This window comes from Lates calcarifer, linkage group LG20 (assembly GCF_001640805.2).
Source record: "Lates calcarifer isolate ASB-BC8 linkage group LG20, TLL_Latcal_v3, whole genome shotgun sequence".
NCBI lineage: Eukaryota > Metazoa > Chordata > Actinopteri > Centropomidae > Lates > Lates calcarifer.
This window is the reverse complement of record NC_066852.1, coordinates 9222817-9282487: the sequence shown is the minus strand read 5'-3', so window position 1 is coordinate 9282487 and position 59671 is coordinate 9222817. Positions and strand designations below refer to the sequence as shown.

General features: G+C 40.2%; 1 protein-coding gene across 3 annotated transcripts; it reads right to left on the bottom strand.

The window, feature by feature from the left end:
• Positions 1-12115: 12115 nt before the first annotated feature.
• Positions 12116-52869, bottom strand: flrt1a (fibronectin leucine rich transmembrane protein 1a). Of its 3 annotated transcripts, none has more exons than XM_018692423.2 (3): positions 52271-52869; positions 27545-27775; positions 12116-17301 (listed from the first exon to the last, which is right to left on the bottom strand). In XM_018692423.2, exon 3 carries the CDS (start codon positions 17222-17224, stop codon positions 15167-15169), a length of 2058 nt encoding a protein of 685 aa, XP_018547939.1. In that variant the 5' UTR covers positions 17225-17301; positions 27545-27775; positions 52271-52869; the 3' UTR covers positions 12116-15166. The 3 variants fall into 3 exon arrangements, 2 of the variants coding, with proteins under 2 accessions (XP_018547939.1, XP_018547941.1); XM_018692425.2 differs by having other exon boundaries at positions 52275-52869; XR_001962738.2 differs by lacking the exon at positions 12116-17301 and adding an exon at positions 21183-22126.
• Positions 52870-59671: the final 6802 nt, after the last annotated feature.

The window sequence follows — 59671 nt, the reverse complement described above, 5'->3', positions numbered from 1 at the left end:
AGAACATGTTAGCTGTCACCAGTGGGCTCAATTATTCACCAAATGCTGTCTGTGCAGATAAAGACGTTAACCTTTCAATAACAGAACAGACTCCAAAATAGATTATTGATCTTCTGTTTCTACGTGTTCTATGTCATCTTTTAGTTAATGACTATATGGATCTATGATCATGAGCATCTGAATTACAGCAGTGGCTTCATTAGAAGTAGTTAAAGACAGAGAAGCACAGATGTTATGAAAGAGTAGTGTAGTTTTTCTTGCACTTATAATCAGCAGATCAGTGGGACGATTTGATTGCAGCAAAATGTGTGTCTTGATTTGATGTGATGGGGTCGTCTTAATGAGGAACATTTGAAGTTGGTCTTGAGGAGAGCGTCTGCCAAATGTCATAAATGTAAATGGGAGAAAAGAGACAGTGAGGGACTGTAAATGTAGGAAATGACTGTCATAAAAACCCTGGCCATCCTTGATAGATATAGTTACAATCGTTCAATTGGGACTTCACAGCTTACACATGTTGGCCATGACAGCTCTCAATCCAGCCCTGTAGGCACACATTTTTTAAAATGCATCATAATGATATCAGTGTGTGCATGATGCATAATAATGACATTTTGTCTTTACAGTGTGAATGTCTTGTGTGCGTAAATGGCCATGAATGTATTTGAGAATGAGGCTACAATTTTTTTCCCTTCACAGTTCACTGCACATGTGAATTGCCTGTGGAGGGAAGTGATGAGAGCAAAATGTGAATCAAAAAATAAAAAGAAGACACACCTACAGTCCAAGAAGTGTAAAGGAGGGAGGCAGGGATGTGCTGTACATCTATAAGGTCTTATGGGCACTCAACTAAAAAAGTTGTTTCATGCAATTGAGTGTAAAATTCTTCCTCAAATTTAGCATACAAGCATAACATTTTCTCATTTACAAATTAATTAACTTTCTCTAATACTTTCTCTAATAAAATTTAAATTTAACAATTAGTAGATTGTATCAGCAGAGCAATTCAGTCTCATCCACACTTGTTACAAGACATTTCTGTGAATAGGCTATTTTTTAAACAGCATGCTTAAACAGCTGCAGATACATGCAGGTTCATCTCACCCCCAGTGGTGAGTGTTTAATTTCTTTTAAGAAAAATATGAATATGACACTAAATGGCTTTGTGCAAATGAACACAATCTTGTAGTGTCCTCAGCTATGACCAGAGACACATATAAATCACAGACAGGGGTAAGGACATGTGGAAAGGACATTTGAAAAGCACTGGTGCGATCAGATGGAAGGGAAATCTAAAGACAAATGACAGAGGCACTGGAGGACAAACCAGCCCTGGAGCTGAGGCAGCTGGGTCTGAAACACAGACCGGAGAGGTTGTCAGGGTGGGCGGGAGCACATTGATTGATTGAGTCTGGCAACTATTGATCAGCTATCAGCTCTATCTGTGAGGCAAAGTGTTAAGATTCAGGCAAGGCTTGTTTAATGTATTAGCTCCCCGATGTGAGTGTAAAGGGATTGGCTGTGAATCAGATGGGTGCTGAAAGTCTAGATAGTCTTAGGTGGCCATTGTCATGACATTTGGATGTATAAAACATTTTAAACATGTTGCATTTAAAATACACAAAAAGAAGACAGTAAGAACTCTAAATCACAGAGAGGCATCTACAACCTTTCTTTAGTTCAGTCAGTTTTATTGTGCATGAATAATTCAGGTCTGTCACATGAGAGGGAAATACCTCATTCCACCATAGTTGAGTCCAACCAAGCTTTGTCACCATTTTCAGGACTTGAGAAAATAATTTCCTTCATACTGTGTCACATCATGTCTAGAAATCTAACCTTCATTTTCAAGTCCTGCACATTCACTGATGATTTTCACACCACTCCTGCTAATCTCCACACATCCGTCTTATACACACATGTGCCAGGCCCTTTACAAATCACTTTTTGTTGCTCATAGAATTGTTGATCAAAGAGATAACACTGTGAGGTACAACATTTCAGTTAAATTTCTTCAGTTATACAAAAGCAAGTTCTTGTTTCCAAATTTTTTACAGTGTGCTTGTATGAATCAGGTAAAGTACTTACTGGTTCCGACTGTTACTTAAATGTAGGTAGAGTGGAAGAGAACCGGACCATGGGGAACAAGTGGATATTTTATTGGAAAGGATGAATAAATTATGCTCTAAACCCAAGTATTGGTTACTGTGTAATTAAAATGTAAAAGAGGGATCACTGTCTTGATCACTGTCATCAGTGATCACTATCATCTACAAACTCCATTTGAAAATTCAAGGCTTGAATTCAAGCCCCTGAATCTATTTTTAAAAACTGGATGCGAATATTGTTGAGTGAACACATTTACCATAAATAAGTTGAATGCATTTTGTGTCAAAACAATGAAAAAAATCATTCATTGTTTGGCCCACAGAGTCCTGTTGTGTTAACTGTGTGAGTTTTGAGAGAAAACAATTGGCTGCTATCAGAGAGGAAAAATAGAAAAATAAATAAATAATCTGTGCAATACATTTATATGGTAACAATGTGTTTTATTCTTGTTCCATAATCATCTTGAGTACCTGAAACAATCTAGTGCTCCTCTGGGGGTCCAAGTCTGCAGGGTGGAAACTACTGTGTTTACCCCACTTCACAGCGAGCGTGCTCCATGAAAAGTATTTCTGCATTTGTTTGTATGCGCTCTGTTGTTTTGTTGTTCCTCTTGTACTTTTGTGTGTGATAACAGAAAATGAAGCAAAATCAAATCTATGGTCATAACCACATCATCTAATTTGGAATGTAATTACTCTGTGGATACTGTTACTTTATCAGGACGGTGGCTCAGAAGCAAATCCATCAGGATTTGTTCTGAATGAAATTGGATTGACTGATTGATTCATGCATGTCAAGTGAAGGGCAAAGAGACGGACACAAAGAAACCACAGAGTGTGAGAGCAGTTCAGGGGAGTGGAGTCACAGATATATGGATGAAGCATGGCCCCCTGATGGGGGGAAGGAGAGTATTGAATCAGACAGAGACAAATGGAGTGTGAGAGACAGAGAGAAAGAAATTCAGACATATGCCTGCTGACCTCAACCCTTTTTTCCCCAACTAATCAATACAGGGAAATGCATGTTTGTGTGTTTGGGTGTGTGTGTGTGTGTGTTTGTTTGGAGGGAGGTTCTGTCTGTGTCGCTCCCAATAAAGATCAGAAACACACTGACATTACCTCAGCCCTGTCTGACTCCTCCCTGGCCTTCCAACCTTTGCACATGCCTCTATTTAATTTTGGACCCTGTAATCTTATAACAGACTGAGAGGTCTGGAGCACTTAGACCGTCCTCATCACTGAGCCTGGTGAGGAAAGTGGGAGATAAAACATAAAACATCACTGCTGTACAAATGATTCTGCTTCCTCAGGTCATGCACATAATGTGCATACAAAGTGCATTTGTGCAAATGTTTTTCCTGTGTTTCATTTGGTTTAACAGAGTTGCGTTCTAGCACAAAATAATTAATAACACAATAAACATGAATGGTTGCTTATTATTTTGTCTGACTGCCAGACTCTCTCTCCCACTCACTGGCTTACAAACAGACACAGACAGCAACTGGCTGACAGAGAAAAGACACCAGTAAGGAATAATTTCTTTGACAGATGCCTGCTATATACTGTGTATTACTCTGAGCAGCACATTTTCACAGCAGAGAATTCTGCAAAGTTTCTATTAATCAGCTTAAGGGTGTTATATTCCAACCAGGATTCACCCCCTATCAGCCTTATTATTGGTTCCTCCTGCCGTTTAAGATGGAAGAAATTTCCATACACATCTTCAGCCAATTAGGAAGAAGCCCCAGCATGGCATTATTCAAATCCAAAGTGCATACAACCAGGTCGTCCCCACCTTCAATTATCTAGACTTTTTGAAATGACAAACATAAAGTGAAGATGCCAGCTCTGCAGGTTAAAAAAAGGCGTGGAGTTGTCTTTTTTGTGAGATCAAGACAGGGGGACACCAAAACAGCAGCCAGTGTCAGACAAAGCAGTGCCCAGAGTTTACAGTGGAGCTTCACCCGTGCTTCACCCATACAGGCAGAGAGCATGCAGGCAAGGATTAACTGCTTTGGCTCTTAGGGAGTGAAGGTGTGCAGAGGATGAAGATACCCTCCCCATCGCAGCTCTCAGCTGTTATTGGTTCTCTGAACTGTAATCACAGTTAAAGTCTCAAAGGGCCTTGCTTTATGAGACACTAAATTAAATTGACACTCCCCAACATGAGATCCTCAGTGAGTACAAGATAAAGCTCCCATGAAGATCTCATGATGGACAAAGACAACCTTGAGTAGGGTGTCACATAGTGGGGCCCTCCCTGACTCTGACTGATGCTACCAACATAGGTTATGGGTAGGAAGACAATAAGAACATTTTGGTGAAAGTTGATGAGAATGGTAGTTTTGCAAGTATTACTTTTTTTTCTCTCTCTTTTTTAAAAAAGACATTTAGTCCTGTTTAGGGCACTAGATGCTACGTCAGGGGGTCATTAAGGTCAGCAAGATTCATTCTCTGGGGATCAGGAGTATAAATTTTGCAACTGCAGTTCATCCAAGAGTTAGAAATATTTCAATCCAGACCAAAGTGTTGGACCCACAACCAATATTACCATCAATAAAACCTTATGCCATGAAGCCTCCTATGTATTATTTTAGTCATTATTTACTGTAATAATGGACCCATGTTACACTGCAGAAACTAAGACAGCAATTTTAAGTAAGTATTTTTTCTCAGAAATTATGTTCATATACTACTAAACTGTCTCCTAATTATGTTATAGTGGCAACCTATCACTAGATAGAATATGTTCAGTGGCAACACTTTTTTACATTTTCTACAAATGTATTTGCAGTTGCAAATTAGTTGTATATAAACACAATGTACAGAAGACAGGGTTAGATACTGAGATGTGCCTCTGGCTGCTTGATTTTCAGTTTTTCACACTGGACTTGTACTCACATGTTCAGGCCTGCAAAGAACACAGGATGTGCAGAAACTCAACAAAAAGAACACTATGTCTCTATTTGCTGCTGCGTCCGCATTAATTAGGCCAGATCTCTTTATCAAGATGCTGAGCACTGAACTTGAAAAGAGATTCCTATCCTGCAAGTACACTGGTGTAGAAGCCAATCACTTCCACCAATGGTTGTTTTTTTTTGTGTCATCAGAACCACACAACAAATTTGAATTGGCTTCCAAATGTGTAGTTTAGTCATCTCTCCTTTTCATTGAGACAGACAGAGGCCAACCTTTTCAGTGAGACAGAATTAGTCAGAGAGGTCTTATTATGCTGTTGTTCGAGGTGTGTACTGACTCACTCTCTGGAAACCTGCGTGCTTGATAAAATCAGATCCTGCTATCAACATCCTCGGCCTGCTGCTGGCTCAGGTTTTATGTTTCTGCTGACTAACTGTTTGAGTCCAGTTTTCCAAATCCTTCACCGCCAATTGTTGCTTGTTATGAGTGGAGATGAAGAACAGGGGTAGATCCTGTTGATCCATGGTGTGGTGATTACACTGATAGCTTTGAAGCTGTGTCCCTTCATGTATGGGGCAGGGGAGAATGCAGGGCTTTGCTGGCTATGATCTGTGAACTCCCTGGTTTCATATAATGTCCAGCGGCTGTCTCTGAGTTAGTGAGCCATCTGTGACTCGCATCACCCTGTGGCTCTGTTAGGCCAAGTTTAACCAAGCTTAAATTGCACTTGGCCATTCAATGTCAATGTCACAGTTAAAACAGACATCTGTCATGCTGGAACCCTCTTCATTTGTTTAGATTGTGTACATCCTTTACACCTTGACGGGAAGTGTAAAGAGTAAAGGATGAAACCACAAGGATATAGTTGTTTTTAGTGCAGATGATGACAGTGATTTGATCAGTGTAATGGATATGTTCAGTCAGAGCTGAAGGAGATGAACCATTAAAGTGATGTGTCGGTATCACCTACCTTTGAGGAGTTTGATCAGAATGGCTTTGTCGACAATATCAGAGCAGCGCTCAAATCTCAAATGATTCAAAGTAACACTCTGCTAGATCTGTCTTGGACAGAAAATAACTTGATATAAAGATGAGTAGTCACTGTGAATTTGTCATAACTATTTCTCTGACTCAAAGACTGTTCATCTCCAGGGAGAGATCAAACTGTTGAGAGATGGACCTACTTTTTAGATTACACCAAATGCAAGCTTTTTACACAAATTGGGAAGAACAGGTGAGAGGCTAAAGCGCTATTCTACATTTTCAAACGCAAGCTAATTGCAGCAATTGGTGACCTCTTTTAGATATCCATTGGAGTCAGTGTCAGTGATGAGAGATGTTGTTTCCTACAGGACCAGATGTGAAGCTTAAAAACAGTACAACAGAGGTTGCTCTTCATTTTATGAGGCTATTATTCTTGTTGCTGCCTGATAAATGCAGACTGCCAACATTTTTAGCAGCCACTCCTTTCATTGTTAAGTTTATGTTAGCCCAGTTAGATTTTTTTTTTTTCATAAATGAGACAACCTGATATGAATTATATGTTAGTGTATGAGAAGATATGAGTTTATATTTGAGCGTACCTATAATGAAAGGGTGGAGGAGTTAAGTTAACAGATGGGCTGACATGTAAATGTCTATCAGAGAGAAGGCATTATCCACTGGAACTAGAGCATTGAAAATCAGTGGCTCTTCTACACTTACCCAGGGTACTGCCAGTTTTATCTTTCCAAGAATGTGCAAGGACAAAAGCAACAGGAAACATCCCGAGTGGTGCAATACATTCACTGCATCCTAAGAGAAAATTTGAAAATGTTTCTTTCTCTCTACAAAACAACAGTTTGCTGCAATGAGCTGAAATTACTGTACAGTGTATGATAATAAACTGAATAAAATATCCAGCATTAACAGTCTACAGCAATACTAGCATCTCTACTGAACTATAGCAGTGCTTTGAGCTATATGCCAGCATCGGTATGCTAACATGCTCACAATGACAATGCTAATGTGCTGACGTAAGGCGTGAGCATGTATAATGATGTATAATGAGTGTTCACCATCTTAGTATAGCTTGTTAACATGCATTCACTTATTACCATTAAAATTAAATTATAGGTTTAGCTGAGGCTAATGAGAATGTCATTAGTTTTTATTTTATTTAGTCAGAAACCTAAGTATTGGTAGGTATATACAATTTTGAAATGATTACATTTACCATGAGAGGGACATCACTGCCTACACCAAAGTGGTGGACCGACTGACCCCATAGTAATGTAAGTAAACACTATTTTAGAACAAAACCCATCCTCTTAGAGATGCTATATGTAAGTTTTTGCTATTGCTACATAGCCAGCGTTAGCATCAACAGCTGTTTACTTACCAGTCTAGAAGAAATATTGCAAGTTCAGCATCAATTTTCATTCCTTTTTTCACCAAGAGCTGTCTCCAGGGGTGGAAAGCAATGCAGATGTTTATTCTTGTTTTGCTTCTATTTCTATCATTTTTCTTCTACTGAAATTAGCATGCTATATAGCTAGCTTTGTACTGTCCCATATCATAATGCCACTTTGTGATAGTGAATTACTGTAATGTCCAGTTTGCCCTAAGTTCAACATGAGAGCATGAAAAAGTAGCGCTGTATTCTAACCTCTCGCTGAAGCTATTGGTAACAGCTGATAATGGTAATCTTAGCTATGCAGTGATAACAAAAACTTATAACACCTTTAAAGAACCTAAATTAATTTGTTCATCTCACAGCTCACATTTGATCACACAGTAGGGAGACATCCTTTCTACAAAATATTTATTTTTTTTACCTTCAGTGAGACACAGAGTCCAACAAAGGAAGTAATTTACAAAAACACACAGGAAATATGGTTAGACAAAAAAGACAAAATGGTGCTCTCCTGCTAACATTCACAAAGGCTAGCTTTTGAATAAAAACAAAATCCTGTTTAAAAACCCCTCATCTGCCTGAATACTACAATTACAAATGCAGTCCAATGCGAGTTTGGCTGTGGGATCATGTGTAGGTCCATGTGTAATATGTAACACTGATGAAGTTGTAATAACGACACCGATGAGCACCATTTTCCTAAATCTTGACAGAATTTTAAGAAACAGATTCCAGCAGCTTGCTTCATTTGTGCTCTTTATGATTATTTTTTTTATTCTGGCCACCCACACACACATACATGCACACACGCAAGCACACACACACACTGCCAGACCATCACCACCTGTCTACATATGCTAACTGCTGGTCCAATCCCTGTAACAGCAGAAACACTAAGAGTGTCCAGGTTGTGTATATTCTGCCAGCATGCATAAAAGCGTTTTCTTAATGAAATTTGTTTTATTAAGTGATTCCTGTAGAATGTATTTACTATCCAGAACAACTGTGTCAGTGATATCCCCCTGATCTAATTGTAAAATAGCTAAGCTAAATTGGTTTACAAAATGTAATTTTATTCCAGTCTGGAGCACCACCTCAGTAATTTGAGCCACATCACGGTGATTACTACCACTTCAGAATAAATAGCACACTTCATACAGATGTTAGGTGAGTACCTACAGTAGATTTGTGCTGCAACAAATTTGCTTTCAAATACTCTGCTTCAATCCACTCAGAGAAAATTTCTCACACCTACACACAAAAATTATGTCTCAGTTTCTCTCCTACATTAAGTAATTAAAAAAAGAGTGCAAGCTTAATGGTAGTAAATCAAGAAAATGATATGGTATGTCTGCAAGTTAAAGCTGAACACATTTCTGAGAATCTTTGCCACAGACTGTCTCTGAGACAAGAATAACAGGAGGGGGCTGGTATAGTATTACTGTGGGATCATTGTGCAGTAATAAAATGTCTGAGAGCAAGAGACCCTGGCTGAAAACTGTTGGAGTATCATATGAAGAAAATAAAGTCACAGGCTAAAATAGAGAAAACACATACTGCAAGACCTTTAAACATAAAAGCTGGACTGCTTTTAGGTTCCTTCCGTTTAGGCAACTGCAGAGCTTTATCGATAAACCAGCATCATATTCAGCAATTAGAGCTCAGTCAATTTCGAGACAGGTTCAACAGAATATACTACAATGTTAATATACAACACTGAGGTCCACTACCTGGTTCAGTAACACCAGGGAGCTCCAGCTAATAAGCTTGGATATGTCCCTCACAGACAGGGAATATGTTTGGCTTCCATTCTGCAGTTGTCTGTTTGTTCACAGACATCAAGGCTGTTGGTGCATGACCAGAGTCAAGAGTGAAATGGCAGTCCAAGAGGTGACTTTCCAGTGCCACTGTCATGATGGGTCCTTCCTTCTGCCCAGTGGATCATAGTTAGGTTCTTCCTGTTGCAGAGTGTACTCAATGTTCTCCAACTCATATTTCTTTAGAGTCCTTCTTCCTTTCCAACCTCTCATGTGTCTCTTTTTACAATCATTTCCCAAGATACACCAATATGGCACAGAGGCTATTTTTGGGACCTTGGACTCTCTATTTATACTACAGGGCAGATTTTCTGATTACATGAACCAACAAGAGAAAAGAAAGGTCTTCATATGATCTTTGGCAGTGAGTTGCAACTACAGTACTTCTTTGAGGTCCTGTAGTTGACTATGTTGCTTACCCTGGAGAGAGCCACCGATACAGTTTGCCTCTCTGCTGTTAGGGATTGTGTTGTGAGTGTAGCCAATACAGTCCTCTCCTCGGGATCTTAAGGGCTCAGACAAGGCGTTCCTTCCTAAATCCATGCAGTATTATATTACGCTTATCTGAGATGATCAGATTGCCAGCTTATCAACCCTTAACTGTTGAAATCTTGGAAAAACATTATTAAACCATCTGCGTTAGAAACCAAGCAAGCCCATCTGCTGTGAGACTGCTCAACAACTCCCATAGCCAACATCTCCATGATCTCTTTCTCTGCAATATCCCCCCTCTGGCCTCATTTCCAATATCATATTTCTCATATTTCATTCCCCTGGTTTTTTTTTTTTTTTTGCACTGCACAATGAGATTTGCAGAGGAGGGTCTTAAATTGTCCAGGAGTGAGGCAAGAAATAGGTTACCGCCCAACCTTCAGGTCACAGTTGTTTGAGTTGTGATCCAGCTAACCATGACAATAGGATACTCTTTCATCTCTGTTTGCACAAAAGGTGCTAGAGAGGAGGTGTGCTCTGTCCAAGACCAGCAGAGACATATGTACTGTTGGCAGTGACACCTCCCTTGGTGACCATGAGGCCAAAGAGGGCTTTCCTTTAGAGAAAGTCTGCAATGACCAAAGTATCATCTTTATTAATCATCCTACTTAATGCAACCCCAGTTTACATATTCCACCTCTGATTGTTGAATATAATCTTACTGATTTCTTTCTTGATCCCCTGTCAGAATAAGCCTCCTCTTATTTTTTTTACTTTTCCACAATAAATTGGTGTCTTCAAATGAGAAAACTATGATTATCCTTGTTCAGGTTTCTATGACTTAAAAGATTTAGAATTACAGTCCTACACAGTCAGACTTACAATGGACAGTTGTCAATATTGATGCAGCAAAACCTTAGATATCACCTTTTCTATTCCATGCGTGCTTCCTCATTCTTCTTCACCAGCATTGCTGCTCCCATTACGCACATTCAAACTCAACTGCTGACGGCTCTGAAGGAGATTTGTGTGTGTTATACTACTTGCAGCTAATGTAGCCTTGAGCAACTAGCCTCAAGCAGAGATGAGGAGCCAGCTACAGAGATCTGACTTTAATGTTTAAAACTGGTGAAGTTCACCCTTTAAAACCAGCCCAAATTGCTCATACAGGAGGTGGTACCTGCAGGTTGTAAATGCTTTCATGTACGTTGATTATTTAAGCAAGTTTTACTTTGGCTGTATGTGGCCAGAGTCAGTACATGGGCAGGCAAAGTAAAGATGTGATGAGATGCTTTTAGATGTTTTGTTCCTACTTGACCTCTCATTCAGAGACTGACAGAGACGGGATGTATAAACCTTATGAATTCCAGTTATCCTTGAAATGATTTAACTTGTATTGGGTTGACTCACAGCTCCAGCTTGTTGAGGAGGGTCTAATCCAATCAACTTCTGTTGCTCTGCATGGGGAATTCAGCTGCCATCACAAACTGTTCGACAACACTTAGCAACAGCAGTTACATTGTTGATCCATGGTGATACCCATCAAATCTCTCATAGGCCTACCACACTCCCATAAGTGTCCACAGTAAAAAAAATGGCAGGACTGCAGTTCTATGGCAATCAAATGAAATGAAAGTTTTTCTTGAAGAAGTAAAATGAAACCAAACAAAACAAAACAATGGCTGGAAAGTAACAAAAGGAGGCTCACTTCCTGTGGAATTTCAATAGTTTGTACCACAAGTTCACAGTTTGTGGTTCTCTTGAGCGCCTTTTCAGTCTAACACCCAGTAATTCCACTATTCAGACCACAGACGTTAAGAATAAGCTTTGCTCTGATACAGCCAAACACAACGTGACTGTGGGTACACAAAGCTGCCAGTGAATTCACCATTTCTACTCAATCAGCTTCACTGTTTACAAGCAAAGTTGCAATAATATAACTGAAAAAGTGCTCTGCTTTTTGCCATGCACAATAGCAAAGAATAAATTGTGGATTTTCACTTCACATTAGTACGTGCATCTATTTTTTGGACACTCATTTCAATTTACAAGAAGTGACTGAAATATACACTGTCACAAACAAATGTGAGGATTTGTAACACCCCATGAAAATCATGTATTTGTTGATCAGTGGCTTAGCTTCCTTAACTGCAGTGATGTAGATGTGCACTCTGGGGTGTGTCAGCACACTGTGACATCACTACTGGGTGTGGTTACAGGTTCGACAGAGCACACTTCATTTTTATACTTTAAGTTACTCTTGAAAGTCAGCAGCTTTCATTCTTTAATTACGGTATTGGCTGACGTATAGAACAACCCTGATTACAAGACAACCTCCCTTTTCCATCATCAGCTTTCAAGACTTTTTGAGGATGGAAAACACTTTTACACTCATCCCGTTGGGAAAGTTTCTCTGAGATACCATGATTCCAAGGAGAAGCGAGTCATGAGTGAAGTCTTTTCTTGCATGTAAGTGAAACATGAAATACAGTACTATGTAAAACCCACATTTGTGTATTAGTCTCTCCTGTCAGACAGTTGAAATCAAAACAATTTTCACTGACATCATCTTTCAGACTTTTTGAGGTGTGACAGCTGTAATTCTTCACTGTTTGACAGATTTTATCTCTGGTTCTTAAAGAAGCAGCAAAACACATTACACAGGTTAAAATGACCTAACAAAAGACTTTTAGGCCAGACTAACTCGGAAAGAAACATGTGAACATGAAATGGTCTAGTCCATGAATTAAAGACAAGCCCCACTTTTTCAAATTCAATCTCTAAAAAATAAAATGATAACTGACTTGGACTAATTTGTATTGAAAATGAAACAACTTTGTTTTCCTTCCCTAAATGAAGCAAGTTCCTGTCTCATAGATGGATGAGATTCAGAGGTCACTGAGGCCTTTCAAGTGAACTGAAATTTCAACCTAGTTGAGGCTGGTTGCTCCATTTCATCTTAAGTGTTCTGATGAAGTTGTTCATCTGGAGTTGGACTCATTCAGCCATGTGCAGTCCCAGGCTGCATGTAAATGCTACGTCACCAAGGGCAGCGGCCTGTTGATGCTTCTCAGCTCCATCTTATAATCTTAGCTGGTTCCAGGTGTCTGGCTTCAGGCTGCAGTTGGCCGTGTTTTATCCCAGTGTTGCTCATCAAATGAAAACAATATGTAGGTCTAATTTTTAGTACGCTGACTCCTTGGGATAGAAGTTTATCTCCTACTCCTATCTCCATGCAAGGTTATTTTCAGGTCAAGAAGTTATAGTGGGTTAGAAAAAAAGTCAGTCTCCTCAGGCATTAGGTGAAATGACAGGTTGCAGTAATACCAAGATTATAAAACTTTTTATTGATCCCCTCTGAAGATGAACTTATAAAGCAAATTCCACACATATCTCAGGTTCACATAATTTTTTTACGCAAAGTTATGGCACCATTACTTTCTATATTTTGACCAGAAAAAATACTCATGTGGCTGTGGCCATGGTATTATTTATACAAATGATGAGGAAGTACGTGTCTTGAATAGACCCACTATAAAATACCAATTACACTATATCAACATTCCCCAAAATATAATTAGCCAGGCCAGTAAGATGTTATTTGATTAAGCCAATGATTTTGGGTGCAAGATAAAATATACATTCCACTGACATATTGTCTGAGTCCAGTGTAAAACTCTGGCAGACAGCAAAGTCAAGGAAGCACAATTGGTTTCCCCTTTGGAAGCAACACAGTGGTAAACAACTGATGGACAATATTAAACCCAAGGGGAGAAGCTGAATATGAAAAACAGATTTATGCATGGGTGAACTCCAACGTGCCACAGCCATCTATTCTGTATCTTTGTCCGTGCCTAGAGATGTTTCTTTACTCTCCGTCTCCCCTTGCCGTCATTACATTTATCCCTGCTCTCTACTAAGTGCTAATACATTTACATTTTTAGTGCTGCTCAGTAATAAAAGAGGTGGAATGAGTGGAGGCCTTTTACCTTTGCTAAAACAAACATCAATGAACTCCCCTTACTGAGGAGTCAATCCACCTCCAAACTCCCCCGCCAGTCCATCCACCCACCCACAGCTTGGCCGCTGCCCCACAGTGCAGGTCAACAGTGTTGCGGTTTGAGTCTCCTCAGTTCTCCTCAGTTGCACTCACAGTTCTTGCCCTCATTTCAAAGTTCACTCACAGAAGTCTGCCTCTCACAGGAGGCTCCACATTAGTATTTTGTCCTGTCTGGATTCTCTGTGAACACTGTCATCACTATAAGAATGTGGAAGAAACATTTTATAACCATAAGTCATCAAATGAAGTCACAGGTTAAGCACACAGGCACAAAATGGGAAAAGAGGGACTGAGGTTGGTTTCTACCGTCTCAGTGGGCTGACATGCTAGTCTTTGGATGGGGTCTAATTTTCAAATTACATATTATAAACAGTCTCAGAAATTCACTCTGCTGCATTTAAGAAAACATGAACTGGGAGACAGCCGTCAGGATGTTGTCTTCACTTCTCATATTTTGTTGTTAAGATGAACCAAATCCACTGTCTTCACCAAAGCTGGGTTTCATCAGTAATGACAAACATGAATGAGAAAATTAAAAAAAGCCATTTTAGCAGAGACAAAAACCATCACATAAGGAATAAAATAAATAAATAAAGAGAGCTGTGCAGGATTTGATTACTAAACAAACCACTGATAAAAATAGCAAAGCGTTTTTCAAACACAGCCCAGTCGGTATCTAAGTAAATTATCTACACGCTTGTGCTGCATAATCTGACGCAGCACTACAATACTGATCTCAGGTGAATGATCTCGAGAGGTATAACCAAGGCCAAACAGCCCTGATAAGATCTTCAACCTGCCAACTAATGAATAAGGTAATAACAAGCCTACTTTAAGACAAGTGGTTATTGGATCGTTTGAAATAGAACAATTCACAGCTTTACAAAGCCCTTTCCTTGGATAGCTGGTAGGGCACATCAATATAGTTGAGGCATTTGGAACAATGAGTTGATAAGACTACATACTGTGTTATGATCAGTGAGCAGGAAATGAGTACCAAAAATGTCTGTTCCTCATCATTTCTTAATCCCTTTAGAACTGACTGCTGTGGCTCCCATGTGTGGAGGAGGAACTCTACCTGCACCTAAGCTGAGTTTGACCTTTCCACAGTGGATACATTCTTTGTTTACATGTCACAGGGAAAGAGCAGAAAAGAAAACATACACAGGCCATTACTAAGATGGTGAAGAAGTGGTCAGCTGTGCATTTACACCTGGGGCACAGGCTGCTGCTTCCTGCAGTGAACTGTTCCCACATGGTTTCAGTTCCAGTTAATCACATACAGTACTTTCAGTGCATTGAACAGCAGGTAATTTGGAATGGGTGACCAGAAGAAGAAGGCACAGAGGGGTGCTTCAGAAGTGTCCATGCGAAGGGAAATTGTGCATCTATACAGTTTACCGATAACACTGTGAACAGGATCTGGTACAGTACATCATGTGTAACAGTAGTCTATATCTGGGATTCCTCCTTCTCTATAGCCACGGTTGGTGCCATGTCCTGCATTAGAAACATGGTTGGCACCTTTGTACAGGCCAGTGCCATTGGAGGGGAATATGGTGTGAATGATGTAATCCTCTCGTAGCGGTTTAGGCTGCATTGGCTGGCAAGCCGCCATAGGCGTCATCTGGAACCCCGGGCCACGGATCTCCAAGATGGTATTGTCCTTCTTGGTGCCTGACTCGATGTAATCATCATAGCTTTTGCTTTTTCGAGAGCTGCTGCGAGTATAGTGGTCACGAGAACACAAATGCCCAGTCCTATGTCCGTACCAACAGAAGATGCCAAAAATGAGAGCCAGAGATACAATGGCGGAGGCCCCACCAATAATCCCTGCCAAGGGCAGCGCTGTCATTTGCTGTGAATCCTCATCCTCCTCCTCCTCCAGTGGGGTGAGGTCTGACGTTTCAGCTTTTGCGCACACCAAAGCTTCATCAGAGTCAGCATCTCCAGAAATCCCCCCTTTGCTTTCTGAACTGGCAGGCAAAGGCACCATGCAAATGATGTAGCTCGAGCGAGGTTGCAACGAAGTGAGCAGGTACTCTCGACGGTCCCCCCGGACCAACGTCTCCGTGATTGATCCCATAGCATTCCCAGTGCCCAGTCGGAGCCAGCTCAGTCTGAAAGAGGAGGTGGGCTGAGCCACGCTCCAGGTAACACGGACGCTGTTGTGAGAGAGAGGCTTCACATTGAGGGCCAGGCTCTTCCCAACAGCACTGCTGCTAAGAGTGTAGTCTAAGCCAGAATCAGGAAGCCCCAGTCCAGGTCGTTTTGAGCGAAGGGTGAAGAGAGAGCCTTGTGGAGGGGTGTGAGTAGTAGAGCTATCCACTCCACCTCCCCCCACTCTGTCTCTGGTCCCTGCTGTCCTCACCACCTCACATTCCTCCATTTCACTGGTAAGGTCTGTCAAAGCCATGTCTCGCACTCTATCAGGTCCATGGCAGGTGAGACCTCTGACAGTGATAGAATTACCACGGGCATGCAGCCAATCATATAACCAGCGGAGGTTGCAGCCACAGTGCCAAGGATTACCTCGCACCAGCAGCTGACCCAGGCTGTCCAGGTCTTTGAACAGTCCCCTCGGCAGGGTGGTCAGATTGTTTCCTGACAGGTCTAGCCTCTGGAGCCTGCGCATGCCATCCAAGGAACCACGTGGCATATGAGTGAGGGCATTGTCCTGTAGAGACAGGCGCTGCAGATGGGCGCTGGGCAGATTGACAGGTGGGGTTTGGAGGGAGTTACGGACTAGAGATAACTCGGTCAAGTTGGAAAGGCGGGAGAATGTGTCATCTGCAATGCGCTGGTTTGCCAAAAGGTTCCCATCCAGGACAAGACATCTAAGTGAGGTGAGGCCTCGGAAGGCATGGGTTGGGATAGTGGAGATTCGGTTGTCATCCAGACGCAGCTCTTCTAGAGATGCAGGCAATCCTGAGGGGATACTAGACAGATGGTTGCGTGAAAGGAAAAGCAGGCGTAACCGTGGGTTGTCAGCAAAAGCCTGATCCTCAATACTGACAGTGGAAATAGAGTTGTCATCCAAGTGGAGCTTCTCTAACAAGGGCATCCGAGCCAGCGCACTCCGAGGAATAGTGCGGATGTTGTTGTCCTGTAAATGCAGTTCACGCACGGATGGTGGCAGGTGCATGGGGAATTCATCCAGTTCGTTATCATAGAGGTAGACCACACGGACGGCAAGATGGCGCTCCAAAGATGTGGGCAAGCCTGGGTTGTTTATGTGGTTGTTCTGAAGGTAGAGGACAGACGCAGAAGGAGGCAATGAGGGGATGGAGTTCAGGCCACGATCATTACAGTAGATAAAGTCCTCATCGCACCTGCATACAGATGGGCATATCATGTCCCTGTCTCCAATGTACCCTTGTATCGTGGCTGCAGCAAACTGAAGCATACCGGCATGTAGTGTCAAGCAGAGAAACAGCAGGAAGAGCCGAGCCAGCAGTTTGGCCACTCTAGCAGGCGCCATTATGGTGAACATAAGCACTGTCTCTCTTTCCCAGGTCTGTGGTTAATCCTCAAATCCTTGATGGGAGCTGGAATCCTGTGACCTCCACCCTGAGGGAGAAAGAGAGATTACAATCAGCACTGACGCACAAATGAATTAGTTAATGGTCACAGGTGATGGCACAACTATGTTGATTTCAGTGGAATTTTAATGAGCTCAAAAATATTCAACAGCTTCACAATATACTTTCATTCTCTTATGTCTCAACAATATTAATATGATAGGAACATGCTACAATTATCTTATCTAAACAGAACCTATAAAGGCATCATGCTATTATTTTTCTCACAATTAATAAGCATATCATCAGGGAGAGGTGTGGACATGGCTGGACCTGTGAGGATTCCCATCACAGCCTCTGACAACATTCTGCCACCCAGCCTAAGCCGAAACGGCACAAAGACAACTGCACAGCAAGCAATAATTACGTTGAATTAGCAACAGCAATCCAAGTTTACAGACAGTTAAAACTAAAGCTTGATGTGTACTGTACTGAATGTTCAAAGCAGAGTGAATATTTAGTCTTAGGAAAAGCAACTATGGAATTGACAAATCCAATCCTACATTTAGAATTAAGCCTTGTGCATATGAAGTCTTGAGAATGCTCTCCACGCCTAAATTATTTAAGAGATCTTGAGAGGCCCCATAACTCCATTAGGAGTTGCCAGCAGATGGCTGCATTAGCCAGACAGAGCTGAAGATACTTTTCATTATCAAGAAGGAACAACATGTTTCAGCTCAGAGCCACAGTCTTCAAGAGCTAAATTCTCATCAGGCAGTCAGGATGGCACTGGGCACTATAAAACTTCATGACAAACTTCTCCACAAATCATGTCCTCTTGATTTAGTTATATTGTATTAATTAAGTACAATAAAATAGTAATGGAAAGATATAATTTGCAGCAGAATGCAGATAAAGTGACAACTAATTAACCATAATTGTGCTGTACTCAGGACTTGATTGGCATCATGATTTGTTGTTGTTACTGATGGAGTGAAAGATGCCATAACAGTAAGTACAGTATTGACTACAGAGATTTGGAAACTAGTAAATTGCAACACTGTGTCAGTGACAACTTGAGCCCATCGCAGTCCTCAATAACCAGGGCCATTAGTCAACCCGTTAAGGCCCACACCGCAGCGAACATAAGCAGGCTGTAGTATTGATTTCCTCACAAAACCGAAGTGATCTGCCATAGCCAGTCGGCTCTCATGCAGATTACAGGATTCCCAAGAGTGTAAGTTAGACAGCACGATAATTAACCAAATGAATGACCACTCTGCTGGGAGTTGACTTTGTTGAATACATATTTGCAAACATTAATCTGTATGTGTTACTCATTACCAAAAAACTGAGCAGTTGGGGAACAAAAATCACTGACATTTCACTTGTTTTTTACTCCAATTTATCACTGAAAAATAATACTATAACAGTTGTTTAGCCAGTTAGCTGGCCAGGGACCATTTAATGGAAAAGTACTTGCTGTCTATAATTTGTCAGTCCAAATGTTATGAAAGTTCCTCTCACAAATGGGGGATTATATTTATTCCTCACAGAGAGTTATTATACCACATTTGATTTGGACTTCAGAGTCTAACTACACACTTTTATGCCTGTTATACTTCCACTTAAAATAATGTGTGTAGTCTATGGCAATCTGTAAAGCCCATACATATAAATATTCTAATCATTATATTAAACAGAGAAGCATTGGCAGAGGTGACAAATTTAGAAAACAATATTTGTAGGACAAGATAGCATTACCCAGGGAAAAATGGATGTCTGAGATTGAGGTTGGATGAAATATTCACCATCTTATATATATATATATATATATATATATATATATAGAGGCCGCAGCAGAATGTATCACACACAAAAAAAAATCTAATTTTTAAAGCAGCAAAGTGTGAAATTTAAAAAAAAAAAAAAAAAAACTCAAAAGTAAAACTTTCTTTGAGTGCAGCTGTCCTCAGTGTAGAATAGTTATACATTTGTGATACACTCACCCTTTTTTGGTACTTCAAAGTATTTTCACTTTCATCTTCCAGTTCGATTCCAATGTTGTTCATATATTTCTACATTTATAACGCTGACAGAACAAATTATTAAAGAAATCCATACATAAAATCTCTATCAATCATACTGACAATCTGTTCTCCACTATTCTGAAGACTCTAAAACCTAAAAATAATAGCATTAATAAAAAATAAATCCATAATAATGCTGTTCTTACATTATTTTTAAGGTTTACTTTATATTCCTTGTTCCTTGTTAGATTTTTGTCTGTCACCATCAGCTAAAACATCTCCCAACTCAGAAGCTCAGTGATCACGACAGTGAGAAGATCTGAAGTGAGAGTAACATCTGTGCATTGTGTCCCTGGCTCCACAAAACATTTATATTCACTGTTAAGTAACTATAACCCATTATTCCCTTTCAGTGCCTTCTTCCATTTCAATCCTCTTGACACATTGAAGTGGTGTCAGTGCACAAAGTGGAACCTTAGGGACTAGAATAATTTCTAAAACTTAAAGAGCTGATATTGTTACTTTAAGCAGTCTGATATTGATTCATTTTATGACTATACTCTGTATCCCACTGTAAGAGTTTTGTGTGTGCTCATGTGTGTGTGAGGCTGAGTAGTGCTAAAGAATGGATGACTTTTGATTCCCAGGAGCTTCAGCAGTGTCTCTTGAATACTGGAGTATTTGGGTCAGCCTTTTAAAAACAAGGGAGATGTGGTGTGAGATTGAAATGGTGCAGAGAGCCAGAGGGATTAATAGAGCATATTGAGCAGTGATTCTCTAGATTTAGCAGGTGCTACAAAGAACGGCACGGAGACATTTCAAGATTTTTTGCTTTTTGGTTGCTCATTTTTCTCGCTCTATTAGAGAATGATATAAAAGCATATAGAGCACATGGCTGCTCTTTGTGCATGTAAATGGTTCAGCTTCGAAAATACTGTGTGTTTGTCTATCCATGCACGATCAAATTGCAAACATTAACCCATATGTGGACAATCTATATGGCTGCCGTTTACATTTCAGTTTTCTGTAGAGGGGACTAAAGCAGGGATGTGGGGTAATGTGTAAGCCAGACAGCCAGCCGCCTGAGGCAGAGTACAGTACACACAACAACCCCCAATCTAATACTGGAACCCAAGACTGGATCGATTTACATAAAAAAACAGGGAGGGGGAGAGAGTGGGAGTGACAGAAAGCAGCTTTGAGCAAGACCTCTGAATCCCATCTCCCCATTAAGACCCCCACATAGGGATAGGACAGGCAAATCTGGAAAAACGGATTTTGGATGACCGAAGGGGCTGCTGATGTATCAGGAAATCCACTTTACTGATGGCAGGGAAAAGATAATAGTGGCCCACAGCTTATCTTACATGCCATGTCCATGGATCGTATTTTAGATTTACAGATTGGACATGTGGAAAGGATGACGCAAAACATGATGGTTATGGTGATGACAGAACTAAATTGAGGGATGTGAGATAGAAAAAACACACAAGGCCAGGAAACCATGGCCTATTCATTTTGGTTAATCATAGGGGTGGTTGGAGCCACAAAGAGTTTTTATCTGAGACCATGTCTTTGGAATAACATCCAATAATCTTCAAGCTATTAAAACATGAAGCTATAAAATGGAATTTAATCCCTGAAAAGCAACAAAGGCTCAAATATGCAACACAGCACAGAAAAAAATCTGAAATATTTTACTCTCTACAGTTGCTTATTTCACATATGCAAAATCAAGATCTTTATTGTTTTCTTTTATGTAAAATAAACAGACACTGATATGACAAGTGATATGATGTCAAGTTTTCTCAATAGAGTCATCTGTATTCATTTCCTGACTTATTTTCAAGCTGGTCAATGAATCTTTGCACTTGCAACTCATTATAAATTATAATTATAGATCTTTGCATGTGTGCATTTGCAGTACAGTCCTTTTTATATGTATTGTTATCATCTCTTCCTTGAATGTGCTGTAGAAACAGATTGAATAACATGTTACAAGCTACATAAGTAATGGATTCGCCCCCATCCCCAACTCAGTTTTTTTTTTTTTCTTTTTCTTGGTTCATGTACCAATTCTCTGGCATGAAGGAGTGATTGGATTTGCACTCAGCAGTTTCTCATCTCAGCCTCTGACACAAAGACCCCAGATATATGACATTACATAAAGATTTGCGTTTGCAGATGAAAATTGTGTTCTTATGTTTTTTCATAGTGTATGTGAAAAAAATATGATACATATATGAACACATATGAACAAACCAAAAATTAAAAGTTGCATGTAAGATATATGTGGATCCATGATTTAACCATGATAAGAGTAGGCCAATGTCAATACACATATTCAACTGTCTGTTTATGACAATTCACTTTCAGAGTTTGCATCCCACTGCCATTTAAATATGAAAGACAGGGGATAATGAAAAGAAATGAGCACAATACAAATACATTTCATAGTCACAGTTTATATTGTGGACCTTAATAAAGGTTTCTTTGAAAAGCATGCTGTGGTACAGTAATAGATAAAGCACAGCACGTGTGGAGTGTTTCACATGATGCACAGTTGGGGATTCATCTTAGGGGGTTTTATTTGCTGGTGGGTATGCAGCTCCCAGGGCCGCGAAGTGAACTGATGTATAGCTCCACAGCACTATAACATGCTTTATCTTTACAGAGCTATAATATGTTCTGTCGTGCCACCAGTCTCATTCCCTGTCCTCTCCACCGCAGCTGCTGCCGTCACTGAATTCTTTTGGCTCAGTGTCTTCTTCAAGTCAGCCAGATTACAGGTAAATCCTTTCAGTGTGAACAAAAGGACCTGCAGCTCCTTTCAGCGATATGCTCCTGAATTGTGTGCAAAGGTAAGAACAAATTTTACATGGTGCTCCCAGGGTTTTGGGAGGGCTCTGTTCAAAATGCACATGCTAACCCTCATCAATAGCGTAATCCAGCAAGTTTCTCAAGGGTATTACAGTTATAGAATATATCATCTTTACTGAACTGAATTGGATATGTTTATTATAAAAATATGTTTGGATTAATAATTGTTGCATTTCGAAAAAGATACTAAGTAATTAAAACAACTAGCTAGCTGGCACGGCTGGGATGGAAAGTAATGGTCTGTCAGTGAAATATATCAACAACAGTCAAGTCACAGTTTTAAAATGTCCCATACACTGGCTTATGACCCAATACTTGCAAAAAAAAAGAAACCACATTCTTATTAGCCTCAGTTGTAATGTATTTTAATGTGTGTTGCTAATTAGCAAATGTTAGCGTACCAACACACTTAACTGAGATAGCAGCTGTGTCTCAACTTGTGTTCTTCCAAACTTGCACTTATGCACTCAAAATAACAGGGGCAGGTACAGAAGAATGCAAATTGGGACATATTATGTGAAACACTGGGCACTTCTCACAGTTGTGGTTAAATGTTGTGATCGTCATTTCTGATAAGTGTACAACAGCCATGGTCAATTTGAGAAAACACTTCCCTGTCAAAAGTCACACACTGCACCAGGAAGTACATGGTGTATACAGTGCACTACATGGAAATGTACTAACCTAAATATCCAAAATGAGACATAGTGAGTGAAAATGGTAAACACTATACCTGCTTACCTTATCACTGTCAGCATGTTAGCATGGTCACAAAACACTGCGGAGACATTAGTATGGCTGTAGATTCTTAGTCTTTTTATATTAACCTCAGTTACTAGATGACAATGGGTAGAGATTAACTGTTGATACCCTGCATCAAATCAGTGTTTCACCAAAAAATTTATATTGTCTTCTTATCTATGTTCTGTTTTGTTAGCAATCAGTCACAGTCAGGAGGATCCCACTTGATATTTAATGGAAGATTTGCTGCTCTGCCACACTGGTGGATGATACAGTGAGATAGCACAAGCTTGGCAGACTGGCTGGCAAATAAACTTTAGATGTGTCAGTCTGTGTCAGTGGTCATAATACAGTCTTTGATCAATGTATAACTGACTTCTGAAATCATCTGCACTGCTTTTAATGGTGCCGTTTTTTTTCCAGTAATGTTGGTGTTACATAAAATAGAGGAAACTGTTTATTCTCAAGAAAGGTCTGACTTCTGGGTTTTGAGAAAACATACTTGATCATTTTAAACGGGACTCATAAAGGCAAATTTATCTTCTGCCTTTAAGTGAAGGAGTCAAGCTGTGGTTGTCACGCTTCAGCTAGGACTCTGATTGGATTTTTGTATTTGTGAGGAAAGGAGAGAGGGAGGTTGGTTAGCGTAATTGGTTAAATTTGAATTCAAGCCTGACAAGTTGCAATATCAATACAAGGCTGTGGGAGGCCGAGGCAGCTGAGTCACAAGACAACACTGTGCCTTCAGGGTGGAAATTAACCTCCACATCAAAGAAACAACAGAGCAAAAACAAAAAAAAAACCTTAGTGGAAAACCTCTCTGTATCCCTGACACCTTTACAGGGCTGTCAGGTTACGCAGGGCAGCCATACTGGAGGTCCAACAGCTATGAACAACTGAGTGGGCCTTGTAAACTCTCACCACTGCTAAAATAAAATGAGAAACACTGTATATGTATATGTTCTGTACACTGCTGCTGAACATACCTGTCATGTCAGTAATTCTTTTGATTCTACTCTTAAATAATTTCTGGCTGTTCTTGTTCAGCGTATTATCAGATGTTGCAGCAACCCTTTTATTTGTTTATTCAAAAATAATGCTAACATCCACTTTTCCCCATGAAGAACTCAAATAGTGGTTTTAGTGAAGATGAGTTTGTATTATTCGTTTTCTGCATCTGAACGAAAGTGATGACGTTAACATTAGAAAGAAAGTGGACATACTTTGTTTTTTTTTCCATTAACCTTCTGGAAGGCAGCTTCCACAGAATTTATCATTAGAACGGTGAAGAAATGTATTATTTGTTTTAACATCATGACATTATTTTTCTAGGAGAAATGAGATATTACAAGGCCTTAACACATAAAGATTTTCAAAATAAAGGTTGATTTATTGTTGTATGTTAAACAGACTGATAAATAAGATAGGCCGTTATCTCTAAAATTAGCAAGAGGAAACCAAATATTTCTTATTTTTCAAGTGTTTTAAATAATGTATGACAATCAAACTTGCTGCTTGGGTGAATGAAAATGGCAATACAGCTCCTAAAGTTACATTTTCTTATCTAGTTTAGGTAATCTATGGATATTCAAACATAGCACAGTTCCGATACAGTTAAATGATAAGTCCAGGATAAGCCACATTTATAAAGGTTGTAGTCATTTGGTTGTAGACATTTCCTAGCTGACAGAATTATACTTTACTTATAATCATCTACTAGTAGCTCATCCTGAGTAGATAGTGCAGACTGTTAGAACACCGCAATGACATTTCCTTCAAAACATATTTGCTGTTTCAAATTAATTGTATGTAAACATAACTGCAGGGTTGTTAAACTGCGTCAAACCAAGCTAGAGTTTAGGTAACAACGTCACCATTACATGCTTTATCATAGCTGCTGGGAGTAAGCACTGCTGATTTTTAGTATGTGTGTTGGTCACAATTCATAGCAAGTCAATTCTTTGGGTGATATATCATTATTAGATATCAAAAATCCTAAATATGGCTAGGGCAGCTATGTGGAGACCATGCGACCTGTGATTGCTTGTGTTTTCTTCTGGAAGTTTCTGATATTGGTGGAGATAACTGGCAGTAGAAACAACATTAGATGTCCTTGGCCTACCCCAACTCCAGAAAAATAGGGCGTACAAGAAGAAAAGAACAAACAACTATATTATTTCAGTGTCACTTTCCATCAAACATGGTGCCGTGATCCCAGCCTGTTGTTCCCAGTCTTCTGTATTACTGCTCAGCGACTTTGATCTCCTTATATACATCCTCCACATCACAATTTCCACAATAAATCTGATACTGTATGTTCCAACATTAAAACATGTTTGGGCATGTTTTCATGTACGCAGCCCTGATCTCTGAGGAGTCAATCTCAATTTGCAATGATTTAACAAAAGCAGATCTGTGTTTCAGTTAGAAGCAACACATTTTTCTCCTCGTTCTCTCTGTCACAGTTTCTCCCCTCATGTATTTGGCTTATGGGAACAATGAGGCGGCTGACTAAGACCCAGTTTTATTTTTATGTCCTCATCATGTCTCCCTACAATCATGTCATCCTTTCACTTTTATTTGGCCTGTCACCTGTTTGTGTGTCACTTACAAATATCAAAAATGCCTTGTGCTAAATCATCTATGTCAACAGAATTTCATAATGTTTTCATCTTTTCTTCTGCGATTTTTTGTTCTTTTTTTAACTGTTATTTTTTCCCGGCACATTTTCTTCCTTTGCATTCAGTCTGTAGCAGCTCCTCTCCTTCTCCCTTTATCACTCTCTCTTTATGCAACATTTGCTTAATCCCATTTAAAACAGTATTTCTATCATCCAATAAAAAATCTTATGGAAAACTAAACAAATTCTTTGCTTTTCATTTGACTTATTGAAATAATAAATGTAAGCAAAAACCATCCAGTCAAAATCCACTAATAAAATCTGGTCCAAAGGAAAATTACAGCAGCAATGCAACTTAAAAAATTAATTACAGAGCCATTAAATAAATCTAATTTAAGAAAATGTGCAGAAATTAATCCTTTTGTGATGGAATTGCAGTTGTGGTTTCACCAGTGTATGCACACAGGCCTTTGTTAATAATGAAGTAAGTATTATCTTGTGTCGTCGCACTTGGAGCTGTGTGCATTTATCTTTCACCATATGAGAAATCACAGTGGATAAATAGATACAGGCCGCCCCCGGGGCTCAGAAAAGATCCTGTGCAGTGTACACTTGACTTTGACTCCTCAGTGTGTGTGGGTTTCTCCTGCATGAAATATCAGCTGTAGGAGTATTTGGATCTTAAGCAAAAGTTGCTTTGAATCCCGCGACGCCGCACACAGTCGTTCAAAACTCCTCACTCTCTTAAGACTACATGGCCTCGTTTTCACCCCTGAAATCTGGTCAGTAAAAAGTAAAGTAAACTTTATTGTTCCCGAAGGAAAAATTTGTCTTGGGCACAGTGTTTCACTGGCTTGCTTCAACATAACAACATCATAGAAACAGAAGCATTTGACACAAGGCTAGACAGTTGCATCGCATACATTGTATGCAGAAACATCTAACTGTACATTTGGCACTGAAAACTCGCTGGTTTAAGACAACATATTGTACTTTTCCTGATTTAGAGGAAAAATTTCCTGAAAATTAGATATTAGAGCATTATTTTTTAAGTGTAATCTGTTAGAAAGAGACTTGTCTTATATTTGGAAATACTGACACCCATCCCGTGTGAACTAATATGTGTTGGTTTTGAAACTGAAAAAAACAAATTGAGGCAGTCACGGTGTCACGAGATACAGTCCACCTCAAAGCACTGACCGATAGCGGCGACTTAGTATATTTCGTTAATGGGTGCTGGCTTTTAGAGCAACCTTTACTGATTGCTTTCTTTGGCCTCCTGCCCAAAAGGAGAAAATGAGGGGGATAATCGAGCTTTGCTGCTCACAGTTTAACCATTGATAAGTGTTAGTTTGTTTAATGGCTTCATTTATCTCTTATTTAATTACTGCCACCATTTGACAAGGTGGTCATCTGACTTGGTTTACATTTGCTCTAGCTTTAAGGTTGCATAACTAACTGGGTTCGACCCGAGTGGATTTTTTTTTTTTTTTTCATAAATTGCTAATAGGATGAAAGAAAACTACAGGCTCACAAAAGTTCTAATCGTAATACAAATGTTTATAATTGTGTTAGTTTCCTATTAGATGGATTTAAAATAGCCCAAGTTCATGCCTCATATTTATTACTATCACATCTGAGTCACAGCACTAAGCTCCCACTTCTCTGAAAATAATTACTCGCCAGTCTTTGAAAAAAGATCTGTTTGCTGTATGAGAAAAAAAGATTTTTAACCTGTTCCCGAGTTAATTGTATCTCCTTGCTATTTTTGTAAAACAGGAGCCAAATAGTAATGTAATACTTTGAATGAAAACATGACTGATATTTAGATTGGGAAACAGAGACACAACTCTGGAAATAGTTTAAAAATCTCTTTCTTCACCACACAGTGTACAGTGCTAAGACTCAAATGTAATGGTAACACTTCAGCCTGCAGGGTTCTAATTATACTATGGTTTGATCACATAATAAACCTCAGAGCAAAAGAGAATAAGTGAAAAAAATCCCCGTTCTGAACTTACTTTTTGAAGTGGGGCTGACAGGGGAGGAGGTCCTGCTGCACCATTTGCACTATTCCTCCCAACACGACTCCGTCAGTGTCTGCAGACTGTATCTTCTCGACATGTAGTGTGAAAACTGGCCGATGCTGGAGGTGCTCCCACTTATTTTTCGGAGACAACTCTTTCTTCTGTGTTTTTATACGTTGGGCTTTGACGTAGATTAGTTGTCACCTCTGGCTTCAGATTTATTCTCTGCGGAAAAACAGAGTGACAGAAAAATCAGAACTGACCATCAGAGAGATTTCACCATTTCCGATGAAACTGTAATAGCATTACAGATTTTTCTGCATGACTCTCTGACTCTTGCGTATGTTGTCACTATATGTCATATACAGCATTTCATTTGTAGCACTTTTCTTAATCTTCTCTTGGTTAAAGGATTAAGTGATTTATTCTTCATTTTCCAAAGTTTCATTACATCTATTTCAAATAAATCAGATGTGCAGTTGCAATGATTGTGGCTCCATTTAATCAAAAATACTCTAAAAAGAAAAAAACTGACAGAACTTGCTCTATAAGTGGTTTTAACACCAATTATAAAAATATAAAGTCAGCAAACTTTAGAAACCCATTACTTTCCCCTCGATTTTCCATCAGATTTAATGCAGTATTCCTTTCCACTGAGTTGATGATTGCATCACCATGATGGTCATAAGAATGTTAAGTCAAAGTTAGTTCAAAGAAAGTGATCAAAGCAAGCTATCAATCGCAGCTAAAATGTGTTGACGTGAAAGTTTTCTACCAAAGCAACCTTCCACCGAGTCCCTGCTGCTACCATCACAAAACAACTGACCTGCTCCTTCCACCTCAGCCTCCCTCACACCTGCTCTCACAGGGTTTTGTCACATACTTGGAAAAGAAAATGGTTAATGACGTCTGAAGTTCCCAACCACCAGCCATTTCTCTTGTTTCCCAAGATGAGGCTCTGCAGCTCTGCCAGCAGCCCCCTCCGCCCGGATCTCGCTGTCTTTCCTTCCTTCACTGATGCTGATCAGGTCTCTTTCTCACAGCTAATATCGACTGCTTTGTGACATGAGACAGCACGCCATCTTCCTTCCAGTCAGTTCAACTTACTCCTGCTGTCATGAAACCAGACCTCATCTGATCAGACATCTAAAACTACAGAGCTGTATTGCTCCTTTAACGTTTATTTTTTCTTAAATTCTTGAGCTTGCCACCTCGGATAAGCTCTGTGGAAATCTTTTCCAGAATAACCAAAATAGCAAGGTCAGTGTTGGCTTTTTATGCCAGCTTTTCTGACAGCTTGTCTCAAAATACATGCCTTAATTCTTGTAGAAATTATGTTCAAACTAAATTAGGACTTACACCATTGATCTTGTAAGTTTTGAGTGGAAACATAAGCAACATTTTCTGTGTCATTAAATTATAATGACAAATTAAACATTAAAAATGTTCCTGAAGAATACAATATCTGGAAAATCTATAGTCTAGTCTGGTCTAGTTCAGAGGTTTTCAGAGTCTGACACTGTGGACCCGCTTTCAGACAAAATTGAGACCCCCCCCCCCGCCCTTTCAAAGTAATTTAATGTATGCTGAAGAATTAGCAGTTCCTCTTTGCAATGTACTCATGGATTTACAGATAACTGGATTACTTTGATTCTAATGAAAACTTCATCAGGGAAGTTCTGTTATAGTCTATGATTTTAAGCAGACTTATGGACATTTATTTGCAATAACCATTATGTACTATCATCATGACGTGTAAGTCACACTGAATCTATAAATGCATCATGTCTGTGTTCTGATTTGACTGAGTTATGACTCAGAGACTGAGTGTGATTTTTGGCACTAATTTTGGCACTTGGGTGCTTTTAATGTAGACTACCTTAATTTCTTCCCTCAGCCATGTGTCACAGCTGCTGCTGCTGCTCCAACTGCTGACTGTGTTCATAAGCTGGCCAAACTACAATAATTAACTTGCTTGTTTTCAGAACAGCAGCATGCACCTGACTCTTTCACCTCACACAATACCTGGGGGGGGGGGTTTAAACAATCTTCCATGCCAGGTGTCAGTGCTGCATACTGCATACACAATATGAGTGCTCGTGTTCAACTTATATACCAGGGAAATTAGCAATTGACAGCTGTTTCTATTTGTGACAGCTGGAAACAAACACAAGTAAAGACAGCAACAGTTTTATATCACAATAACTGTCATACTTTGCTATGGCTATAAGGGGAGCACCTCTAAATTATTACTGCTAAGCAAACATGGTGGCATATTGTTGGAAGAGGCAGCAGAAGTCAGTGATTGTCACACCAGACATACAGCGCAGTTCAGCTTATTTTATTGCATTTCCTAAAGTGCAAGTTATTTTGCTGAAATTAGAAGAAATTGTTTTCAAATGAAAACTGGAGACAGGTCTGATTGGTGTCTACAAGTCTTCTAACATCAATATAGAAATCAGATCCAAGAGAATAGATTGAAAGCAAGACTCATTGTTGGAAAAGTTGCTGCCTGTGAGGTGAGACGTTGCCAGTGGTCTCTGTTTTTAGAAAACATGGTGTTACAGGTATCAAGAGTCTGCATCTTCCCCTCCAAGGAGGTTCAACAGGGCCAAACACTCTTCTTTCTCTACACTGAACCTCTTGGCTCTGTCACCACATCCCATAATTCTTCCTATCATTGCTATGACACTTAACTGACCTTTTGATTCCCAGCTCTGACACACACGTTGGGTTGCATATCTCCAATTTTCTAGCTCCAAATCTCCTGTTGGATTCCTGCCAAACACCTCCCGATTGACCTTGACAAGTCTGAGCTGCTGTTCCCCTCTCAGAAATCCTGCCCTTAACAAGAGCCGTCAATCACAGTGACACAGGCACAGTTGCTCCTGTCCAGACCGACGTTTAGTTTGATCTTAGACAACCAACTGCTACAGCTGGTATTGCAGATTTGCTCTGTGTAAAATCTGCTGACTCAGACCCAGTTGCTTGTACAAACACTGTGTCTCCCATCTGGACTGCTGCAGCTCTGATCTGGCTGAGCAACCTGAAAATAACTGCAACAAGACAGTTGTCAAACTAAACCTCAACATATACTTGGGCTTGTTTTCCATTACTGTAATAGAAAGTGGCAATCCACTGTGTGCAGCTTTGACTGTTTGGATGTACAGTCCTAACATCATCATAAACATCACATTATCCATCTCAGACTTTTAATACAGGATTCATATTTCTGAAATGAGCAATGGGAAAACAGTTAATTATTAAAATGCAATTAAAGGTCATCTGTGTACATTTGCCTCTGAAGTGTTTCCCAGCCAGTTTATCCCCTTTGTTACTCTCTAGCTCTCCTGTTAATAGAGAAAAAAGACTTGAAGAATAGCTCAACATTTGGAATGACATTGGATACCACACTCATATCTGTACAGTAAATATGAGGCTCCAACCAGCAGCTGGTTAGATCAGCTTAGCATAAAAACTGCAGCTGACAAATACACATTTACTAACACCACTGAAACTGTCTTATTTACATGGTGTATCTTCATTGTTTAAAGCGTGTATGAAGAGAAAAGTAGAAAGCGTCTTACTTCTATACAAAAAGGCTACAATTTGTGCAACCTGCACAAACACGATGATTCACAATGATGTAAAAAAGTGAAATGTTGAGTTGAACTCATAGAAAAAAGCACTGCCATGTATTGTACTACCATTCAGTACGCTGTTGCAGGCTCAGGGAAACCTCCTCCTTTGTGTCACACCATCTGATGCAATGTGAAAGGTTAAAGGAAGCCGCTGCAAACGCCTACTTTTTTCTCTGAATTTCTGCCTTTATGTCTCGTAAAACCTGTAAAGTCATTTACAAAGTAATGTTGACTTTGTAAATGATAATTTCCATGAAATATAAAACATAAAAATTCTACCTTCAAGTTACTCCATACCATACAGTCATGAGATATCAACTTAAAAAAGAAAGTGAATAAACATATTTCACAAAATACTGGGCTATTCAAGACATTTTCTATATATGCATGTGTGTGTATGTCCTGCTTTGGAAACTTCTGACTAATCATTTAGTGATCAAATTTGCCTACAAAACATCAGGCATCCATGTTAACGTTCAGGCTTTGTTGCATATCTCTGCTGCTTTATGTTACTGTTTCCAAGTGGGTATGAATAAAAGATACCTCCTTCATACCTCACTGTGATTTAATAGTGATAGACAGCAAAGGTGCAGAACCTGAAGCTGAAACGATGTGACACACATACACACACTACTCTCACACACAGATACCCTGCGATGTGATCAGACTTTCAACGCAGCTGCACATAGTGTCTATTCACTGACAGGGGAGGTGGCAGGGAGCAGGGTAGACCGGGATGACAAAGATGACAGATAATTGAGACAAGACGCACTAAGTGAGATGATTTCACATGAGCAGTTAGCTCGGACCTTTCTTTATCACTGTCTCCAAGTTGTTCTCACTCTTTCCCATTCAGTGCTTTGCTATTTCACTTTTTCCTTTGAGGCCCATCTCAATGACAACTGAAAGAGCATTCTCTCTTCCCTCGTTAACTGAGGAGTGCATCAGTCCTAATAAGAAAGCTTTTACACGGTTAATTAAGAGACACTGTAATGCAGTATGTAATGCTCAATTTACTCTATCTCATTCTCCCCCTCGTCCTCTTTAATTTCATTCAGAATCAATCTGTCCGGCTCTCTTTTTTTCCTCTATTATGTGGACTTTTCTACATCAAAGCCTGCTGCTGTGCTTATGACTGTCCAATTTGCTAGTGCCAGCTCCATTTTGATTCTTTCCAATAGTTTCCTCTTCTACTGCGCTCTCTGATCGGCCATTTCTTTTAATTCTCAGCCTTGATGTTGCTAATTCAGGGCAGAGGAGAGGGGAGAAAAGCGAGAGGACAGAAAAAAAAGCGGATATAGGAAAATAAATGAGCTGGTTGAGAGAGATATTAAGATAAAATGCTGGAAATAGGGGGCAGCATTCACCAGAACACAAACACTGGCAGAGGCTGAGCTGTGAGGACTTGCCAGTGAAACTAATGTAAACATGGAGGGAATATAGAGTGGAGTGGAAAAGGGAAGCTGGGAAAATAAGAGCGGGATAGTGCTGAAGTGAAAGTGGATGAGTAAATAGATCAGCCACAAGGAGAGAAGAGGTGGACGTCAGGAGGAGGAAACAAACAGAGCGGACACTTGAGAAGGAGCGAGCTGAGGTTGCCGTTTTAAAGGGTCCGCACGTTTGAACATTAATTAAAAGTTATCCACTGATGAATTGCCCCGTGATAAATTGTTTCCCTTACCATAAAAACTGTGTATCCCAGAGGGACAGAGGCAGGCCACTAAATCTGTCATCCATGTTTTTCATGCTCTCTGCTTTTGACAGTAATGAGCCAGGCCAGTATGATTGGCTGTTCAGTGGCTGATTAAAAGTAGTTTCCTCTAATACAAGGATTTACTTTGACATTTCCTACACAGGAAACAAAATGGCTTCATAACAGTGATGAAAGTAATAATTATTTTCATTTGCAATTCATCTCCCAGTTGTTGTTTTGATTAAAAAGTGAATCATTTCATTTTTTTAAAAATGTGAAAAATCCCCTCCACAAGTTCAAGAGCAGAGGGTGATAAAGCAGCTACAGATCATTTTTATATTAAACATTTATCAAAGTGTGACAGTGTGAAAACAATGTGACAATGTGAAAAGGGGTGATGGTAATGATGATCCTACAGAGAATTATCACTCAAATCTGCAGCTCCCCTCTGCCTTACACAGCTTTATGGTGAATTTCAGCTCACTGTTCAGTCCGGCCCACAGCTGGTCCACTCTCACTGCTCTCATGGCATAATTTGGGGAAAAAACTCTAAAGAGCCAGTGTATACCACCTGTTTGGCTCCAAATGGCAGACAGACTCAGTTAGAAACTACTTGGTGAACATAGTGAAGTATATAGCAACTAAAGAGCCAGATGTTTCCCTCAGGAGTTGGTGGAGGCCAAAAACAGACTGAATATTGGAATTACATATAGCAGGTGATCAGAAACATGATGAATTATAATGCTGCTTCATAACTCCTGGATGTGTAAATGAGCAGTTTGCTAACAAGTTCACTGTATCAACTTGAAAGGAGAGAAGTCAGTGATGCATTTACAACTCACTTCCAGTATCCACAAATAAACCCCAAAAAAAAGCAGTTATTGCTGGTTTAAAGTCAAAGTGAAACAACATTTGTCATCCTTTTTGTATTCAGAATTACTGCCAACATTAAGGTTTGCTGTTGTCTAAGGTGGCGACATTTTTTTTTTTTTGGACGACTAAATTAGCAACTGTGTATGTGCACTTGCTCTCTGTCTGTTTTTTCTCATATGTGTGCACACAAACGCACACATAAAGAACCTAACTGCAACTGTAACTTGCCTGAAACCAGATTTGTATCATTTTATAAAATTCTATTTTACATTGTTAAATTAATATAAATCTGTGAGAAAAATGTATCTTTGGTAATTACATGACTTGTACAAAGTAATTTTGATTGGGGCAATACAACTCAAGAGACCTCTTCTTGTATTATTTTTTATTTAGCTCCTGAACTTGTGGCACTATGACACCAGAGCTCACCTGAGAGCCAGTATGTCACCTGTCTATGTGTCTATGTTGCTCATGCTTCTGCTGACAGGGTTTTTATGATATAATAATGTGTGCCATTAACAAATCATTTGGACAAGCTGTGGCTTATTTACCTTATAAATAATGATCATGTCTTAATTTCATGCTCTTGAGACACTAATGGGAAGAGGGAGGGCATTAAATAGTAAGTATTCCTCCCACTACTTTCAGAGAAGATAAATGTTTGGATTCATTACAGACCATTATTAGCTAAGCTCAGTTGTTACTTACACTTCATTTCTTTAAAGAGGACCTGATGTCTTTATTCGCTTTGGGAGGCATTGTCTCCTACAGTGATAAAACTGTTTAAAATGATGTGTCTGAGCAACAATCACAAATAAGCTGACAACACCTACCCCCTGAAATTTAAGGTAATATCAACTGGTGTTAGTTTTGACAAGTGAAGACCTTTTCAGCTCTTTGAAATCTTGAAACTATAAACACTTCAGATTCACCACCATTATGTAACAGTGTAACTATGACGTTACTGCTTTATGCAAACTAAACTGAAGAGGCCTCTTGGCCTCTTGGATGAGAAATGAGACATCTTTAAGTATCTATGAGCCCATTTGCCCTTGATTCAACCCTTCTTGGAAAACCATGACCTGAATGACTGAGGATCTCCACTCTGCTTCATGCAAATGATTTGACTGGCTGTATGGAAACGAGCTCTCCATTTATGTAGAGGGAGAATTAACAGTATTCAAGTGAACTGTGAAAACAGATGGTGCCATCATGAAATCAAACAATGCAAAATATAATTTCTCCATTTTCTCTCAGATTCAGACACAGGACATATGACTTTAACAAAAAAAATGTATAAAACTACTTTCTTTTTTTCAGCAAACGACCTCATTTTCAACCTCTTTTTTGAACAAAAAACCTCATAAATATTACATTTATAATGATCTCATTTGCTGACACAAGTGATACACTAGCTTGATATATGACTCTGTGATTAATTGCCAATCAAAATTGCTGCTGAATAATTTTCAGTCAACTAATCGATTAATCAACTGTTCTTTTCAGCACTTCTTCATAATGTCTTTGATGGAGGAGACAGGTCTCCTGAGAAGTCTTTGAATGCAACATGCATTTAAAGCGAATCATACTGCACTCACAGCATTCTAGCTCCCTACACTGTAAAAGGCCTCATCATGCAAACATACGATCTGATAACACCTCACCATTCATCAGTTCAGATAAACCTCACCATCTGAGGCCATATTCAGAAACCCATAAGGCAAGACAACCATGCATATTGTAACCGTGCACACAAAGCCGCATAGATGCTGTTATATGGCGCGAAGTGGGAGACAAATTGCAGAGTTGCAGGCTGAAATGGTTCATGGCCTTGGCTGAGTCTGATAAATTCTGCCCGCTGAGCTCCACTAATCACTGCAGCCTGTCACAGACACGCCCCTCTTCCCCAGAGAGCCGACGATCACGCTCCTGATCTCAGGGCAGCCACTGGCCGACCCTACATAACACACATACACACGCTTACGGACACACCCATGCAGCCGCCTCCACGCACACACTCAAACGGGCTCTCTTTATGCACAAAATCACTGATTGTCAAACGGATCACAATCAAAATACAGTTTGAGTTTGCTCTGCTTCTTTCTCCCTGGTAAAAGAACAAAAAAATATATCAGTTTTTCCCTTCCTTCCTGTGTGTTTTTTCTGAGGCACATGAAGCCATAAACTGCATACTACAGCACAAAAATTTCCATATCTATCATTCTTAATTGTTTCTCTATTCCACCCCCATCTCCTACATACACATAAACACACTCAGTGCACTCGTTTGTAAGCTGTATGAGTGTAATTGATGCAATGACTGGAAATAAACAGGCAATTTAAGTGCTGGACACCTCACTGCTCTCTCTCTCTCTCTCCACCCCCATCTCTCCCACCTCTATGTTTTCTCTTTGTCCCCTCACACACACAGTCACACATACATTGTGGAGTATCTCACAATCGAACAAGGAGGAATAAGGGACAAGGTCAACATGCTGGGAGAAAAAAAAAAAGAAAACGTGCAAGACTGAGAGGAAATTAGCCGGGATAAGAATAGAGGAGGACAGAGGGCACGCAGAAAACAAAGACTATTCTCACAGATGACTCATGTCTGGATGGTCTGTTTAATGACAAATTTACAGCCCCATGAGAGAGAGCAACAGACCATGTTATCACCAACCAAACTACATTTTTAATCATTTTCCGTTTTTGCAGCTTTGACCACCACCATTTGTTCGCTCCTGTCGTACAGAGGCCTGCTGCTCAGAGGAGCTGCAGTTCAGTGAGCACTTTCACCTTCTAAAATGTTTCCTCTAAAAAAGTCCTCCCTGTTTGCGTGATGGGTCGCCCTCACTCGACCACTCAGCCGAGCGGACAGTGTTCCAGCCTCTCCTGCCTGCAGCAAACTCGGACCAGAAAAGACAGAAATAGCCCAAGCTGATCCAACCGGCCCCGTCAATCTGACCAGGCTGCTGCACTGAGCAACAGACTTTATCTTATGACCGATCCAAAGATCCCTCGCATGTGAATAATTTAAACTATCCTACTGTACACGTACAATCCATCTATATGCTGACCCATAACAGCACTAATTATTAAAAGACTACATGTCAAAATGTGTACTTGCTTGTGTGTGTTTTCTGCATGTGTGCGTGTGTGACGGCATTAATCTGATCCCACTTGGTGCTTGGTTAGCATCAGTTGGGAACAGTCATGCTGCATGAATATTAAAAGGTTGCAGCCAGTTGTGTATGCTACAGAGTTAATAATAAACGAGGTCTAATAATTTAATGGGTCTGCATGTTGACATATCCCATGGGCTGCCATACTGTCTGTACATGAGGTAATAGGAAAAGAGAGTGAAGCATAAAATTCTACAGCAGGGCCTGAGAAATGGAGGGCAACAGAAACCAAGAACTCAAGAAGGAGAACAATGAGTTATGGTTTCCTTCTCTTTCTTGAGACTTCCTACATCCTTAATAGAAAAAGCCTCTAGAGTATCCTCACATGGCCCTGGGGACGGTGAGCATCAAGAGAACACAGTGCTACATGCAAAATCAGACAAAATCTAAATTAAATTCAAGATAAATATGTGAAATTTCTGACATCTGACATAACATTGCTATTTTGGGGGTTTTGTTGACTGTTTCACTAGGATTTGTACTGAACATAATGAGTTATTGAGGCAGTCAGTGTAGATGCATTATCTACAGAGTGGACAACATCAGTCAACAGCAGTTACAGTGACTTAATCTCTCAAATTTCATATTTTCCCTCCCGAGGCCTCCTGGCAGGTCAACCAGGTTTTTATCCCTGCCATTAAACCTGTTGGCCTCCATAACCATCATTAGGTTTCTGGGGAGATAAAAAAGCTCTCTCTCCTGACCCCTGACCACAGCACTGCTGCTCAGCCATATTTTCAGGACTGATGACATTTGCTCTCCTGCTGAGAAAAATATAGTTGTCATCTCTCAAACTCTATGTCCTTGACTCAGGCTCACAGACCAGCTCAACCTTGACTAGTGTCCGAACATCACATTGACAAATCTTACAGAACTAAAAACACATTTATCAAGATTACTCACTGCATATTACTTGCACAAGTAAGTTATTGTTAGCCAACTCACAGTAATGTTATGCAAGCCCACATGTAGGTAAATATACTGTGAATAAGCATACTGTGCTAGTATCACCTGTAGAGATATTAACAGTGTGCATGTCTTTGTTTTTAAAACCAGTCTTTAGACAGATTTGAGTTAGTGTATTGTATTTATGTCCAGAAATATGAATAATTCATATAAAACCAGCAAGCTATGTCATAATGTTTCACATTCACTACCTAGTTGCTAACTTTGTCTGTCGTTTGATGCTAGCCAGTTAACAAGTTATCAAAACAAGTTATCAAAACTTGACTGGACTTAAGTGGATTTTTAGAGCTTTTCTTAGCTTAAAATAACTGCCTGCTGCAGCCAAAAACACGCAGTGTGAACCAAAACGGTAACGTCACAGGACAGAAAAACAAAACAATTAGTTCAAAAAAGCTAAAACGCTCCACAGAGTTTAAGAGAACAACAGAATAGACAAATCTGTGGGTTTATCATGACGAGACACCATTCACAACAAGTAGTAGTAACTGGTGGATTAATTGTCATGACATAAAGACATTTATGTTGCTCTAAGGATGAACTGCAACAACACTGGTGACCCCTCAGCTTTTACTCTGACGCTACAGAGTCGGCCTGGTTTTGGCCTTAGCTATATGTTAATGCTAATATTAAATGTTAGCATGCCAACACACAAAAATAAGATGATCAATTGGGCAACAATAAACTTAAAAGGAGATTATCATTGTCACTGTGAGCATGTTAGCATGCAGACGTTAGCATTTAGCTCAAACCTCTGTGCCTTTAAACATTTAAAATAATATACATGAGGCTGCCAAAGGTTTCAAAAACCCTGATACGGTCCTTACTAGATGATAGAAAGTCTTCTCATATTACTTTGTCTCACTATCCTTCCATTTCATAATGGGTCTGTAAAGTCCCTTGACTTTATTCTTTCTATTTTGCTGAAATCTCACCTTTCTCTCTCCCTCTCTCTCTGATGTACATGCTCATTCTCCCTTGAAAGACTTTACTTCTTGATGGCAGCATTATCACTGCAACCTCCTGACAAACAAACCCCCACTCAGACAACAAGGCACAAAAACACAGACACATATTGTACATACACACAGACATACACACTGCGTAGGCTCTCTGCAGTGCCTCTACCTCATTGACCACAGTATAATACTTCATTAGCTATATAGCAGATTTTACCATTCTAAGTGAGATTAGCTTCCTTTGTCTCCTTTTAGCCCCTGAAACGTTCCCTGCCATAAACCTTCTCTCCAGTCACAAAGCCAATATCCTCAACGTCAAGAAATTTTATGTTTTCCTGGCATTTTTTCTTTTTTTTTTTATTCGCAATTCATTCCTTTATTCTCAGTAAGTGTGTGTGTTGGAAATAATCCATGGCCATATGACTGATTGTGACTCTGACACAAACTGTGGCACTGTAAAAATACCAATGAAGGACGTCCAGAGGGGTCAAAAGCTCCTGTTTATTAGTTAAAAAACAGAGAAACCAGATACTTGTATTAAAAAAGGCTGTGATGCAATTTTCTAAAAAGCTCATAAATTATAAAATGTACTGTAATGTGTTTGTGTATTCAACAACTCTCTTCTGTAATATTAAACACAGTATTAACAATCAAACTGCTTAAGGCTCTTCCATAAAGGGCAGTCATTTTTCTTTCTGCACACAGGAAAGTTAAAAAATTCAAGAAGCAGTGCGGGGCCAAAGAACTCCATTTTAAACCTTCCGAGAAATTTTCAGCGCAATTGATCATCACACTTGATTTCACAAAGCACAAAGCCTGAAGCGCAGGGAGAGGACTGCTTGGTGGCAGGAGGAGGGAAAGGAAATCAGAAACAGTAAACCTGTCCATCTGGGCCTCGTGTGTGTGGGCTGGTGGTTATTGCACCCTGACAGGGACGTCCACATTGCAAGCGGCTGATGTGTCGCTGTAATCTGACCTAGCGTGGGCTGTGCAACAGGCTCTGATTGCTTCTATGTTCTGGTCTCACGCAGATACAAAGTTTAGAACAGGCAAATTATTAATGTTTTTGTTCCTTTACCATAGCAATTACCATGGCTGACTGCACACAAACAATAAATGGGAGGCATTAATCTGAAACAAAAAACTGAAAAACTCACAAGAAAAATGAAGCTGTGCAAGCAGGATATAATTTTATGTGAAGCTTAAAGGTCCTACAGGCAAAGATATTTACTATGTAGCAACATATATTATACATGTCAATTATACAGTATATGTTTAACATATATTTTGTACCATGTTTCAATGATAACATTTGTTCTTACCAATGCATCCATTCAGTGTACTGTGCTACATATCTAAATATCCTGTACAACCTCAAACTACTGCTTACATACTGTGGAGACGCACATTTCGACTTGTCGAATGGATTATGAATATGATTTGAGCGATGAGACAAGTCTGTTCCTGTCTGGGGCAGCTGGTGGTGACAATCAGCAGATAAAATCATACAGCATGTGACATGTGAAGATTCTAATCTTAAGTCTTCAGATCCAGTTGCTGTCGCTTGTGTGTTGCCCAAGGGAGGCATAACAATAAATAAACAAAAGATGAGGAAAAATGGCCAGCAAAAAGGTTTGTGGTGTGAGAGTGCACTGGACAGCTGTAGTGGAGGAAAATTGTTTGACCTCTAGCAAGAGAATGAATTCCTCTACAACATGAAATCAAATACGTACCATAACTGGTCTGCTAAAAAAAAGAGGGCAGAGGTTTTCAACCAAGCAGGTAAGCAAGGTTTGTAGGCTAAAGGCTAGGCTGCACACTCCCCTCCATCCAAAATCTCAACCAAACTCTGCTCTTTTTTTCTTTTTCATCTTTTTTGGGCCTTTTTAACACAAATAGGACTGCATATTAACAGTGCAAGCTTCTAGTTGCCACCTATGTTTGTTGTGGTACAAGAACACACGACAACTGGCAGGACTTATGAGGTCCTTCTCTCTCTCTCTCTCTACCCGTTCTGTTATCCTTCTTTTCTAACTTTGGTTGTTTAACTGAAAGCCTCTGAAAATTTGGCTTCAAATTGCAACTATTTCTCTATAATATTAAATATTCATAACTACATGAGCAATAATCAAAGTCATCCTTAGGTGTTATTAAATAATAGTTTAACTCAAAAGCTAATCTGCTTCATCAGGACTGTGTGGGTTTGACTGTGGGTGCCAGATTTAATTGACAGTAACAAAACAACCCACCAACGTTTGCTAAAAAACAGTTGGTAAATCCTGATTGGTGCACAGAGGTACATCAGCTTTTTGTAAATGACCCCCACCCACTTTAAACCGATGAGAAGAGTACAGCTTTGAGAAACTGAGACACTATGACGATAATCAGCTTCTCATCCATTTTTCACATATTGATCATAGTTTGAAATCACAACAGTATGCAAATCAGTTTGACTGTTGACCAGCTGCCAGCTATTCACATCGGCCAAATAAACAGATTTCTGCTGATCATGTTGCTCACACAGTGTCCGAACACAACACAGTGATCCACATATGTTCACTTTCCTTTTATACATTTTAGTCTTATCTTATTCCTTTCAGGTCTCCTTGCAGTTTAAGGGCAGCACCTTGCATGTGAGCCATTTCACTGAGCTTTCTGTGAGGGTTTGTGAATAATTCATTTAAACATGATTGACTGTGGGGTTGAATTACGGGACTGATTGATCAGTGGGCTCATAAAAAGGAGTCCCATTGACCACTGAAACCTAAGTGTGACTTAAATGACTAGAGGGTGGAGCGGCCGACGTGTTCAACCAGTGCAGGCTTAAAATGCATCACTCTGGTTTGAGTACACATCATCCTTATTTTTATTTTCTCTGTATAAAATCACATATGTGGTGGATGTTAGCCAGGGGCCTAAAAATGGGAAATAATGACGAATGACTGATGACCATATGACATCTGTACACTGTGAATGCTGCCAATATTTCTGATTGAATTACATCCAACCAACAGCATGTTGTCATTATCTAATAAAGACTATAGAAATAGCTGACTCTGTGGGCTTTTTGTTTCTAATATGTGTTATCAGTCACTTTACTGAAAAGGATACTGATTATAGCTGCAACTAGTGATTATTTTCATGATCAATTAATCTACAAATAATTTTTGGATTAAAATGTTAAAGGTGCTCTAAGTAAGTTTTTGCTATTGCTAACTTCATTCTTTTACTCACAAAGAGCTGTCTGTAGTGTTGGAAAGCAGTGTTAACTTTTGTTTTCCTTCTTTTTCTATCACCTCTTCTAGTGAAATTAGCATGCTAACAAGCTAGCTCAGACCCATCTTGCAATACCATGTTATGATTGTGAGCCACTGTAGCGTCGAGTCTGACCTCAGTCCAACATAACAAGCCCAGAGGCCATAGTCTAACCTCTTGTCCTATAAACACACAGATGGTTGAGGCACCATTTATCACAGTATTTGTGAATTCATTTCCTGATGGTTGACTATTAGATTAATAGACTAAGCATTGCATTTTTGTGGCACAGTCCTGTGCCACCAATCACCACTAATCTCCCCTTTTGTTCTGTTACTTGAATAAATGTCTCCGCTAACGGCAGAGATCAGTGTTGCTATGCTGACATAATGGGCACTAACAGCAGGAACGACATACACACAAACGTCAGAGCTGTACAGAAACGTTTGTGAACTGCCTCATGTTTCTAGGAGATTGTTGCTGGTGTTTTCGTCTCAGGCTGTTTCTCACTCTCTGTCTGTGTCCTCCATCAAAGCAAAACAACAAATCTCTCTATCCCTGATTTTTCATTACTGCCTGTCTTGCTTTATCCCTCAAGGTTCAAGTCTGAGCCTTGTGTTTTGTCTATTTCTTTGCTCTGTTAATGCATGAAGTGGTGGACATGGCCTCCCTGGGCACAGAATAATCCCAGATTACACATAGATATTCCGTGTGTGTATGTGTTTGTGTGTATATGCATTCCCTTGTATGGCACGCATCTTTTCTTCTACTCTCTGTGTATGTTGTCTGTAATCTTCTGTCTTGTAATTTCCCTTTGCAACCACTGACCTCTGCACCCCCATAAATTGGTGTAAAATTCAGCAATCCAGCCTCCACAATACACTAATCAGATCTTGGATTCTCAGAGCTGCTGTTCAGTCTACATCAGCGAGAGAACCTGACCCAAATGTCACTTCCCATTTAGGGTGAAGGAATGAAAAAAGAAAAAGCTCCTTGCCTTTGGGGACTTCTCAAAAATGAAAAAATAGTCGAAATTATGAGAGAATAATCACAGTAACTGCTGCTCCTGTTTTCAACACCACTTATCAGCCAGAAGTTCACATATTAAAGCCTCAGTTCAGCATCAGCTGTGCTGTATGTAGCGCCAGGCAGAACATTTATATATGTCCGTAAGCGTTTTTCGCACAGGGGGGAGCCGGATGGGACACGCTGTTTGTAAAATAAAAGGTGCTGTTTGCATATTGCAGAGTCATTACTGGAGATGTCTTCCTTTTGCTGTGTGCTATAAAGCTCCTGAATTTAAAGGCAAAGCACCAGTCGCTTTTTTTAGGAGAAAGAAAAAGAGCCACATGAGCCACAAAGCGGGCCATAATTATTGCTCCAGTTGAAACAAAAAAGAAAATAACCAGGCAGCCTTAAAAGCAGTAAATACATCTTCATCTGAATATGATAAAACATGGGGATATTTTCATCTAAAAATTAAATCTAGATTTAAAATCAGGCTACATACAGTTTTTTTTTTTCTAATCAATTCTTCTCCACGTTCTGCTGCTTTCAAGTTGATTTTATGGCAGCTGCCTGTGTGGCCTCTGCCTTGAGCCCGTCCCACTGGATTCATTTACAGGCCTTGTGCGAACGTACTGTTGCATGTTTTAATGACCACGTAGCTCCGTGGGCAGCAGGGAGTGTAATGTGTGCTGCATGTGTTTGAGCTACCACAAAAAAAAGAGCAGCAATAGGAGATACAGGGCTACAGCACGCATGAGTCAGTCACGTTCAAATGTGTATTTTCTCAAGTCAGTTGGCAAAAATCTGCACTTGGGTTGGCATGCCCAATGTACCCTACTGGCTGCCAGCTGTCACTCAGGAAGACAGAAAGATGGAGGATAGCAAACGAGAGGGGAGGGGAGGGGGTAGAGATAAAGGGAGTGGTGATGATGTGAGGACACGAGCCCCGAGGCTTTCTTTCTCTCTTGTTTCTCATTTGTCTCTCTGATGATAACAAAAAACATGGCAGCTCGAAAGAAGAGAGGTCAACATCAGAGGAAAAAGGGGAAAACAATGCTGAAGGAAAAGAGAGAGAGAGAGAGTGTGATATGACTAACCATTTTTCATGCTGATGGAAAAATTATATGCCACAACATAATGATTCTTAATGCATTAGTCCAAATGAGAGCACATTATATTAACCATACACAAAAATGTGACATTTTATGCACACTTTGGATTGCTCTGTTTGCAGAGGAGCACAGGTTTACCCACAGCCTGTTGCAGTATTCATTACAGTACTCCTCAAACTAATTAGGACAGACTGGGGAAAAATAAAGCTCCTCTGTACAAAGAGATGCTCCTCAAAAAGGCACATTTTAGCCCAAACAAAAAAAGGAGACATCCTTTTGGGCTTAGATTCAGTTTTTTTTTTTTTTTCTTCCTCTAATTAGGCAGGCGCAGACCTCAGTTTATTATGCCAGTGATAAAAAAAACACACACATATATATAATTGTAAAAAAAAATATGATGAAAATACAAATTCATCAATATGAGTGGAAAATGTGATGTGAGAGGTGTCCTCTCAGTGCCACATTTGGCAATGCACTCCAGCAAAGCACACAGGCTGCAGGTTGTAGGTTTGTGAACAAGTAAATGGAGCCATTCAGATTTTTAGAGTTGTTCTGTTCCCATTACCATTACAAGCAGACCACAATTACTAGTAAACAGCAGAAAAATGAAGTGTCTGTTTTTAAGAAAAGCTTGTTTTCTACTCTGGTATGATGAATGAGGAGCGTTGTGAACCCCTAATGGAGCCTGCTGCACTAACAACACACTGTAAAAAATCTGATGTCATGACTTCTCTCTCTGACTTTGGGCCCATCAATCAGCCTCCTGTACAGTCACAGCGCTGCACAGAGAGAATTTCAGCTTAGTTACTCTAAAAGAAAAAAAGAGTCAGCAGCATGTTCACAGAGGTTTGATGTGAAAATAGTGTATATCTATATCAGCACATACTGTACATTGGATCTGACATAACGTTACTTGATATTCTTTGCTCTGCTGCTGCAGATTTACAGATTAATAGATGTTTTGAAGCCTTTCATGTTACACGACTGGGCATGACACATGCAGATACAACTTGCTCATATTCCACCTCATGGGAAACATTAATATTTAATTCCTTTGGCTCATTCTCTAGTTTACAGCTGGGCAGCACTCTGTATCTTGGCTGATTCTGATTCTGATTTTTGAATTTGTGTACATATATTTTGTCAACATGTCTGATACAGCTCTGTTGCTAATAAAACAAAACTGAGCATGAATCTTTAGGCTTTTCATAAGACACTGATTTCTGTGATTTACAGAGAACAAGAGATCAGTAAATCACTGGAAGACACATTCAGTGACATCAGCTGGATTTAAACGATTTAGCGTCTTCAAATGTCAATACTACTGGGCCTCAGAAAGCTCCCTTCATGTCCCATTTAGAGCCTCATCATAATGACGGCAAACCACCATTAACTGCTGGCTGTTTTGCATTTCACATTCGAAAGGTCTCAGCTTTTTAAATGCCTCTGTTCTTAAATAAAAACCACTATTGTGGATTTTCAAAGTCATTCGTGCAAATAACAATTATCAGCATGTAATCCTCACTTTAGGCCTCAAACTCCAGCAAGATCTATTAGAGTAGCACAACATGAGCAATTTAAATTCACTCAGGATGCACACGAACAGGTTGAAATGAAACTTTCTTTCAGGGCTGCATAAGCATTGTCGAGGCATTGTAAAAAGAGGATTTTCATGTGCAGTAGTTGACCTCAGTGTTATATTAAAAGTAACTGAGGTACATATTGTTTAAGCTGGTGTGTGTTCATTTGACCCAGTCTGTGTTTTTTAGGGTAAAAATCAAATCAAGTTCACATGCCAATAAAGCACATTTCTGTGTGTGTTCAGACGATACAGCACTGCACTCACAACTATCAACATTATATCTCCTGCATGTTTGTTCCCAGAGCATGTTACAGAAATGAAGGACAAATGAAAACTGAGAGACGGTGTAGTTTGCTTTTTCAGCGTCCCAACATTGCAGTGTAATGCATAAAGGAGGAAATAATATTGCCTGTGGTAGAAAAACACAGGCTCTTTTGAGACAGACGAATTGTGATTTTATTCCAGCTCAGTACACTCTCACAAGCAGCTTCAAGCTATTGATGTCTGTACTCGCAACTATTGTTATTCAACATTCAATTTAGGAGACTCTAGGATACCACTTTTAAAAAGTAAAGCCAGATATTGAACAATGGCAATGTAATGATGACCCTGCATCCTCACACAGCTTTTATCTGCACACAGCTTTCTTCTGCGGACGAGCTGGTCACCCTGCGTGCACGTCTGAAGTAAAGCAATTCAGCATTGAACCAGGTCTCTGTTTTAAAAAGACTGAGGCATCGAGAGGTTTTATTTCTGTCAAAATGGCAGATATGCAAAGTACTCAAAAAGACAAAATTAATGCAGGAAGCTACGTCTCTTTAGCCTCAAACCACAGTAAATGGTTATATCAGCATCACAGCTGATGTAATCAGAGGAGGATATGCACTGCACACACAGCAAAGACTGAAGCGTAGCAGGGGAGGGAGAGCGGTTCCTGCCTGGTCTTTTTAGTGATATCATAAAATTGTCAATCAATCTCTCATCTTTGCACCTGCACTGGCTCAGATTCAATCTTAATGTGTGAGCTTAAACCTCTTTTTTTTCTTCTTTTGCATATTTACAAAAGCCCATAATCTCTGTCTCTGTACTGTAGGACTGAGAGACAGTGGGCTGCAATACTGGTGGTTAGTGCCTCCCAAACGTTTTGTCAGATGTATGCTCACAGACCTGTCAGGTGAGATCAAGTACCCCTTCACCAGGTCCCATGTGTTCATTTGAATTGATTTTGAACAGGATGTCATTTACAGTAATAGATCAATTATATAAAGGGGGAAATGATCATTTTTAACCGTTTATCCAATTCTTTTAGCTTCCAATTTGCAATTTTAGCACCTGTGACAGTTGTTAAATACTCAATACGTGTATATATTTTTAAAGCAGATCATAATTTACGTGAGTTGCTGCACAATCTTTGCACACAGTCCTTTGCAAGTACCCTCAGTTGTGAATCTAGGCCTCTCCCATCACTCACGTTTTCCTTGGCTATAGGCTGAAACACCTCCACGGAAGCCTAATGTGAGTTATGCCATCCCAGTGCCGCCCTGCTCCAACGTTACCATCAATCTTTACAAGAGGCTGCAGAAACAGCTGACCCGTCTGTCTTCAAACAATCTGACCACTTAAAACAGAAGGAAAAAAAAATGCATCAGCCGACAGCATACGACACAAAAGAGGCATAAACTTATGATACTGACTCAAGGGTGTTGTCTGCTTTCAGATCAGATGTGTGACACATTGCTCTCTCCTTCATTGTCTGGCTGGGTGCATCGGGAGCCATGTCATCATTTCGGGGCTCTTAATACCTTGACAAGCTTGAAATTCCCACTGTTCACACTGACATTTTAATGAAGTAACTTCCTGTTTATCAACATCCATTCCACCTTAATTCAGTCTGGTCAAATAAAGATGGACTATGTTATTCAGTTGTGTGTGTAAGATATGTTACTAGGTTGAATATTATGAATTGAAAGCTGCTAATTCAAAATCCAAGACACAAACTGGAAGGAGCACATGCACTGTTGAACACCATCTGTTGTGTCATATAGGTATGAATTTATGGTCATAACAGTCTTTTTTCAAGCTCTGCTTGACTTCATGAAAATGACATGTAAAATATCATGTTTGAATGTCTATTTCATGCATAACAGCACGTGAAAGGACTTATTTCTTTTAGGTGGCTGCTAAATTACATGCTAGTTTGCAGAAATAGAGCCATGAAGAAGGTTTAACTGCAGGGCATGATTGTGTCTGTGAAGTTGCTGCTGGACAAAAATCTTTCAAAAAACTTTTTTTTTTTTTTTTTAACTAAACCTGCTATTATGAATTACCTCACGTTTCACATTGAGGACCACACACTGTTAAAAGTGTGCTTTCTGGTGGTTAATATAAATTCATTAGTATGTCATATTTCGCACTCATTTGCAACCAACATTACAACAATCAGCAGCAATTAGGGAACAATTGGAAATGTTTTCGTGTCCATTTGTATTTTATTTGCCTTGGAAGGATTGGGTTTTGGAGTGCATGTGCTGATATCGCCATTCCCGCACTGCCAAATAAATAGCGCTCATAAAACTCAGGCGTCTGCTGCACAGGATGGCAGGAAGTTTACAATAAATGTCTGGATAAATCCACGAAAGACAGTGTTGCCAACTCTTCTCCAATGAAATACACTAATGACTTCTCAAAAAGTCACACAAAGAAGATGATGATGCAATGCCATCATTTTCATGGAAATTGAGTTGATATTTAATTTATTATCAGAGTGGAGGAATTTACAACATGAGAAAGAGGAGGGTGGATGTTGTTGGAGGAGACGGAGCCAAGTCTGGGCTGTGGAGATGCAGTTGCTCAGTTAACTGGAGGTAGAGACACGCATCCTGTCACAAGCTGCCCCTCTCTTGTCTCATAGCCAGCTGACTAACACTGATCCAACGAACCTCAGTTTTGTCAGCAGTAGTTCAACGTGCTGTTTACCCTGCAAATGTACAACTAATTAATTTGTGGTCATGGCCAAAGATAGAGTCTGTCCAGCTCAGCACAGGCCTGTGGCAAGGGCACCAACACCAAAGGCCACACTGGTTCCAGAAAGCCCTCCCTTCACCTCCTTTCCTTCCCTTCCTCCCCTCTAATGCTTTTCACTGAAGAAGAGAAGGACTGTGTTTCTGTTCCTGCTGCTGCAAACTGCAAGAGGCTCAAGAGTGGCTTACATTAAAACAGTAAAAACAATGGATGCAAAATGCATTTTAACTATGACAAATCCCTTAGACACTTGTGTATAGCCACAGAAAATCTGAAATTAGAAATTAGATCTGTAAAAGAGGTTGAGAAGGTGCAATTGTAAGAGCAATTGCATTGTGTTCCCCCAGATAAATGTAGCTGTATGCTCTACTTCATGACAAACAGCCACTTTTATACCTATCATTGTAATACATGCTCATAAATTTTCCATTTTGTCACAGAGTAGGACTAATTAGTGCTCACACGTTTCCTTAATCAGCGTTGTTTTACCACTATGGCATTGAAAATAACACTGTGGGATTTTTGAAATGACTTACCTTGCAATTAACAATATGAGTCAATAGTGACTATAGGTGCTTTCCATCAAAATTAACTTATTTTTATGAGCTGTTTTAATCCTGTTTCTAAGTCCACCTCCAGTCTGTTCTGACAGGTTTCCACCTACTGCCCACCACAGACACTGCAAACCATCAATTTTTCAGCTGTAATGGCAACAATGGGTAGCGGGAAGGCTGTCATTCCTATAATGACTGTGCTGTCATGAATATAATGGCTGTGCTGTTATGTTTTATAGACAAGAAGTTCACATATTCCCAGTGCGGGTAAGAAGTACCTTAGCTGAGGGCAGCTAGCCTGGCTGGACTGGAAGCGCATCATTTCTCCCTGATTTTGAAAGGCTGTTTTTATGGTGTGAGGTGAAGGCCTCGGGAAGAATGGAAGCTGTGATGCGGCAGATTTGCAGCCACCTGGTCTTTTTGTTTAAACGTTGTTCCTGTAAAATTTTTGGTGCACCATTTTCTTCCCTGTTTTGAATGATTTCTGCATGAAAAAGCCATGCTGATGTAATTTGATGTGTTGAAACTACTCTGTCAGAGATCAGGACAGAATTATGTGGACATCAGTCAAATGTCAATAACATCAATACGTCAAATGTCAGTGAGCAACATTACCTTGCATTCACAGCCAACTGAAACGAGCACTAATGATCTGGGACTGGCTTATCACTGGCAGCAACAACCCCGGCCCTTGATCTGCTACAGGTTGCCAAGTCAGGCACACTTACAGCGAACTGGTCATTATTGAAAGTAAGCCCCAAGGTGAAGCGCAACAAGGAATTACTCTCTATACATTATCCTGCTTATTACATACCTGCTTACCAAATGCATCAATCATCTGACACAATATGCAGATTTTAAATTATTTTCTTCAAAGCAATAAAATAATTAACAAAGCAGCTCAGTGCTGCAGCCATAGAAATGTGTGTAGCTAGTGTCCATGGCTACACTATGAAAGATGTGGAACAAATGACAGGACTGCTGTCCAGTCTCTGACAGACAATAAAAAGTATTGTGTTCTCCAAATAAATCAGAATCTACAATACAGTATCAAGACTGAACAGACTGAATATGCTACACAAAGACTCTTAGTGCAAACACTTTGAACTATAATGTGGCTTCTCTGTCTACAAACGAATGAATGAGAAAACCACACTATTCAAAAATCATGTAAATGAATGGGCATCTAACAGCACTGGAAGAGGCTGTATTGTGTCTGAGCTGGTCATCCACTTGCAAATCTGAACTGCTTGCGTCTCTATCAACATATGATGAAGCCATGCAAATCAATTCAGCAACACTCTGCAGCATCAGCATGGCAGCTACAGTGCAACTTGAAGGATTTTTGGGTGGATTTATTCATTTATTTAGTTTGAAAGGTGTGTGTAAGTCATCAGACTGAGCGATGTAATCAGGCCATTCACCATGACTGCCATCATTACTGCCAGAAGCAGGTCTCTGTGCCAGCGAGTCAGAGGGTAGCCCATCCAAGAATATCTCTTCCAACTTTCACAAGATGAATTGCCATCTGTTTGTCTATCGCCCATGTGCTATGGGCACAGGTTAGATCAAGTTATTGCAGCAGGCATGTCTGAAGCCTCTGCAGCTCCTTATTCATGAGTCCTCGTCACCATTGTGTTTCACCTCTGTGAAGTGGCGCTCTGTGAGCTTTTGCCGAAGGTTAGTCTACCTTAATTCTGATATTCTACACATGGGATTTTTAAATGAGCTACGCTGGTTGTCATGTTGCTGGGTTCGGTTGTTACTTGGGTTGGTCAACATCGTGACTCAAAATCCTTCCATGGCCAGACAGTAAGGCTTGAAATGTGGTTTTTGAGGGTGGCCTATGGCATGGACAGAACATTTAATCAAAAAAGCTTTTTACAGATGAGAGCAAAATTTTAACAAAACTGACAAATTATGATACATAACAAAAAAAATACTCTTTGCTTATTGGTTGCACTTTTTCTATTTTTGTCAAGATAGGATCAGCGAGCACATGAGGCTGCTCCCCTGTTAATGTGAACCACAATATATTTCAGCTTGATGTGTTTAGATTTGTGGCGTGTTGTGTTGATTTCAGCTGCTTTACCAACCTAATGACAATTTAATGGGCATACATGGTGAGAGGCACTGCTGCAGGACTAACATATGCAGTGATTCTGTCCACAAGTCTTTATCACATGAGGCAGTGGGTAACATAGTAGGCTTGTGCAGGGGGGGGGGGGGGGGGGTTGAAGGGATGTAGGTTATCCAGAACTTACCTGACCAACTTTAGCCTACATTTCTCACTCACACCTAAAACCAGAATGGTGGGCTATGTAGGATTTACATTCAGTCTGATAATTAGAAAACAAAAAAACAGATTGTTCTTCACCTACTTGTAACTAAAATGCAGAAATTTACTCCATTAAATACACAAATACATTGAAGATGTTTCAAGTTTAAACTCACATTTTGCTGCTTCAATATGCTGTTTTTTTGTTTTGTTTTTTCTTGCATGAAGACCTGCGCCAATCATTCCCTAATCCCTGTAGCCTTTCTGTTGTATCTTTTCCTTTGTTTGAATTTTATATCCAGACTGGGCCTTCGAACCAGAGTCCACGGCTCATATGTAGGCGATCTGACTGCCATCTATTCACTGAAACCCGCATCCTCAATCAAGTGGTTTGGCATTTGCAAAGAGTCGACTGTATTGTTTCACAGACAGACCCAATTGTCCCTTGAACCGTGCCACAAACACAAGGCAAAACAAATGTGTCAAATACTTGTTGGGCTATAGCAATAAAACACTAGTGCGGGTTACATTTTCTCTTTTTAGCCAGATCGGGTGAGGAAAAGCATATTGGCAGTCCGTGCACATCAATCAAGACTCACCTACCGGATGGCGCTTCGGACGCCACGCTCCCTCCGTGTCTCTCTCTCGGCTGTGTTTGATGCAAAGTCCCTCGGATTTGGCCGCCCTTTTCCCGCACGGGTTCTCCGGCGTCCTCCACAACCAGGTGTGACCACAATCTCGCCTTGTTGTATTCCCATATGTTGTCGCCAGCGCAATTACGAATGCTCCAGTTGATCAGTGACTGGATAGCCTTGTGTGATCATGTGCTGCCAGCTCCTCTCTCTCTCTCTCTCTCTCTCTCTCTCTCTCTCTCTCGCTCTCTCTCTCTCTCTCTGTGTAACTGCTCCCTCCGCCCGATTATCTCCCCGCTGCGGCACTGGCTACATGGTAATACGGAGAAATAAAACGCGCCTGACTCGCTGGCGAACTTGTGCGCCTTATTATGGTAATTAGTCGCCGGACCGGTCCGTGCCTGCTCATCCGTGCACCTTTGCAAAATATGCAGGCTCTCAGCTATACTCGCTATTTGCACTGAATAAATTGCCCCCGAGACGCTAAAACGTGTTTTATTTTCTGAAAGAGAAAGAGAGAGAGAGAGAGAGTGAAAAAAAAAAATCTCCAATCTGCCGGGCTGAGGCTGGAGAAGAGGAGCAGAGGAGAGAAAGACTGAGGCGTAAAGGATGGAGAGGATTAAAGGAGGAGGAGGAGGCTGGAACACATTTGTGAAAGCCTTTCCTCTATATGTCCTTTGGATAACAGTGAGCTATACGGCGCATATTTCCCAAATGTCTCTCTCTCCCTCTCTTTCTTTCTCTTCCTCTGTCTCTCTCTCTCACTAAGCTACAACTGTTTTTTCATTCTTCTGTGAATTTGTGCAAAAAAAAGCCATGCAGACCACCGATGAACATGTTCAAATATCCAACTATCTATCTATCTATCTATCTATCTATCTATCTATCTATCTATCTATCTTTTTGTCTTGAAATCCATTATTGTGGATGAATAATACCATCACCAGGACTCTCTGTGCAGTTGCATCCTATTCCCACAGATTCAGTCCTTCTATGTCAGACTGATGGATGGTTTTTTGTTTGTTTGTTTGTTTCCTTGTTTGTTTGTTTTTTAATTAGAGCTCCACTCAGCTCAGCGCAGCGCATCGGGCAGGCTATGGCTCTATATCCCATCATGGCACCGTTAGTGTGAGGGGCTGACAGGGAGCGGTTTTCAAAGCGGTCCTCAAATTGGTTGGGCATCTGCTACAGTCCCCAGAGTGATGTTGTGGACCACAGTTGTGCTGTGGGAGGAACGGAGCCGCGTGAGGACTGTGGCGTTGTGAATCCCACCGGTGGGGGCTGAGATCAGACCAGCTGCTTACATTTTCAGCTGTGCATCAAAAACCAATACTTGTCAGCTTGAGAGCTTTCCATGAATCAGCTGGTGTGATTAGGTGTGGCACCTCTCCAGCCTCTCTTTCACTACCTACATGTGCACATGTCAGCGTACAAAATGTGCTGTCTCTACAGTTTGGATATTGTTTCACGCCCCTCGATCATATTCTTTGAAAAGGCAGGCTTGTGATTTGTGTAGAAAAGCAGGATTTATACATATAAGGTAAAACTGTAAGCAAAGACCAGTGGCTCCTATAATTACAATGCAGAGCATCACTGTATAACATTAATGATTCAGCGGGACCTTGAAAAATGAAAACTGCAGCTACTCATAGTTTTCGATGCCACCGTGCACTCCTGTAATTTTGTACACTTCAAATTTATGTCAGGGTTTCTCCGGGAAACAATTACTGTAACATCTGAGAGTGTTACTGTGTAGCTGAAATGATAACCTTAGCCCTTTGAAAAGAGCAGCAGTGACTGGGTGTTTGGAGAGAGTAAGTGTGGAGTAAGTCTCCTCACTGAGAGATGAAGCTTGACAGAAAGGCAAGGAGGCCTGACACCTAAACTGAACCCTGTTTGAGTAGTTTAAGTTTCTCAAGCCTCGTCTCTTCACACCACACTGATGTGGTGTGCATGGAGATGTGCAGCCTATAATAATCCTAATCTGAATGACGTGCACTGTGGACTCACAAAACGCCAACATTTTGCATTAAGCTGCCATGATTCCATAAAAATGTGACAGGTGATTTTCGTGTATTGGCTGGTGAGAAAGAAGGCTCGTTTGCAGCTGTCAGTTACTTGTGAAAGGTGTATGCCTCTGGCAAACTGTGTGACATCGGTGTTGAGCTGAATCTGCACGCACCTTAGACATGTGCCACCAGAAATATACAGCATCATCAGAGCAGCTATCTGCCATTATATATGTGTGCAAGTCAACGATAGCTCCAATCACTGCTGGACTCATGCTGGCAGGGCCAGATATTTCAGTGGGTCTGCAGGCTGACTGTTGATTTTTTACAGCAGCTATGCAATCAAATGGTAAGGTGAGCTGAGCTTTATGGACTCTGCTCTTCATTTATTTGGCTACTTGGGCTGCAAATTGAAGGAGTGAGTGGACTACTATGCCAGTTTTGTTGTACTGGCTAATGTCAACAACCTTGTTTGAGTGCATGACTCATTGTCAGCAGCTGATGTGGGTGAACAGTAGCGTGCACATTTTCAAATGTGTTAATTAAATTTGCCTGCTTCTTATAATACAGGCTAACTGTGATGTGTGCAGGCTGATGACGTTGCTGTCTTTGAAGGCCGTGTGTATCTGGTTCCTGTTAGAGCCAGCCGTTAAGATCCTTTTGTGATTAAGTGGCTCTCAGTCAATCCAATGAACTATTATACTGCAAAATGTGATTTGCCATTAACATAGCCATACTGTAATTAGACAACAGACTAAGTGAGAGCTTGAGCGTTACATGACACTGAACCCATTTTTCTCTCAATGAAAATGTACAAGGCTCAGATATGTTCATCCCTAAAATCAGCTGCACAGAAAACCTTTGCAGTTTGCTGTAGTTTAAACTAAGTTTGCAGTTTTTGCCTTATATCATTAAGATATAATGAACAATATAGTGATTCAGATCATGATGTTCAAAGTCACCTTTCCCCCCTAATCTGTAGGAGTGCCCGGCCAGCATCCAGGACTCAGCAATGGAGTGAATCAAATATCTGACCCCCCCTTGTGACATTTTGTTCATCTTCTCTGTCTCCCACTGCCACTGCTCTCCATCTATGCTGCATTTCTTTCCTTATCCTCCCTCTCCATGGCGTCTCAGTGGGAGTGGGAGTGTAATTACGCAGTCAGACGGTGTTTACAGACGCAAAAGCGCCTTAATTTATTCCAACAGTTAGCAGTAATTCCCCACTTTAATTTATAGCTCCTCCACCCAGTGGGAGAAACGAGAGAAGCAGATAGTGGGGGGGGGGGGGGGCATATGGGCTTTATATTACAGAATACAGTTGAGTACGACTTTGACAAGGCATACACACATGTACAAGCCATCACCATTGGTTTTACTGCACATTTAAGTAGTTTTTTTCTAATCAACAGTGGGGTTTTAGCTTGCCCTGTAATGGAAGAAATAGACATAAGCCTATGGCTGTGTTATTTGTAAGTGAAAACTATTTGCAGCATTACTGTTCTGTAATCATTATCATCCTGTTCTTTTGCAAAAAGCCCCAGCAGACGGCCAGCAGTGATATTCACATCAGGTCAGGCTGTAAACCATGTAAAGCAGAGGAGTGAAGGGTAGTTTAGTTTGTCTTTACTGTCATTTAATCAACACTGTCACAGGCAGTAATTCACCCTTTACCACTTCTCCTCTTGTAAACAGGTTTTGAGCGTGTTTTAGAGCTTGAATTACCCCAAGCAGGGAGTCTTTTCAGCCGAACGTGCAACACATACTCCTGTGTTTTCTTAACTTAAAGGCCTCAAAAGCTGTGAACACTGGTGAGAAAAATGGCATTGATTACATTCATACTGCTGCCTCACAACAGCTACAGTGGTTCTTATTGACTTTCTGGAAACCATGTGAGGTAAGGTGCAAAATCTTAATGACCGCACCAAAAGACTTATGTCAAGATACCCAGGAAAAACAGCATTCTGAACTGTAGCAGCTGCCGCGGAAACACGCCTCTCCGTCCCCGGCATGAAAGTGTAGTATTGATGCAGCTGTTGACAGCAATTTTGAAGCAGGAACAAAGAAAGCACAGGCTAAATCTTTGCTCAGAGGGCCGTCACTGAAATTTTAAAGGTACACAGAGAAGAAAATCTACAGAAAACCTTGTAGTCAGATTGAGTTTGCAGAAAGAATTTTTCACTGATAGAGACATTGCATGCAAGTGTCATCTTCCTGGACTGTATCCTCTCCTCCATGCTCCCACCATCATGCAGGAAGTAAGCATTGATAAATTTAAAGCCTTCTCCAAACTGGACATTTTTTGATTTACCCTTACCCATTGAGCTTCTCATACAGAAGGCAAATTGCATTTAGTGTAATGCTAGAATAAGTTTAAATTCCTGGACAGCCGACATTACAGCTAAGCATTAATAAGACCATTAGTAAGAGTGCAAGAGTCAAAGGCACAGGGCCCTGACAATGAATGTAACAAATCTTCCTGTGTAGCAAGAATGATCATTTATAATAGAGAAACACTAATTAAAGAAACAAGGAATTTTGAGTGCAAGAGGGAGAAAGATGATTTATTATGTACAGCGGAGTGAGGGAGGGGGGTACTTCAGTGGAGAGAGGACTGTGGCATGAAGCTGACTCCACTGATGATCAGCGGCTAATGAGGAGCTGATGTGGCGTTGGGTGGAGCCACAGTTCTGTTTCCACAGGGAAAAGAACGCTAACCAGAGAGCAAACGACGCCAACGAGCCGGATCCTTCATCAGAATAATCATGTGCACTTCATCAAATAAGCTGCATGTGTCACGGGTCACAGTGAAACCACACAAAGCTGGCAAAGGGTCTGGTAAGTTCCCTCAGTAATTATGGCAGACTAAATGATATCACTGGGTCGTCCTGATGAGCCAGACCTCAGCACACACCATGTTAGGTGTGACCTGGTTGAGTCTGCCTGTGAACTTGTCAAATGTCATCTTCCTCTTTAAGAGACCAGGCGAAGCAGGACAAACTGTGTGTTGATTTGTGTATATTAAACACACTGGAAACCCAAAGTGCTTTATAAAAAGTGAATATAAAAGGAGATACAACATATTAAAAATGTAATATATACAAATATTTTTTCTGAAGCAATCTTACACTCTGTAATAATAATGTCTGTGTGTCTGTGTGAGTTTAAGTGCAGGTAATTTGCAGTAAAACGATTTGAATTGCTGTTAAGCAGTATTTTGGAAATGACCAGACATTATTGGGTTTTTATTTATTTTTCAAACTTGTGCAGCTCCATCTCAGGCCACAAAAGGCTTTGTGCAACTTTTTTCACATCTGCAGTAGACCTCCCTATGACCTGTAAACACACTTAGATGTGTAAAATCAGTGGATTTCCCCTTCACTGGAACAATATCTAACCACTGATCTGCACATTAGAAGTGACTTATCAGAAAACTGGGTACATGAGCTCAGCATATGCAGGTACATAAATAAAGTATATATCTGAGGTAAGGGAAGAGTAAGACCCTCCTATGCTCTCCCCTAAACCTACCCTCCCCTCAGCCAAAAGAAAAATTCCAGTAATCTGCCTTTTTTTTCACCCCTCCATCCCCCAACAGTAATTTTCATACAGTCCCTGAAGTCTTTCTGTCTTCATCTAAAACTCTAAATCTCCAGCAGCAATCAACAGCCCACAGTCTGTGCAGTGACAGCCTCTGCATAACCTCTAACATTTTACCCAGTATGACTTATGCCACCAAAATACTTCCACCTGTCTGAATGAATTATTGCATATGACAATTTAAAGTGTCATATCATATAGAACTGAAATCTAAACACACTGCAGCCATTACTTTCTCATTTCACTGCAGAGTTATTACCTTCAGTTGTAAAACTTTGCTCATCTGATCTGGAGTCAGTCACCTCCTGAGTGTATTGATACTGAAGAGGAACATCAGACACATTCATTTCAGACAAGTCCAAAAACCACTGTGGTGATGGAGCAGGTTCAGTCTTGTATCCAAGATTTAGACTGGAGATAATGAACACAAGTTTTTGGATGAAGTGTTTCTTAAAACTTTTTACAGCCTTTTAGATAAACCTAGGAATAGAATTTAAAAAAACAGGTATAAATCACTGCAGTAAATTTCCACACAAAAACCCTCAAGACCCAATGTAAGTAGCTCATAAAACACAATCAAAAAATAATTTGTGGATAATAAATTTAGTCTGTGAAGCCATATCACAGCCAGTTTTACTATAAATGGCTCAAAGCCTTCTTCATCTTAAACACATTTACATATTCAGAGTTGCTACAGTATAAATATTAAAGAACTGAAGATGCAATTTCCCCACCTGTCACATCATCCAATTTTAGACAGTGAGATAAAAGTGAGGAAAGCATGTAACATTCAGAGGACTCCTAATAACCCCTGGAAAATTCACATTCATGTGAAAGTAAATGGGTTTTGTGAGAACCATAACAATGACAGCTTTCCAGCCACATCTCCTTTCTATGGAGCCTCAGACTATAAACACACTTTCAGTTTCCGTCATTTACACAGACATTACAGTGTTCATTCTTCCTTCAAACCATTCATCATTCACCTACATCTTCTCTTAAGAGACACATGAAATAAGCAATAGATGGTCAAACCAAGTCAGTCACCACTTAAACTGTAGGAAGTGTTTTAGTGCCGGGAAAAAAAGGTGAAAAATGGTCATGGAAGGAAGGAAGAAAAGGAGGAAGGAAAGAGCTAAAATGTTCAATTCAGACTTTAATATGGCCTCTTTCTATTCATGCAATCAACAAACCATCTAACCACACTGCAAAGGGTAGTGATCCATTACAGCGTGATAGGAGTCATTTTGACTAGATGAACTGAGTCAGACCACTCGACTAAACCCGAAGCAGCTGTCAAATTCAACTTAAGTGACACAAACTGCTAACTAATAATTCCTAACTGCTCAGTATATTTTGTCCGTCCTTGAGGGTAATTGAATTATATTTATAAAAGTGATGCTGGTTTCATCTATTATGTCTGTCCTTGTTTCCCCTACTTTACTAAATACTCCTGGGATCCTCTCCTCACTGGTGTTGCCGGGGGAGAAGAATTACTGTTACGCTGGACTCCTTCAGATTGCAGTGGGAGTCAGCACTTCAGCTATTTTTCCGTACAGGCTGGCATTTTCTCCCGGGGGACTCACCAAAGCACAACCAAATATTTACAGAGGCACACATTCTTAAATCCACATCGCAGCCATCATTTGTACCCTGCAGAGGCAGATGTGAGACATTGTTGGCACTGAGCAGTTTGGCACAGCAGGGCGAGCGAGTTAGAGGGGAAGTGAAAGGAAGGGTGAGAGAAACTCAGGGTTTA

Coding starts and splice junctions, on each gene's coding strand:
- flrt1a (XM_018692423.2), bottom strand. CDS start 17,224: ATGTTCACCATAATGGCGCCTGCTAGAGTGGCCAAACTGCTGGCTCGG.